A 62,833-nucleotide genomic window follows, 5' to 3' on the forward strand; every position below is an offset into this window, starting at 1 on the left:
ATAGTGATGGTACCAGGTGTTCGTGAAAAGGTGAACGTATTTATAGTGCAGGGTCCACAGCTATGTCTGGTGGGACAATAAATTTATCTTATAAAGAACGAGAATTGTCAATGTTGGAAACGAGTCCTGCTCAAAAGACATGGTCATTATTTCATCAAGGAATCATTCACATTGTCCCAGCTACCTCGTTCTCCCAAACTAATAGTTAATAAAAGAGACAACAACTTTAAACATTAGTTTTTTATCAGGAACATGTCAGTTTAGGCATGTCGATGAACTTTCGAAATGTCCGACCGTGACCTTATATAGATGTCAAGGATAGTGTGCTTTTCCTTTCACTGCTGTCCCATGGGCACCTTGCAAAATTATGTTTCACACACAACAATATTATTTCATTTCTCACAATTCCAGTCACGTAAGTCAACGTAGAACGATACTCAAAGAAGAATGGAAGGCAAAATGTTTCTTTTGCTTGGCCCTATAACACCGCGAATAAGATATTTTAAACTTGTGGCACCCGTCACAAACGCATACAAAGGCAAGTCATGATCAGTTGTTCCCTTACGCTTACCGCATTTCATCATCTCAAACTGTATGAGCTCCAACATGAGATTTCGAAATATTTCTCTAAAATTGTGTTGTTTGTCTGTTTAATTATGCTTATGGCAGTAAATATGTCAAGTTTAATTTCTTATAGTTATATATCTAATTCCTTGTTTAACCTCATTTCGTTGCTATCGAACTATAAATTCTACATCATATAATTACCACATATGTAATATCCCTATCCGTGAGGATCGGGTAAGAAGATGTTCCCAGCAAACTAAGCTGTTTGTAAAGGACAACTAAATGGATTGAGTGGTCAGATTCGCTGTCTTGGTATGATGGCATGTCAACGGACCCCGTTCCCATAATATCAATCTCTGTATTGTCTGGTCCAGATTCGAAAAGTAACAAGCCACAGTCATATAGCTGGAATAAGTTTACACGGAACGAAGCTATTGGTTTCAGGCAGGGGCCTAAGGTTTTGCTGAAAAATTACATCTTTCAAATCGAAGTCATGAGTGTCCATCTCTGATTCCGACACAGCCAAGCAGCTTAGATATGGGACGCCTGTCTTCGCGAACTCGTCTTTGCCTTATCTGCATGGATGAAATATTCTTCTTCTTGATGTAATTACTTGATGACTGTAGCACAGTCAAAAATACATGCAAAGTCAAGTCAATTGTTCAACTGTCAAAAACGCGAGCATACGGTAAAGCCAATATAGGACATCATGTTTGTCACTGATGCGTCAAATTTGGAACTGTAATTCATCAAACGTTTTGAAAGCTCAACTAAGAGCTTCAATGTTGTCATGTTGACGGGGTGACCTTACTAGTCGCCTTTATATCTACTCCAGGCGGGTAAATCAGTGGAAATGTACAATGTAAATGTTATCAATGAGGAAGTCCAGCATTTCACACATTTTTTTTCTCAGAATATTACAGATGTAACTAGATCTATATTCTCCACGTTTTGTAACAAATGCCCTAAGGATCAAGGAGTAAGATTTTCCATATATTTGTCATGTGGGATAGTTGTGTACAAAGATAAAAAATCAGTCGTTTTGACAGAATTGAATTCTGTTCTTTTCTGAGAATGCAAAACCTCAAGCAAATCCTTTGAGGTTTTGAGAATCCACAAGGTTTTAATTCCACTTGTCTCAACTACTTTCTGTGAATAAGGAGCAAGTCCTTACATGATTGCCTGTGTGATCTCAGAAAAGGACAGCGGTGTGGGACATGGATGCTGTCATATTTGACAAGGGACCTTCCTGTGAACTCCCCAGTACTAATTCCGGAGAAGAATTGGTTCCATGTTTGACATGCTTGTCGTAAGAATATTTAAAAATCATTCGAACACCCGTGACTGCATTGACTGCTTCAACACTCGATACCCTGTACAAAATATTATGGATAGTATGACATGTTTCTATCAAGGAGATACCACGACCTCACTGTGTGATAGGCCTGGGTGTTGTCCAACAGGCTGGACGATGATGACCAACATGTACCGTGCATGTGATAACTTAATAATAACGTCACATTAATTCACCCAAGGCAAGGGCCGATGCACATTTCTTGATTTGAATAATGATAAATGGAAGCTATTGTCCTGTAATTTCAGCGTTGAGAATCACGATATGTCAGTGCTTCTGTCAGGCAGAGCGTAAAAGAACTACGTTGACAAAATGTCACTGCAGTGGACAGTTCCAATCATCTTGAGGTTTGTCTTTATAGTTGTAAATGGGTTGTATCATCTATCAGTTTAATATCATGTTGTTAACGGTCTTAAACAATTTTTACAGTGCCAGTAATGCGTATTGATACGAGTTGGTGTTTGAAAACGTTGTAAACTTATTTTAGAACTGAGCTGTTATTAAACTCCTCAGATATTTGTGAGTTGATAGTATTAGTAGGCCTTAGTAACTCTAGTTTTGATTATCGCACGTTGACGTCTTAATCATATGTATGTGCGATAATGATACCTCTTACGAGTGAAATGAAAATAATAAAGATATATCTTATCTGTCAACGGATACCGCAGCAACATATAACACGTATCTGTTCAAGATTAACAAGGAAAGATATATCCGATCAGATCAACGAAACAAATTATCTTATCTGCGAAGTGCAAACGCAACAAAGATATTTCTTATCTGTCTAAACGAAACAAAATAATATGTAATCTTTCGAAGGTCACTGAAACAGTTCAATGTATTATTCCTTACTGCGGTTCACGAGTTTACGGAATATGATCTTTAAATCATCATTATATCAAATATGTTCTTAAGATTTTCGTCAAGACATTTTTGGGCTGTCTTACATCCAAGTATCCCTATCTCACATCACATTACCCCGTGTTTCACATCACATTATCCCTATTTTTCTTCCCAGTATCCTTCTCTCACATCCCAGTATAACTGTTTAACAACACAGTATTTATGTCACAGTATCCCTGTCTCACATCCCAGTATCCCTGTTTCACATCCCAAGATCCCTGTCTTCCATCACGGTATCCCTGTCTCACATCAAAGTATCCTTGTCTCACATCTTAGTATCCTTGTCTCACATCATAGTTTTCATGTCACAGTGTCCCTGTCTCACATTAAAGTATGCTTGTCTCACATCACGGTATGCTTGTCTCACATCACAGTATTACTATGTCACATCACAGTATTCATGTCTCACATTACGGTATCCTTGTCTCACATCAAAGTATCCCTGTCTGACATCACGGTATCCCTATCTCACATCAAAGAATCCTTGTCTCACATCACGGTATGCTTGTCCCACACCAAGGTATTCATGTCACAGTATGATTGTCTCACATCAGAGTATCCCTGACTCACATCACAGTATTCCTGTCTCACATCAAAGGATCCTTGTCTCACATCACGGTATGCTTGTCTCACATCAAAGTATCCCTGTCTGACATCACAGTATCCTTGTCTCACATCAAAGTTTTACTGTCTCACATACCAGTATCCTTGTCTCACAACACGGTATCCCTGCCTGACATCACGGTATCCTTGTCTCACATCAAAGTATTACTGTCTCACATACCAGTATCCTTGTCAAACAACAAAGTATCCCTGTCTCACATCATAGTATCCTTGTGTCACATCATAGAATGCTTGTCTCACATCATTGTATCCTTGTCTCACAACACAGCATGCTTGTCTCACATTACGGCATCCTTGTCTCACATCAAAGTATCCCTGTCTGACATCACGGTATCCTTGTCTCATATCAAAGTATTACGGTCTCACATCACAGTATCCCTTGTCTCACAACACAGTATGCTTCTCTCACATCACAGTATTCATGTCTCACATCAGAGTATTACGGTCTCACATTACGGTATCCTTGTCTCACAACACAGTATCCTTGTCTCACAACACAGTTTGCTTGTCTCACATCACGGTATCCTTATCACACAACACAGTATCCTTGACGCACAACACAGTTTGCTTGTCTCACATCACAGTATTCATGTCTCACATCACAGTATCCTAGTCTCACAACACAGTATCCTTGTCTCACATTACAGTATCCTTGTCTCACAACACAGTATCCTTGTCTCACATTACAGTATCCTTGTCTCACAACACAGTATGCTTGTCTCACATCACAGTATTCATGTCTCACATCACAGTATCCTAGTCTCACAACACAGTATCCTTGTCTCACATCACGGTATCCCTGTCTCACATCACGGTATCCTTGCCTCACATCACGGTATGCTTGTCTAACATCACAGTATAACTATATCACATCACAGTAATTATGTCTCACATCACAGTATCCTTGTCTCACATCACAGTATGATTCTCTCACATCACAGTATCCCTGTCTCACATCACGGTATCCCTGTCTCAAATCACAGTATCCTTGTCTTACATCAAAGTATCCCTGTCTGACACCACAGTATCCTTGTCTCACATCACAGTATTCCTGTCTCACATCAAAGGATCCTTGTCTCACATCACAGTATCCCTGTCTCACATCACGGTATCCCTGTCTGACATCACAGTATCCCGATCTCACAAAAAAGTACCCTTGTCTCACATCACAGTACCCTTGTCTCACATCACAGTACCCTTGTCCCACATAACAATGTGCTTGTCTCACATTACAGTATTCATGTCTCACTTCACAGTGTGCTTGTCTCACATTACGGTACCCTTGTCTCACATCACGGTATCCTTGTCTCACAACACAGTACCCTTGTCTCACATCACAGTATGCTTGTCGTACATCACAGTATCCTTATCTCACAACACAGTATTCATGTTTCACATCACAGTACCCTTGTCTCACAACACAGTATCCCTGTCTCACATCACGGTATCCTTATCTCACAACACAGTATCCTTATCTCACAACACAGTACCCTTGTCTCACAACACAGTATGCTTGTCTCACAACACAATACCCTTGTCTCACATCACGGTATCCTTATCTCACATCACGGTATCATTGTCTCACATCACGGTATCATTGTCTCACATCACAGTACCCTTGTCTCACATCACAGTATGCTTGTCTCACATCCAAGTATCCCTGTCTCACATCACAGTATGCTTGTCTCACATCACAGTATCCTTGTCTCACAACAAAGTATGCTTGTCTCACTTCACGGTATCCTTGTCTCACATCAAAGTATCCTTGTCTCACATCACAGTTTTACTGTCGAACAACACAGTATCCCTGTCTGACATAATAGTACCCTTGGCTCACATCACAGTATTACTGTGTCACATCACAGTATCCTTTTCTCACATCACAGTATCCCTATCTCACATCATTGTTACACTGTCTCACATCACAGTATCCCTGTCTCACATCACAGTATCCCTGTCTCACATCACAGTATCCCTGTCTCACATGAAAGTATCTCTGTCTCTCATCACAGTATCCTTGTCCCAAAAATCAGAGACATTACCAACAATTAACAGGTTTTTTTTATTTTTACTGTATAAATATTATACTGATTTGTATTTTCTTTAACATTTGACAATCACAATATACAAACGAAGAACACTTATTACTCAAAACATGACTTATGTACTTTACCCTCTTTCATAATGGTCAATGTTTGAAAGCGATTGTCAGTAGCAATAGTTGGGTAGTTAACAATGAATTTTATCAGTCAGAGCAAAATTCAGACATTACACAATTTTTAAAGTTCTTCTTATTTGACTCGTTCATTTGAATTTGGATGGCTGGGATAAAAGGTATGACGATAAGATGCAGGTTCGTGTATCTGTTTATCATGAAGTATGCGAATCAAATTTCTCGTAACAGAAGGGAAAAGGGACTTGACGTAATATAAATGGCAAGTTCAATATCTGTAAAATAACTTCTCTTATAGCAACTCTATATACAGGCATTTGATTACAGAGTATAGGATGAAAAGAAGAAAACGTCACTTTACTTAAAAGTTACTACTCGGAAATCTTGAGCCGTCCTTTAATCTTCCTACATTTCACATTGAAACTTGGCCGTTATTTTTGTATGGAAAGGTGAATTACGCTCCTGTGCAGTCTTGCAGCAATAGTATTGTAGTGTTCATGTTACAACATACACAAGATTAAAACTTTAAAACCTATTGAAACCCATCTCACCCTTTAGTGCAATGGTTGTTGCAACGAGAGATCTTTATGACTAGTATTGAAAATGCCTGCGGTTTAATACACATGCTATATAGCTAGTTAGATGAGCCTGTTTTCGGCAGCATTGACCTGCATCCCCATGGTACGACTACGACTGCGATGGCATCGTGTCTGGACAAATCTAGGGCATTCTATCGTGTAGGTAATTTGTCTCGCAAAAATACCTTCTTCCGTGTGCATAAGACCACTATCGGTCCGAGGCATATGCCGGAAGCAGACATTTTTCCACTTCCTCTGCTTTCCATCTACGCAAAGCAAAAGTAGTTCCACTGCACGGGGAGCTTTCTACTTCTTTCTGCATCTATGCGACATAATATCATCTACAAATGGACTTGATACCAAATTATTTTTCCATTAAACTTCAAAGCTCATGTAAATCCGTTGATTACGCCAGGCCTTTTTGAACTGTTCGGAAACCTTTTATTTTGTCGGCATCAATTATGCAATCCCTGTTTTCAGAATGTCGGAGTCTAATTTCTGCTATGCTTTCGTGAAAGTTTCAAATTGGAACGGATCTCTGATGATGAAATGCTATGAAGTGACAAAAGTCCTCCACATCAATTCATATTTGACGGCATTTTCTTGATGGCGGTGAATTGTGAATATTACTAATCATTACAAAAATGACTTTCATATTTCGAGATGATTAGAATGTTTTTGTTGGATATGATATTTTTAAGGAACATTTTTAAAAAACGTCAGAATTTTCTTGTTAGGATTTTTAGATCTGAAGATTAATCCAAGAAAGCCTGAAAATTACATGAATGAAACCTTGACTTTGCATTTTTCGTTTTTCCTCATATCGGTGTTTTCAGACAGATGGGAGAGTAGCGGGGAAAAACACGAGAGGGGTAGCAGAGATTGGTTGCTTAAGATTTTCATTTCGACATTGGGTACCATCAATCCATGTGATGTGTTTAAGATAAAATTAACATCCTGCATTACGTGTTTCACAGTGAATGTCAAGTGACCTATTTTGTAGCTTTCGAACTTTGAATGCAGGGGTTTTATATGAAGCATTTTTCACATGACATGATTAGCTGTGATCAAGATGCCGACTACAAACACAAAGTGATGATTGATCATATCCTTTAAAAAAGCACTCTTACGTTTGAAGCGACATGTTTAAAAACAAACAAAGACCGAACAGTATTCAAGTGTGTACAGAGCTGTATGATTGTATTCTAACTGTTCTGCGCCAAGCCTTTTTGTGGTTCTCTCTTTCGACGTCATGAATGTTCCACCTTTGGTGACACTAATCACTGTCGCCCTGACAACCAGAATTATGAAATTATTACCTAGGTGTTCAACAGTATACCCTTGTGCCATGTCCCCTAACGTGAAGTAACAACGTGCCATCATGATGAACAATGTATCAAACATTAATACAAACATGTACTACCAATAGATACTTTTGTTCTTATATGTTTGCTCTAATACTTTTTAAAGATTTCAACACATGTTTGTTTGTAAAGGTCTGTTTAAGAGCCTGAGCCTGAGCCTGGCTTTATGACAGGCTTCAGCTGACATTCTGCTAAAAAGTAGAGTGATATCTGTCAAACACGTTTAGAAAAATATGAAATGCCATCATGTCTCAAAAAACACGCCAGCTGGTACACGGGCTTATTTTCTTCTTAAATGTCAGAATGTTCATTATGGCTCACGCTGACTTCTGTAAACATTCTATCATATCAATTTACTTTGATGCACAAACTATGCGGTAAACTCAATGTTTCACATAAGAAACATCAATAAGACAAATGCGTGTCCTAAAATATGTGAACTACTGTTTGCGCATCTTCACAGACTGGAAGAATTGGATTACATTCTGGTACCTACTTGAATATTGGTACGGGTTAAGATAAAATCTCCAGAGATAGACCGTAGAAGTAAATGAAAAATTCTGTTCAACCTGTTTAATATTTGGTGTGTTTTTAACCATATGTGTGGGACACGATGTCAGTAATATAACCGCTGCTGCACCATCTACATTTACTTATGTAAACATTTTTTTTCCAAACTGTACCATCCAGGTTTGACTGATTGTGTTTCCTGTAGCATGGACGCGATCCTTCATATACAAACAATGTGTATGACAAAAAAACCTGTTAAGAGGCAGCATAATTATTAATTAATAAGTATGTGTCAAAATGTATTTTCAAACGTTTCAAAGTTATTTCATGCATCAAAAAGAATTGTTTTGTCTTTTCTAAGAGATTACTGTTCAAGATATTATAACGTGCAGATTTTACACTTATTCATTACTCAAATACAACGTTTGATGTTATTTTGACAAGAATTGTGAACCGAACACTGTGCTAGATGAAACGGCAATTACACATTTAGAACGAAAATGGCATAAGAAATTACCAAAGACACCGCCAATTGGCACGGAAATGTTTATGAATACAAAGAGAATGTGACAACTGCGAGCCTATGCAGAGTCTAGCAGTATTCCGCAAAACTTCACACCTTTTTTCATCCTAAGAGACTCACAGTTTGGTCGCAATTCCCATCGCACATCTGTGAAGTCATTGCGAACACCTAATTGTCAGAAATGGACATTGTGGCCATTTTGCTGTTAAAACCTTTTCCAAAAATACCATACTTGTGGTACATTTTTATTATGATGTCTGGTTCATTGGTGTAAAAAGACATTAATGTATAAATGCTGTAATCATTAAATAGGTCGCATTCCTATTATTCCATGGTGTAGAATCAGCGATCATAAACCAGATCGTAAAAGTACAAGTTTTTGCTTAATAATCTGACGTTCTAACCTGCAGCATATATTCACACCGAAAGTATTTTCCAAGTCGGATTGTTCAAAGATTCATTATAATAGCCGCGTGGTTCCAGCGTTTGTCCCTCATTTCTTTGCATATTTCCGCTTCTCTGAGCTCCTTATTAGCAATCCGGTCACGTTTTGGCGTGAAAAACCGGGTCTTTTATCTGGATAACATTCTTGCATCTAGACAGGATACTCTTACCGCATTTCATCATCTCAAACTGGAAGAGCTGCAACATGATACTTCGAATTGTATCTTTAAAATTGTTGCATTTCTCTGTTTCTTATGTTGATGGCAGTTAATATATCTAATCCCTAGTTTAACCTCATTTCGTTGCTATCGAACAGGAATCTCATCAATTTATGATTGCTACATGTGTATTCCCATAAACGCTACCCGTGGTGTTCCGAATTGGTCAACATGCTGGTTGTAAGGGGTGACTTATGGACCAGGGTCGGTGCCCTAGCGTGTCAACGGACCCCGATAGTGTGGATTGTTGCCCAATTTTTGTGTGGAGTGTGGAGTTGTACAACAAACACAACCACGCACGCACGCACGCACGCACGCACGCACGCACTCACACACAACCGGTATTTGATTATTCGTCAGCGTTATATTTAATATGCATGTATGTGTATACTCCTTTCAGTACTAAGCGTTCGCTCGTCACGCCGAAGACCCGGGTTCGATTCCCGACATGGGTACAATGCGTGAAGCCCATTTCTGGTGTCCCCAGCATTGATATTGCTGGAATATTGCTAAAAACGGCGTAAAATCACACTCACTCACTCACCCTTTCAGTACTACTGGTCTTGGGTGAGTGAGTGAGTCAGTGAGTGAGTCAGTGAGTGACATTCCATACCACTGGTATTGTGCTGACAAACCAGATTTTGAATCGTGAAAACAGCAAATTGTGGCGCTTTAAAAATCTTCCACTAATACCTCATCAGATTATGGCAAAGTTGAAACATGAGGTAAGTAACCCATCCATGTGTTAAAACATATAGGAGTGTTTTAAAATATCCGAACGTGATACTGACAATCGCAATTGAAGAAGTCCATTATGTAAAATAACAGTATTACCATGATAGTGAATACTACGGTAGTTAGTAGGCTTTTTGCTGGCTAAGAATCTAATTGGCCGACAGCGAGATCCCGAGTTCTCTAATCATGTACAGTAGCACACCACCGCTCCTTATGACATCGGAGCTAATGCCAAGGGAATCGCAACGTGCCAGACGTAATTCGGAGTTAGGGGGATTTTATCAAATAAACCGATGCTTAGAGGAGAACCAGTGTGCCCCCAGGTGTAAGGGGGACAACTCAGAAATGGGAATTTTGAATATCCTTAAATCAAAGTTACAATTATTGGCAATGGTTACCTAACGTCAGTTGACTACGAACCTGTAGTATTAACGCATTACCCCTCCAAGAACAAAATGGTGAACAGTTCCTTGATATCACCATATTGACCTTTTATCTGCGTAGCTCAGTCTATTATTAGAATAAAACTCGTAAGAGCTATTGGACAAAACCACAAGCGTTTCTATAAATGCGATGTTAGATATACTATAAACATGACGAGGTAACCCAATAACGATTCAGGTAAGATTCTCATTATTGCATAGCGTGTGATAATACAATTGGTCTCTAGCTGTTTTTAAGTAGTCCTACTTGAATTCGAAGCTTTAGGTACACATTGATGCTATACATTGCAACTTATATAATTAATAAATTACGTGCAATACATATTCAATAAAGCCGAATTCATTCGCACTTACAAACATGCCCCTATCAATTTTCATATAAATGCCTGAAATTTTTTTCACTTTTGTGTCTTTGGGGTTCCTTCAACCCGACTATTCTGTTGCTGGCGAATGTTATATGTTTTTGTAGGTACATTCTGTAAGAACATCTGTATTTTTTGGCGTGCTTAAGTGCCGTACCGTTAAAAAATAAGAACTAATATGTTTTTATATCCGTCCCATTCGCCCTCTTGAAAATATATCATTTCACCTTGGAAAAAAATAACAAGTTTCCCGTTTCATAAAAAAAAATCCTCGCTATAGTTTTTGTGAGGATATTTTTTTTTATTTTCTTGTCTTTAAACCCTCTGCATGTTCTCGTCTTTTAAGCTCTCAACATGAATACGGCAACCAAAAAACATTCAGAACTGTGCTTCAAAGCAGTAATATGTCACTTAATTAAAAACACACATTGGTATACCATTTCATCATACTTTACATCTTGTTCCAAAACTAGTACATTTTTGTCATGTATAATAATTCCTGATCGCAGTGCATTGCACATGAACGTTGTTCTCCGATGTTTAATGACAACGAGGAATGAAGATAATGAATATATCATGGGACCCGTTCTTCTCTTACACGAAAAACAGTAATTCGTTTTAACAAAATAATTCTCGCTACGTCCTTTTTATCCAAGGATGTATCTAATATTTTCGTTCACCATTTTTGTGTGAAGAATGTGCTAATGAATTATTCTAAAGATCTTATTCTGAAGTTTGATATCAGGTTATTATTTGTTAGTTTGTTCTTTGTCTGTTTCAAAATATTAAATAGGTTAACACGATATTGTGACAGCAGTACTTGTTATATGATGAGTATGTGTTATTTACAAAACAGAAATATTTGGTTTGTTGTTTAATGCCGCACTCAGCAATATTCCAGCTATATGATGGCAGTAGTTAAGTAGTTTATTTACTAGCATGTGTTGTCTAACACATGTACATGTAGTTGACTATGTTCTGTTTCTATTGCCGTTTGTGTTCCTCATGACGGCGAACCATACACAAGAAGGTTAATGGAACTACAAAATTACATTTTTCAGACAAGAGAAGTAATCAGGTCGCACTGATACTGTGCATTGAATTCATTACGAGCAAATGGAGTTGTCCCTTAAGAGTAATTGATTTTACTATCATCCCAGCAATCGCATATTAGTCACAGCAAATGATTGTGATAGAGGAATTCCAGATTAGCCGCAGCATGCATTTACAATATGCTCCTACTCAGTCCGTCCTCGCATCCTGTGAATCCTTGACCGCACATGTCCGGCAATTTGACCCATGCACGCTCTCCACGACATGTGTAATGTAGGACAATTGCTTCATTGGCAACCACGTCTTTGTCAAGCCGATTCTAAACTCGACCTGAAGATTCTAGTATCAAAAGGATATTAATTCCCGCTCCTTCCGAATACGCCTTCATTGTACCATGCAACGCGAGTGTGACTCCTTCCTAGGAATATGCATTCTGGAGGTACTCGGAGTGCCTTGAAGAATGTAGATGAAGAACGTGACTTTTTATGTGAGTTTATTAAATTACCCCAGCTAAGAACAGATGAGCGGCAACTTGTTCCCAGCTCGGGCAAAGACACAGTATTGTAATCACTGACATGAAATCTGGGGGAAGCTCGCATCGCACCCTCGTTGATAGATAGCTAATAAAAGAATCAATCTGTTTCATCCCCTTTGAGGAGATGGTGGGAAGACAGAGCGAGGTGGCCAACCAGCAAGGGAAGCAGTCGCGGCTATTGATGGAATTGAGAGAAAGAGGAGAGCACTTGTCCACTTCACATGTTACTCCGTCTACACACCCTACAAGCGCAGGTCAATAAGCAAATTGAAAGTAGCTTCAGTGGAATCCGTGTTTCCCATTGGATGACACTGGCCAGCACGTTTAAGCTAAAGTTGCCGCATTAAACATTGGGAGTATACTGTCACTACCCATTTGTAGTGATACTGTTCAACTCTTGGCTTTGGAGGGCACCAGTTTACTTCTCTGACTCTGGATAGGTGGTTTATTTCGCACAACTGATACATCGTGAACCATGGAGATTGGAATAGACATACTTCTCTGTTGTATACTCCGGCTCTGTTTTCTCTTCGGAACATTTGGAGGTGAGTCGATATCGATCCTTTCGCTGTCATTAATCCACGTATTTTTCGTGTTCGTGATATCAGTATGAATATTAATTAAAGCTTGTTCTTATTCTTTAGCAAATCTCACGTAATGAAAAGTACTTAATTATGTAATAAGCTGTCATGTTACGGTTCTCTCTCTCTCTCTCTCTCTCTCTCTCTCTCTCTCTCTCTCTCTCTCTCTCTCTTGATGGCAACTTACATACGTCTATATCTGATTGATACCCGCCCTGATATTGCTGGTATATTGTTAAAAGCTGCCTTAAACCAAACTCACTCACTCACTCACTCACTCACTCACTCACTCACTCACTCACTCACTTGAAAATGTTCTTAGCAATAACTTGTTTATGAGTGCCTTTTAAGCGCAATGGAATCTGCTTCGGCAGATAATCGGGAATAATTATTCTCTGTCGACTTTTTGCATTCATGTGTTTCACAATAATTACGTCTGGTGTTCTCTCTCATAGCTATATACTTACAGAAGCTGACATGTATTGCTCTATGTCCAGGTAGTTTTATTGCTCATGTTAATTCAATATAAAAAAATCTTTAATGTTAGTTTTATCTGATTCCACTGGCATCTATTATTTTATGTGATACATCAGAAATTGAAACCGAGAATCATTTTCAATCTGCGTTGGTTTGTCATAGGCGACATTAGAAATGCTCTCTTAGATGCGCGAGGAGCGGGATCAAGTGAGAAGTTGCGTGCTTGGTTTATAAATCCATCTTCGACGTTTCTCTCGTTTCAGTTTAAAGTTCATGTAGACGACAAAAGTGGCAAAGGACGTTTTGCCTTTACATTCAATCGATCACAACGTGCTCACGATATTTGAAAAAAACGCCTCAAAATAATTATCTGAACATGAAATCAAGTAATTGGATTATATTTTTTTCTTCTGACAAGCAAGTTTTCCGCTACATTTAAACTTTGTTATACAGGAATTAAATGGCTGCTTAATGCTGTAAAGTCAAATTAGCTTCGATAGGAACGTTCTCGTGTCTTCGGTAATGGAGCAAACCTTCTTAGCATTGTTGAAAAACGAAACTGTTCAACAGGAGACCTGACAAACAGGCATCGATTAATTCAAATCTAATATGTCATTATGCGATCAAATAAGCTGATGAATGTATTAATCATTGAACTGAACAATAAAAGGAATAGAACACAGTGGAATCTACAAATTAGGACTATAAACTTGTCAATAATGTGAAAAGGTTAGCTTAGTAAAACTTCGGCATTACACTTTGAACAAGATAGAGGCTCCACATTTCAAAATTGAAGAATTGTATTTTAGAATGGAAACACCTGTTGCTCTGATAGCATATGTAAGATGAAATGTACATTCAATCAAATCACATACTGCTTTCATATGCGCAATTCATGTCAAAAGGACATGCTTCTCTGTTTATTGATTGCCTTCATGGCGTTAATATGGACTATACAAGATGTGCTTCTATCCCCCAAGTCATATAACATTGACATGCAAACATAATGACTGATGTGTAGTTGTGTGTGTGTGACTGTGTAGGTAGTTACTGTTAAATATCGCCATTAACTTTGTACACACTTGATCTGTTGCATCTTACCATTCCTACTTGTAGACATACTTGATATGGCCCTTTAAATACCAGAAAGAGACTATACAGATCAAGAGTTGCACCACCCATAGCAAACGAATGCAGTTCCTGAACTATTCAGTTTGTGAACACCTTTGCAGCCGGACCTTGGTCCAAACCAGAACATTTGGGTTGAACACCGGCATGAAAATTTAATGTGCTAACGTTTTCAGAATCTCGGAGTGCAGGATAAGGGCCAACTTTGGCCATCTGTTAACAAGATTGCGTGCACAGATCTGCAGTACTTGGCTTTGGTTGAGACACATTTTGAGAACGATCCAGAGAACAGGCATTTTTCTGAAGGAATCCAATCAGGCTTCCATTTACTATCTCCAGTCTTGTTTAGTATCGTCAACACATTATTTATAGTCACATTCAGTTGGATACAACGGCTACTTTGGTACTGGTGGTATCGACTGGAGTCTTTAAGCGCAGACTTTATGCCCTTTCCCCGAGGGAGCAAAGCAATGATACTTCATTTTATTTCAACTGACACTAACTCTGTAGGCATTGCATTCATTAACTCTGTTACGATGTACTTGTACACAGATATTACGAATATGTTCAGCATTATAGCCGTCGTAAAAATACACGTTGTACATTAAATTGAGTTGTATGCCCCATTTACTTTATGACGGATTGTAATAAACACACTTACTGTGTGAGTGAGTGAGTGAATTTTGATAAACGCTGCAGTCAGCAATATTCTAACAATGTCATGGCGGCCTGTACTTTAATCTAGGCCAGATAAACCAGTGATTGACTTTATTAACAAAGTAATACGCCCTCGGGGTACGCTGGTATAACCCAGCACGGAGAAAGTCCACCCGATCCAATTAGTCGCCTTGTGTGACAAGCATAGTAACTGGGATCAAAGCTCTTCCGGGTACAGAAATATATGTCGTGAGGCATAAATTGTGTACCGTTAACAGTGAAGTCACACAATGAAACGGAAATGCCTAAGGAGAGTTTCCTACTCGAGTCTAATAGAATCGACAAGTACATACAACCTACACACACAAATACACTTTCCGAATATACTCTTGTCCATTTTGGTTGATCGTAGTAAATTCACTATGTTTTTTTCTACTTGATGTTCGTTCTTAACATTCATGTGTTTTGGTTTCCAAATAGTCTTAATAGCAAATGCAGTTTGATGTTTTTTTACTTTCCTAACATGAATCCTTTCATCTATTATTAAGATATTCTGCTTTATTGTCGAATCTTGTGGTTTACAATTCTCGATCAGCAGCAATCCATATTCTTAAAAGCTTGAAGCATATGCTTCGTTTTTATTTTATTTATAGCCAGTTGTTTCGTCTTGTATGGGGTCGTTGCTCGAAGACTTATTGAACGTCAATGTCTGTGGGCGGTATATAGATTTGTCAAAGTGAATTAATTAATTTGATTTGCCAGTCGTAGATATTCTCTTGGCGAATTGGATAAGTGGACGAATTAAAAGTTTTCTTGAAACAAATCTTGTTTGCCACGCTCTGAAGCTACAATGTATGACACAATCACTGTAACAATCCTTTACAATGATGGGACTTTATTCGTTCAGTTCTTTTTATTTGGACAGGTTAGATTTGAATTGCTTCGAAGGATTCTGTCATTCGACAGACAGGACAAACATTGCCATCACAAGCTTCTGATTGCTTTGAGAAAATTGCTAACCTGCATTGGTATTTGATTTTGCATTTGGAACACATTTAGACAGAAAGGTAACATTTGTTTATGTCTAATGCATCTTAATTCAATGCAGATCAAGAAAACAGCGTTATAAATATCCCCTTCCATGGGGCACATCAGAATTCTGTTTGTTCATAGTGAATAAAAACTATAAAAAAAAGATTTCTTTAAAACCTTAAGAAGAGCTGGGCACTTGGGCCGCTTCATGTCATCGGAAAAAAATGATTAAAAATGAAATTAATAAACACAAATGCCCTTTCTCCGGGAAAAATAACTCGTGATAAGTATCTCTTAGATAAGCTAACTTAAGAAGTTTTTTGAGAACACTGCAGGCAATGTGCACAGGGTAGAATTACATGGATCAAGGGCCGTAACTCTGTAAACAAATAATTTACGGGACAAATCTTCGAACTCAGTCTTGACAAGTATCTCTCGTGCAAACTTTCTTCGTGTAACTTAAGTAGTTTCTGAGAAAACTTGTCCCCATTTCACACAGTATGCACTGACTTGAAAAGCACAGATCAAGGGCCATAACTCTGTAAAAATGAATTTATGACACCAATTTTCAAACTCATTTGAGATGATGACCAGTGACATCAGTGTGTGAAATTACATTTCGCTGCTTAAATTTTTTTTTAGAAAATGTGTTCCCTTTGAGCAGCGGACAGACGGACGAATTCCTTTCTTACATTTCCTGTTCCTAATATACCACCTGTGCTAAAATCGTGAATATCTAATTACAAGGGGACTGACTGACTGACTGAATGTTTTGACACAGTTGAAACAAAGGCATGTCTTCCTTCGTCTTAAAGATGAATTTAAACTTTAAGAACTCGACGTTGCTACAGTTTATATTTCATTCCCCCGATAATAATCCGATATGTAAAACTCAAAGGACGCCTCGTAATCTTTGGTAGCTAAGTCATAAAACCAGTCTTCGCGTCTCCTGACTGTCATATTGTAATAGACACGACTGGTTCTTGTTCTAAAACAAACAGCTGATATATGAGCGGTATCGGAGTCGTTACTGTGCTTTGTAATGGTATATCATTTTTAACCCAAATATTCATGATACAAAAAACGAGCCATTGCAAATGTTCATGTATTTCGTCTACACGTAAGAATGTATATCCGTTGTCATATCAAAAAGACATATACATTCTTAGAAAAAAGAAACGCACAGGTAAATTTTTCGTATTGTACCAAATAAACTCGATATATTTGATTGAATATCATAGATACAAATATGAAATTTTGGAGCTCGATGGTGTTGTCGTAGTACAAAGGCATTGGAAACTGTTCATTGTCATGTCACATAAGGCCACAAGGTGCCGCTGAACTCGCCCCGGGTAGCAATCACGGCTCTGCATCTCATTGGCACTGATTGGATAAGTGTACGAATTCTGTCCTGCGGAATTCTGCGCTATTCTGCTTGCAACGCGTTTGCCAGTTGTGGGACTGTCTGCGGCGTGTTCTGACGTTGACGTATACGTCCACTGAGTTTATCCCAGATGTGTTCGATTGGGTTGAGAACTGGAGAGATCTCGACTGCCAGAGCAAGCAGTTGATGTTGGCATTATGAGGGTAGTCTACCGTGACACGAGCTGTGTGCGATGGAGCGTTGTCCTGCTGCAACAAGAATTTGAGGTTGAAGAATTTGATTCCAGTAGCGATTTGCTGTCAAATTTCCCTGAACCACAACTAAGTCAGATTTCGTGGTGTAGGATATGCGCCCCCCAACCAAGACATTGCAAATCGACAATGGCTGCGTTTTGACGCACCGTTTGTCGAATATCAGGCCACCAACATTTTCCAATAACATATATCCAATTTATACACCTGATGTTTTGCGTAGTCAGGTTCAATGAACTACAAACTACCTGTGCGTTTCTTTTTTGAAGAGTGTATATGAAGCACAACAACAAGACGTGGGCTCACGTTAGCACATAGACACTGTCTTCAATAGTAATGCTGCAGAAAAAAAAGGTAGTTGCGCTCATTTCCGAAAACGGTTAAAGACGTTTCGAACAATAACTTCACTGCAGAACAATGTCTGCCATTCTAAAGAGTGAACATTAATGTATGTCGTTAACTGTATGTCATACCAAATAACCCCTACATCGACGTTAACCGACGTTGGGTGAGCTATGCACGCGGAATCGGTATGCCGTTAACGACGCAGTTAGATGGTAATAACGCCCACGGCGAAGGCGTGAAGTACAGAGAGGTTCGATCAGGGTACTTCCAAAAGCACCAGGTTCTACCCTCCGTGGTGAAATGTATATCACGAAAGCATTCAATCATCCTTCATCACAATAATTCTGTTAGGCTCGTAGAGATGTCTAGCAGAATGCGATACACGCTTCCACAAGAGTACTATTCCCTTGAGCGTACCACTATTGTTTGCCAATTCCAACTAAAGACATATCATCCACGCTTCATTTTTATGTTTTATATTCTCTCCGAGAACTTTACAATAAAATGAAATGAGTGTAACGGCCGATTTCGTGAGTTCTTTGATCGTGTGTTGTTGAATTAATGAATCAGCTTTGGGCGGTTTATCAATTTCATCACATCATTTCAGAGCGGGAGGACAACCCAGTTCAGACCGACTATTTACAGATTATCATACAGCTGGAATATAGCTGCGTGTGGTGTAAACAGCAAACAAAAACACATATATCGGAGTGAGTCGATATATAACAGATATTGCCGATGCGATGTTAAATTATACTCAGTGTTTGTTTCTAGATTTCCCTTAATAGTTGTAAAAGAAAATGTTACTGTTCTAAAGAAAATGTCAGTGACACCTATTGATTATTTAAATTAATTATACATTAGATTTATAAACCTGTAATTAATTAACTTAATAATCTATATGTGTCATATGCTTTCTGTAGATTATGCACAAGATATTCAGGGGTAATTAATCTTCAATGACACCTGGTGATTATTTGAATTAAATATACATTAGATTTATAAACCTGTAATTAATCAACTTAATAATACCTATATGTGTCATATGTTTTCTGTAGATTATGCACAAGATATTCAGGTGTAATTTATCTTCAATTACTACCTCTTCTGTTCTCGCCTGTATGTAATGCATCTTTTGTGTGTTTTTTTATATATGTCACAGACGGACGAGACCAGTGATGTGATATTGTTTAGCACGCTCGTCCTTCATTTTGTGTGTTTCTTTGTCAATATGCTAAACTCCTAACCCGAGCATCTTCCTCTGGCTCTAAAAGTGCTTAACATCAGAAGATGTCTGAAGTTTGTTTTACGTTTCTCCTCTCTCCATCCATCACTCATAAAAAACCTCGACATATTTTGGGAAAGGATAATGATGAACGCTAGTCTTTACGCCCCGTTTCCTTCCAATAAGTAAAACGGTCCATAAGATAAAGTACCTGGGTCAAGGCGGGAGTTAAAGTCCCAGTGTTTCGATGCGGAATAATATGACCAACGTTAATTAGTTTACTTAGGAGATTCTAGCCTCCCTCTGCGCTACTATATATGCAATGAACTGCGTGTGCTTAGGGAGAAGCGTTCTCCTCGAACTGAACCGTAGAGGATCGGTGCAAAAGTGACAGATCTAATCTGTGGTCGTGACAAATACGTCATGATGTGAGAGGCTGCGTCACGTAGACACACGCCAGACAGAGAATATTGACCACTGGAAATTATGGACAGGGTGATACACGGCCTCTGTCTGCAACACTCTGCAATCCCGCTAACTAGTAACAGCAAAGTGAAGTGCAGCGTGCCAGAATCAAAGGAGTACAATAACTTCAAAGGAAGCACTGTGCTAAACGTACAAAAACGTCTTCCTTTGCTTTGAGGTGGGCTATTATATCTGGTTAATGTGATGCTGAAATGCTAAGTTCCTTTTTCCATAACTACAAACGTCTTTACTCTGGAAGGACAAGTAAAACCTCTTTAGAATGGAACGGGGAAGAAAATGTGTTGGTGATACCGTTTCACGAGGATGTCGTTAAAATGTCGTTAAATAATGCGCTACCATGAATAGTGTTGATAGAATTAGATAAGTATCAATATTTTGCCAGTATGCTTTACAGAGGAGGTACAAAATTACAGAGATAATCAGAGCACTTGAATTGATTAAATGTATTGTGTATTCTTGTGATGGTTTTCTTGGACAAATTCACATAACACAAAGGCTGTTTCGTCACATTCATCAGTTCTTTTATTTCTTTAAAGAATACATTTAACTATATATTGTCACTACATTGTTGATATTGACTTGATGCATGTTCCTACTCCTTGTGACCGCCTCCGTGGTCTTGTGGTAGAGCGTCCGCCCGGAAAGCGGAAGGTCCAGGGTTCGATCCCGGGCCGCGTCATACAAAAAGACGTTAAAAGATTGTACTTGTTGTTACCCTGTCTGGCGCTCGGCATTAAGGGGCTAAAACAAGGACTGGTCGGCTCGGAGTCAGTATACTGTGTCTGAGTGGGGTATTCATGTTAAACTGCGGCATGGTATCTCAGTGAGCTAGCACTATAAATCGGCATCAGTCCGGACTAGTACAAGCAGCCACACACACACATACACGTGCATGCACGTCGCTATATAAGTGCAATAATCTTGGACGCGACGTTAAACCCAATTTCACCTCACCTCACCTATTCCTTTTACTATAATGTTCCCAAGATGAATTATTAAGGACAATTGGGGGCACGGTGGCCCAGTCGTCTTAGGCACCGCGATTCGGTGTGCGTCCCTTGGTTACGCCCGAAACCTATAATCGTGGGTTCGAATCTCGGTTGTCTTTCTGTTTCTGTCAGCACCAAACCCGTACTCGCGGGTAACACCAAAGTGGTAAAGGTCTGAAACCTGCATCACTTAGGGATTTGCTCCACATTAATGAGTGAGTGAGTGAGTTGGGTTTAACACCGCTTTTGACAGTATTCCAGTTATATCACGGCGTGTCAGCTTAATGTGGGAGGAAAGCCCGAAGTGATGCAGGTCTCAGACGTTAACCACTTCGGCGAAACCCACGAGCACGGGTATGGTACTGACAAACCTACAAACATAAGCGGGGCGAACCGGGATTCGAAGCCACAATCATAGGTTTCTGGCGTGGCCAAGAGACGCAACACAGACGACTGGGCCACCCGTGCCCTCTGCTCCGCATTAAGCTGACACACTGTGATATAACTGTTCAAATCCTGTTAAAAGCGGAGTTAAACCCAATTCACTCACTCACTCACTATGTAGGCAATATAAACATCATTTCCCAAAGACGAACACGCTGTAGAGTTCTGCATTGAGTGGGTGACTGAACATATTTAGCAGTGGGTTAAACAATACAACATACATACCACGGCGAGGGTCACCAAGAAATGGCGTCACACATTATCGAACTTGGGCACGTGCAAGCGCATAAACCTCTGGATTACCTCGCCGCCCAAAAGAACCAGAAACATGAACTAATTGAATGGCTAATTTAAATAATTACTGTTGCAGCTCAAAGAAACCCATCATGGCACATAAGCGACAACACCCTTTCCATATTGACTGAGGCCTTGAATGTTGTAACCTTGATAAAACAAGTACTGAGCAAGAGTCGTATGATGGTCTTTGCAATGTTGGTAAAAAAGCTTGCTCGTTTGTACTTAAAAATGCTATTCTTTATAGTTATGAATACTGATACATGTTCACCTTTAGGTACGCAAAACGAGCCTTCTTTGGAATGTGTCATTAACTTTGGCGATAACATGTAACCTAATGTACGTCATGGTTCATACAGTGTACTGCAACATAATTTCAACCTACGCTTTATTTCATTATAGTTTGTAACATTCTGCTATGGCACTGATCACAACGACAAGCGATAGGAGATAATGATAGGCGACCGACACACAGGGGATTAGAAGTCTGCTATTTTCTGCTTACATGAACACGCTGTCAATGTAATAACAGTGACTGTCACACGACCAGCCGTAATGTAGCAAGTCGCCATAGATGATAAATAGACACAGACGGAAAATCCGACAAGCATACGACTTGTTAAGAAATTAAGTATAAATGACACCGCTGTACGTGTTAAGCTTTCTCGCTACGCCACTGGTCACAATCTAGGCTCTGACCTTTGACACAGAGTAAATTAGTTTTACTCTAATATACTCCCAAATTAGATTATCACCACACGCCAATAAAGGTATCGATTCGTTAGTTTAATTTGCAAAGATCCCGAGACGTAACAAGGCATCCTTGTGTGCCCGTTTGCAAGGTAACGCCAAGTGGCATTCAGAAACGTGATAATCCTTTCCAAGGCAATGCGGTACTCTTGAATAGCCGTCTTTCAACTAATTAACCATCTTCAGCTCAGTCGCCAGTCCTACGAGAATGGAATAGAATTCGTGTAAATCTGATTGCTAAGTTCGTTCGCTTTGGTATTAGCGTTAGCTGTATAATGGACATTGCCTGCTCCGACTATACATTCTGTTTGTCATTGAACTCTTTAGCGTCAAATTGTATGTCTGTGAACAAAGGCGACCGCATACGATGTAGATGTCTCAGCAAACACTGTGTCAACTTTAAAAGTGTTAACTGTTAACTTTTAATAAAGTGGTCGAAAAGATGCGGTAGAAAGGTTTATAAACATCAGAAGCAAAAGTTCATCAGAACATCTTCTTTCATGTGTACAAAGTAACCATACATCATCTGATATACAATGGCGATACTTGGAGGCGTGATGATGAAAGACTTTGCTATGTAAAGATAATTTACTTCACATATAATTCTCATTGGTTTCGTTCTGTAATTGTTTTTGGAACAGCTCTGCGTGAAAAGTAGAAATGTTTCAAATAACATTATCACTAAGGCTTCTGAGTGTAAAAACATTTAAGATAGATGAGCGTAGATGTATGTGGGTGTTTCTCTGCGGAAGGGGCTTTGCGGTGGCGTTAAAGATGTGTTGATGTTATGGACATTATTCTAGTCACATAGGCATGATTTATCTGGACTGAAGTAAGAACAGCTGTCCTGATATCTAAACATGATGGTACAAGGGGATTATCCGTGTGTGTTTACCGATCGTGTATACCACATAAATATCTCCTTTGATAGGCATTTAGAAATTGGAGTACTAAGTAAGGATGAGAATAAATGGATGAACAACTTCTTTATTTATAATTTACAATTAAGAGCAACTTTTCGGTGTAGGTTCTAACACCGTTATCAAGCAAGCTCTTAATTGTAATAAAGAAGTTGTTCATCCATAAATTCTTAGCCTTACACACAAAAACCAATTACATAACGCGAGGCTATAATATTATATGTCCGAAACGGAAACGCATGAGGTTTACTCATATTTCATTTTCCAAAGTACTTTTTGATATAGTCGGTATCGTCCAATGGACTCTTAATTTAGCAGAGATTTCGATGAAATGCTGGTCAAGACTCGATTGTTTACAGACCGCCGTTGTATGGGAAGAGTGCTTTTGTGCGTACGGTGGCCCATAAGGGACACGGAGTCTGTTTTTCAATATTTTGAAATTTGACTTACTGTTATCGTAACCTTTTGCAAAGTAACACGATTTGTCATACAAATATGTGATAAATCATGTATAAAGTAGATATCGAATCGCTCAAATGTGATGCGAAAATGTCAAAAACTAAAATGAAAATGTCCAAAACAAAAACGAAAAGGTCAAAAACTAAAATGAAAATACAGAAAAGTATTTTCACCGCGGTGTAAATATTAATAGTTTTCATCGCGGTGGAAATATTATCCCCGCGGTGGGAACATTATCACATTATAACCGCGGTGGATATACTTTTCTGTATTTAATTTATCATTTTAGTTTTTGACATTTTCGCTTTTGTTTTTGACATTTTCGTTTTTGTTTTGGACATTTTCATTTCAGTTTTTGATCTTTTCGTTTTTGTTTTGGACATTTCCATTTTAGTTTTTGACATTTTCGCTTCAAATTTCAGCGATTCAATAGCTACTAGAAAGTACATTTTCCATGTTTTCAGTTGTTTTTATACATGATTTATCACATATTTGTATGACAAATTGAGGTTAATTTGCAAAAGGTTACGATAACAGTAAGTCAAATATCAACATATTGAAAAACAGACTCCATGTCCCTCATGGGCCACCGTAGTGCAGCATTCAGTGTTAACCACGATTGGGTCTTTTACGCCCAATGAAATGGGCAGATGATCGAGACTAATTACTCTCTGGTATTAACATTTTAAATTGTTATCATCTACGGTATTTTTTTGTCGCTTTATTTATTTGAAACGCTGAGGTGTGTTATATTTATCATATAGTGTAGCCATGCCTGTTAGCATATGCAGTCACACAGGGAGAAAACGTTACGGGACGGAGTTTCGAGGTTATAATAGGATACGCAACGATATGTAGAGATTATTAAAAGTAGTTTGGCATCATTTGTAGTTTGTGGGATCGTGAGACTATCCAATTTTATGGTACAGATTTATCGCAACCATAACACTATCCAATATGCAAATATGCTTTGACAACATTTATCTGCAACAATAAAAATCCACGAGAATCTATACGTGTTCTGCTGATCTTCTTCCTTATCCATGAACATGTGTTTATAAATCGCTATCAAATAGTGATGATACCAGTTTTTCGATAAAAGATGAGCATATCCTGCCCCACCGGTGGAAGCCGACACAAACACGGGAACGTCGTGTGGTATACGCAAATGTGGGGATTTCCTTCTGTCATCATTCTTGTCACTAATGCGTCACATTTGGAAATGTTCTTTTGAAATGTTCTTAACTTTTACAAAGCTTTACTGGGGCCTTGAAGTGTGTGTGTGTTAGTGTGTTAGTGTTAGTGTTAGTGTTAGTGTGTGTGTTAGTGTGTGTGTGTGTTAGTGTTAGTGTGTGTGTGTGTGTTAGTGTTAGTGTGTGTGTGTGTGTGTTAGTGTGTGTGTGTGTGTGTGTGTGTGTGTGTGTGTGTGTGTGTGTGTGTGTGTGTGTGTGTGTGTGTGTGTGTGTGTGTGTGTGTGTGTGTGAACCAGTAAGGACTAATGTCGATTTTATAGTGCTAGTCCGCTGAGGTACCATGCCGCAGTTTAACATGAATACCCCATTCAGACACAGTATTCTGACACCGAACCGACCAGTCCATATAAAGCCCCTTAATGCCGAGCGCAAGGCAGGATAACACCAAGTACCATCTTTTAACGTCTTTTGGTATGACGCGGCCGGAGATCGATCTCCCGACCTCCCGCTCTCCGGGCAAACGCTCTACCACTAGACCAAGGAGGAGGTCATGATACCTTGTCGACATATATATGTTATGTTATATATATATATATGTTGATGTGTTTGTTGATTTCTGCCACAGAGAGCAATATTCCAGATATATCCTGTGAATAGTCGACTCCGGATCTGCCAGGCCAATGGTTGATAGTCGGAGCAACGCCAAACAATGTCGATGTTAAAAACGAACAAACAAACAAAACATTACACGTGCAATCAAATGACTCACAAATCACCCGTCAGTGCAAGCTTAATGATCGTAAGAGAGGGATACTCAATGACGTTGAGATAACAGGGTTGTACAAATCTTTATATTATTGACCATATCCAGACCAATTCCAGACAATAGGGTGTCAAGGAGCTTCTACAGGCGATACTGTGCTTATCAATAAATGATATGGCGACCAGGACGTGATTGTGTTTAATTAGTAATGGGTTAACCATGATGAGGTATAATCGATATAACTTTATCGATACAACTGTAACAATCAATATGCTGTGTTTAAAGTATGATACTTGAATTTGTATTTTACCTTTAGGGTCACTAGTTTGTTTACTTTAGCACATGTGAATAATCATTTTTCATAAAGCTAAACATTCTTTGTGTGCTTGTACTATGTACAGTGTTCTGCACGTCTCAAACACACTTAACCGCCTCCGTGGTCTAGTGGTAGAGCGTCCGCCCGGAGAGCGGTAGGTTCGGCGTTCAGTCCCCGGCCGCGTCATACCAAAAGACGTTAAAAGATGGTACTTGTTGTTACCCTGTCTGGCGCTGGGCATTAAGGGATAAACAAGGACTGGTCAGCTCGGAGTCAGTATACTGTGTCTGAGTGGGGTATTCATGTTATGGCATGGTATCTCAGTGATCTAGCACTATAAATCGGCATCAGTTCGTACTAGTACAAGCAGCCACACACACACAAACACACACGTACATGCACGTCGCTATATAAGTGCAATAATCTTGAACGCAACGTTAAACCCCTTTTCATCTCAACTCAAACACAATACTTTGACAATATGTAAATGAAATATTTATTGAAATGTTCACATACTGTGTGTTTTATTTAATCAAAAGAGAGACGTATGCGTTGGTCAAGGTTTCGGCGTTGTTATAGCAATATGCCGACGCGAAAAATTAAATTATGGAACTTAAAACAAAACATGCTGAATGCATCACAGGTATCTGTCAAATTTATATAAAATTTGAAACGCATATTTTAGTATGACAATAATAGTTTAATAACTATTTACAAATCGCGCAATAAGCTATTAGCAACTATAACAGCTAGGTAATCTTCCTTGGGGTTATGGGGATTATGAGCTTCCTGCATGATACGCCGGCAGGATTTACCTCATCACAAACCTGAAGCATACAGAGGAAGCAATGACATCAATGGGTTCTTCTCTGTTTTGGGCATTGCAGCTTGCTCTGACTATTTATTTAAACGATCTGACGCAGAGAGCTGGAGGGGGTAGCACGATTGACCCAAACTCCTTTTCATTGCCGTCACATGTTAGTGAGGTACACCTGGCGGCTGTGGAAAGTGGTCCGAGTTTCACAATAGTGTACCTCAGTTGCCATGACCCACCGGTCCAGTGTTCAAACTCAGATAATTAGTCTCATGTCGTCACTACAGAAACCGCGTTTGCTCTTTTTTACTGAAATACTTCCACATTATGGACATGTGTGACTCTGAACTTTTACCCACAATAAAATGAAACGCAGGTTATATCTTGAAATACTCTTACAAATTGACGATACACTTCAACGGACCCACTATTTGCCAATGTGGTACGACCAAGTACACTCACTATTACGTGTGGGAAAGTGAAAGGGATACCCTCAGCCTTTCATATTTGTTTGTTCTCATATCATATTTCATCTCATAATGTTGAATGTTTCTCTTAAATAGACTTTTACCTTCTTTTAAGATAATTTATCATTGGTTAATAACCCTGTTCGATCTACCAGTTAAGTCTAATGCAAATGTACCAAAGTAGATATCAGTATGTATTAATCGATCTACCCTTGGAAGAGTTTAAACTAATTTTAAAATGTTTCTACCTACATTACACCATTTGATTCGAGTGGCACGCTTTAATATTGATGGACATCTTTAATAGAATTATTCTCAGTCGTGTTCCTCAACGTGTCTGAATGCGTCATTTTCACAACTATTTACACTTCTCATAGATTCGCCAGTGTCAACACTAGAGTAACAAAATCCACTTCCTTTATAAAGTTGAAGCCTTTGTGTCTGGACCAGAAACACACAAGCAAACACCTCTTTTCGTTGTCCGACACCCATCCGGTGCGTTGGAGCACCGTTGCTTCCAAGAGTAGTGCAGACAATGTTTGCAATGCAAGCACGTTTCCTTCCTAACTACACAGAAAGCTTTCGCCCATCCCGTCGAGGCATCGTGACTTCTTCCAGCTTGCTCTTCAGCCCCGTGGAGCCAAATGGCGGGAGAGTATTGATGTGATGCCAGGAGGATCAAAAGGGATAAGCTTGACGCAATACGTGCCTGTTATGTAGCTGAGGTGGTGGTCGTGGAGCTGGAAGTCTCGGAGCGTGAGTCTGCACGATCAACAGCGTTAACTAATCGTTTCATTGTCATGATACGTTTCTAATAAAGGTCTCCACACACTGTTTCATTGGAGGGCATGCGGCGAATATTACAACTTTATGGCAATTGTTTTCGGAATTTGTGTATTCTGTTAGATTTGGATAATGTTTGGAATTGTTTGATTTCCATTACCGTGTTATTTGGACCCTTTTTTCAGGGGGTGAATGTGGTGCGAGTTGAAATCGGCAGGACTTAGGCTTGATCAGTTATAGACATTATGAAAAGAAAGACGGCCAAGCGGATCCCACTGTGCCCTTTAATTGTCCTTTGAGTACAGCTTTCAAAACAAAATTCTTCCTCTTTACGCTAGTCTAGCAATTGGGCGGAAAGTGCAATGCTTTAAATCTTTAATATCACGACTGATATCAGGCTTTTGCTAATCAATTGGCCCTGTTGAAAGAAGACTTTGATCTGTAATCAAGACAAGGTTTTCATGGAACACCGTTAAATCTAGCGATAAGAGTATGACCCGATACGGAACTGACTCCAATTATCCTTTAGTTACGATGTCTACGTTCTGCAGTGTATCAAGGTATTGCGGGCATCATCTGGACTGAAAGTCACTTCTCCTCAAATTAACGAGATCAGGGTGAGTCATTTTGCAGGTGTCCATTTCTTCGTTTCGTTTTCTACCCCAGCTGTACCTCTGGCAAATATTTACACGAAACCGCCAATGCTTATGGTGACTCAAATGCAAGACTACGTATTATATTCCCATTGTTATTGCTTCTGGTTGTCCTCATATTGCTCCATTAAATCTGATTCTGGAAACAGAAGGAAATTTCTCATCATATCGTGTTGCCTTGGTGAACAAGCATCTCTCATTGGTTTAGTGTTGTTATGTCATCTATTTTAGTTTAAGCGTTCAGGATAATACAACTGATGTTTCATGTAGTCACGAAGTGAACCAAGTCTGTGGGTTTCATTTTTAAAAAGCTCAAACTAAAAGAATTTGTTGAAGAATGTAATTATTAACTACTCTCCCGTCAGACTTTACTGCGTGTGCGTGCGTGCGTGCGTGCGTGCGTGCGTGCGTTTCACACCACACTCAGCAATATTTCAGCTATATCAGAGGGACCGATAAATAATCGCGTCTGAACCCGACAATCCAGTCATCGATATTGCGAGCAACTGTCTACGCCTTCGGTTAGTTGGTTGGTTGGTTTGTTGTTTTACGCCGCACTCAGCAATATTCCACCTATATGACGGCGGTCTGTAAATAATCGAGTCTGGACCAGACAATCCAGTGATTGACATCATGAACATCGATCCACGCAATCAATGACATGCATCAACCAAGTCAGCGAGCCTGACCACCCCGATCCCGTTAGTCGCCTTTTACGACAAGCATGGTCGCCTTTTACGGCAAGCATAGGTTGCTGAAGACCTATTCTACCCCGGATCTTCACGGGTCCTACGCCTTCGGAGTACAATGACACGCAATGAATCAAGACACCGAGCCGCACGTACCACCCGACCTGTTACATCGCCCCTTACGACAAGCATAGGTTGGTGGGGACCTTTCTAACCCCCAATCCACAAGGGTAGTTCACTGTTGGCTTACATGGGAACTAGATATTGCTTAACGTCTGAAAGCAAACACATATGTTTATTAATCATTTACTGTAAAACATTTATACTTTTACACAGATAATAGTTCACAAATGCCCAAACACGTTGTTTTCACTAATAAGTCTGAAAATATAGGTTAACAGATATCCTAAAGTTATTTCTGTACATTTGCATTTAGGGGCGGTCGGGTAGCCTAGTGGTTAAAGCATTCGCTCGTCACGCTGAAGACCTGGGTTCGATTCCGACATGGGCACAATGTGTGAAGCCCATTTCTGGTGTCCCCTGCCGTGAGGTTGCTGGAATATTGCTAAAAGCGGCGTAAAACAACACTCACCCCTATTTACGTTTTGTAAGCAGCTCTTCGGTTCATGACATACATAGCCGATGGGGTAGGAGATGACTATCCTTTTCGCGAACACCTGGTGTCATCATCATGGTCCATTCATATAATTTTCGGTGGATAATCAAGACTGGTTATTCTCTTGCATTGACATTTTATTTATACAAGTATATAAAAGTTGCTGGGTCACCACAGCGCAGCGCATGATATGTGCTCGCGTGGTATGTGAAAGCATATTATTCTAAAGGATAGTATGTTTATAATCTTTCATTAAAATACCAAAGGCTGACATTCTCTACAGTCTTCGACTCACCATGGCATTCTTTGCATGCTGTTTTGTCAGATTTTGCGTCATTAGATAAATACTGCATCGACAACAAGTCTCTGATGAACTCTCAGAGGAACCCATGAGTTAATTCATGTGGTGTTTGAAAACCTTTCTGGTTCCTCGGAGTTGATATCACAAGATATAAACCAGCTTATGCGTTGGTAGTTTGTCAAAATGGAATTTAATTATTTTGTTCACGATAGAAAACAAAAATGACACCAAAGACGTTAAACTTTGAAAATAATTATTGAAAAAACACAGCAGTAGAAAGACATTTCTAAATTGATTAATTCGTTTTTGTTGTTGTTACATTGGGTTTTTTTAAACTGATAATCGTATACGACTAACGCACATACACAGTTCCCAACTGATTAAAATGTGTATTGCAAATTACATTGGAGAGTCAAACATGAACAAATGTACAATAGCAATGCAATTAATACCGAATGGTGTTGACTTTCATATTGTTATCTGCTTCTTTTGTTTCATATGTTGTGATCTATTATCAACAGTCCAGCAATATGAAACATGTAACTGTAATTAACGTACTATCACGAGAACGAATACACTCAATGAACGTTAACACAATACGTATCTAAACAATGCAGTGAAGACAATATATCCAGCTAACCATTTATCTCATAAACTAGTTCAGAATTTTTCCGTCTTCATGGAGCAAATATAAACAATGCACCTCTGAAAAGACATGTTTAGTTTAAAGGAAATGTTGTCACATTTATCACAACTGATACATCTATCACATTTCGAATCAAGAGAATCAAGCCTTCTGTTATTCAAATTTTAAAATATGACACTGGAAGTATTGACGAAAGATTTCAAACAAATAATGCACAGAGCTTCCTAAAAATAAACATATATGCAAACACAAGCATTAACCATGCAGTATGAAGACTATTCGTTTTCAGTTGCTTCAAAGGCTGTTGCGAGCAATCACGGTGTTAACTACGCCAGGTCTAGCCTTATAACAGTATCTCCAGAAATGTGATTGTCATTATTCTGAACCGGTTACTATGCGTCATAACTTTGAGAATGTCCAATAACAAAATGGTTTGAAAATGTCACGTATCAAATGCCAAAGGCGGAACCTGCTTAAGCGTATTAAAAAAATGGCAATGGCTCCTTTCATTCAAATGAAATCAAAAAGCACAAAAAGTAACCTTTGATGTTAATCAAAGTGCCGTTCTCAGATGTATTAATTTTGTATTCGCCATGCTTTTAAGATTTGCACTTTCCCCGAAATAAGATTTGTCCATGTTTCTTCAAAGAATGTAAAAGATATTGCACTCCACTTACCAATATATTTATAACCTCTATTTATCTGACGATATTTATGTTAAGATCATGTGTCTGAAAGTGTTGCTGTGGGCGTTGTTTTCATATTTGTGGTGTAAATGTGGGGAAATCAGCGGGATTCAGAGGCAAGATCACAGTCAGTAGCGAGCGTGTCCATCTTCCGCATTGATGCAGTTCTGACATGTTCGCCTCACTAAAGCCACGAAACGTTGAAGAAAGGCCTGGGGATAGGGCCTGAAAAAAAGGAGTTTCTTCAACGTTGTTAGAGAATCTGAAGACGTCGCAGACATCGTTCCATTTCATCCAAAACATGTTCAACTGATGACAAATAAGGGGATCTTGCAGGCCAGGGTAACACATTTACATTGTTCTGAGTTAGACACTGGTGCACAACTCGAGCAGCATGTGGTCCACCGCAAGTGTTGTCTGCACCACTGCATGGAGACGTCGACGCTGGACGCCTAGATGTTGACGTCGTCGGACAGTCCTCGCCAAGGATGTTACGGGCTGTGAGTGTTGTTGTCCAAACCGTGTATCGAAGATGCGTGGTTCGAATCCATATGTTTTGGCGGGTGGTTGTTATGTGTGGGCGACCACTACGGGGGTGGTACTGACGTGGTTGTTGCTTCGATAACTTCACCTTCAGTTCCCTATCGAGTTCCCGTAAATGTTGAATTGGCGTGCGACGTCAAGTTGCGAGGTACCTGATTTGCACATTCCTATGGTTCAGGATTTGTGATTTTCACACAGGTGTAGCATCGTGAAATCTCATCAAGCAATCGGAAGTGGTGTTTATCTCAACACGGCACTTTTCCGAAGATTATATACAGTGGGATTGATATGGAATTGGACATATCAGTCCTCATATGGAGACCATTTGAAGCAGTTTCTCCCGAATACTCGTTATTTCTTGGTCAAAAAGAAAGCTTTTTCATAAAAATTATCCTTGGTTTAATTCCAAAAATTCATCTGTAAGTTGAAAAAAATCCACGTTGCAAGAACTTTGCCTTTGAGTACATATGATACTTGAGATACGTCGGGTTTGTAGAGAACTGCTTTCTCCAGGTGGCAACGCAATGAACTGTAAGCATGACTTAGATAATGGTATCTGGAACATACCAGGACGCATGTGGGTGTCTTTGACTGTCCAAAGTGACTTTTGATACATACAGATTTCCGTCCACATCTTAAAAATAATAAGAATCGTTTTTGCAAGACTTGTAATAGACTATCTATTTGGAGGCTTACATTATGGAGAGCGCATTTCTGAATGCATATGCATGAACCGTTGTTTTAACAGACCAGCTATTTGTATAAAATTGTCTGTTTTGCTCGGGGGAGGGGGAGTATTTGTTGTGTCATCAACAATGGGTGTTATTTCGACATTATCGTTACAATCACCTGATCTGAGGCATCTGAAGCTAGGTGAACGTTCTTGTCAGTCAATCAGCGTTGAGGCTTCTCTGTACGATTGAGCGAAGCCTGCAGACAAACATATCTGATGTCTTTATCTCGAAAACGAATACAATTTAGGCAATACAAATGCGAAACAGTAACACCGTGGTATTATTTTGTAATGGATAGTACGTTTCTCCGCGCCATGGCATCTACGCCCAAAAGGGTTACAATTGTGGATGTTTGTGTTCTGAGGATGTTTTCTTTGATATAATTATAGATAGAAAATTCCGAATCGGGGCTGTTAAGTAATTAAGATAGTTTTAGAAAGCTTTCATCTGATTAGATGAAGATGGGTCCTCCTTTTTGCTGCCGCCTAAACAATCAACTTGACTCTAAAGAAAGTCCGTTGAAGATGTTTCAACTGTACGTTTGTGCATTTAACGTACCTGCAAGGGCTAGGTAGGGTTAAGGCTTAGACTAGGCAGTAACGGTTCAGAACCTATCAGGATAAAAACGGTCTTACTGTTCATCAATTCAACGTTACAATGTGTATTAACATTGTGACCTTGAACCCTTATGACATTGACCTTGTGTGATTGATCTCACTGCTCAACTATCAGATTTAACCCTATAATTGCATGTTGATATCTGTGGGTAATTTTCAATTTCCGCTCAGTTTCATGTTTAATCTTTGACGTGTTTGGTTGATTTTAACACTCAGCCCAACTAAAGTAAGAGATGGCAAAGGGTTTGAGGGCGTTTGCCATGATGGATCAGTTTACTCAAATGGCACCTTTTCTAGATTATCTCGGATGGTCTGCTAATATGTCGACAAAAACGTCATTTGGGACAAAAAATTGAATCAACGAAATAAGCTGTATTTGTGAACTCTTGTTTTTTAACATTTTGAGATTTGAGAACTGATTGGATGTGCGATTCGACCTGACGTGATCGACTTTTTCAGTCAAAGTTGAAGTTGGTCTCGTTCTAAATTTCCCTTAGGACACTGAATATTATATTGCAAATCGATTCACTTAGTGAACAGTCTTCTTATAATACGACCCAGTGCAATTAAGAGACTTTACGTTACGTAATAACATTCTTCCAGACATATGTCAGTGCTGAACATGTACAACAATTTAATCAAGGATTGGTGCTCGGAGACGTATGCTATATCCAATGCTTCAATTGCCATGCTTTCCTGGAAATGAAACTGTATAAAGTTGCATTTTAGTCGTAAAATAAGAATCCTTTTGGGCAACATCGCCGTATTATGTCTTGAAAGAAATAGTTTACTAGACATTAAGTTAGTTATGTACACACAAATTTCCGTACAAAAACAGCACCCAGTGTTTCTTTTTGTGTTTCAGACAGTGATGAGGTCAAATGTTTTTTATTCAATGGCAATGACACCATACACCGTGTAGTTTCCTTCTAGGTAATTCTAAATGGTTCCCGTTGACATTGGAAGGTAGTTCATGAGTTAAATCTGAAAGTGATCTTGAACTGGGGTTAATGTAGCATTTCATGACTAAGATAAAGTGACCTTGTTATCTAAGTCAATGAAGGTTTATTGATCTGTTGGATGAAGAGAGGTGTTTTATCCAATGAGTTGTTGAGAATATTCTTTTCCTAGATACAATCTTCCGTTTTCAGAAGATTACATTATCCGCTGCATTATCATAAAATGACCTTACAGTCTCCTATCCATTTCAATTTGCAGCACTTGGTTCTTTCATGGCAGCCTCATTATTTTTCCCATGCTGTATAGAAGCTTCCCCGCGAGTGATACGTTCCGATCATCGTAAAGTAACTCATATGTAAGCTATAGATTGAGCTCAGTTTAGGTCATTTCTTTCCAATGAGGATTACCTTCATGATGTGTAGCTATTAGGATTATGCTTTTGAAATAAACAAATAGTTTTGACGGCTCACTTTCACATGAAAATGATTAAATATAATCGATAGAGAAATGATTTTAACGTAGACTGGTTATGCTTAAAGTCAAATGTAGCGTCAGACCTCTATGGTAAAAGAAGTGCAAGGTTGGTTCAGGCAGCGGTCGCTGGACGTGCACAAAAGTATATTTCATCGACTTTGGTAAAAACATTACACATAATAATAAGAAGAAGAAGAAGAAGAAGAAGAAGAAGAAAAGAAGAAGAGGACGAAGAAGAACTATAATACTGGGAGGGCATGGTTTGATTAATGTGAAGGCTCTTCATGATAGAATTGTTTTGTGCACATTTGCACACATTTATTTGTCTGATTATCCTCATGTGAATCATGTCAAAACAAGACATTCCACAGTTTTCTTAAACGAGACAAGGATGTGGGACATAATCTCCATGTCAATGTTGATTTTGTTGATGGATCTGTACTACTTGACGGTACAGATATGTGTGTCAACCAAGTGCCAGACTCAGTTTTGCAGGGAGAGGCTTTCTGAACCACCACTGCATCGAGTTCAGTGCAGAGTGTTGAGAAGATCAGCAACCCAACAGAGCGCTTCGCTAGGATGAAGTCGGATGGCCTGAAAAGTATAATAGAAGGTTTTCTGTTTGCTGCTCAGGACCAGTCACTTCCCAATCGAAACCGTCAATGTGTTTTTGCATCAAAATGTACATATGAAATGGGGATCATGCAATGAATTTAATGAGACTGTCCAACATATTGTCAGTGGATGCCAGCTTTGGCACAAACACAGTATCTTAAGCGACATGAAGGAGTGGCTAGATCCTTTTATAACCGTCTTCGCTATGCTTGTGGTTTTGACACAGAGGTCCATCCATGGTACGACTGTGAATATGCAGAGGGCGTTATGGAAAATGATAAATACAATATTCTTTGGAAAAGGCCGGTATACAGCCTCAGACGTATCCAGGCCCACAAACCTATCATGTCCTTTTTGATAAATCCAATGAAATCGCTCATATCATTGAATTTTCTGTCCCTTTTGACACTAATGTGATTGACAAGATTTAGTAACAACATGGCGAATACGCGGACCTCGCTTTTGAAATGTCACGCTTGTATCCCCAAAACCAAGTTGTACGACTCCCCATTAATCTCGGTGCCTCAGGTTTGGTACCTCCCAATCTGTTGACTGACATTGGGAGAGTACCCGGGTTTTTTGCTAGAAATACAGCCCTTCTGACAATCTAGGTAATGCAGAAGGCTGCAGTGTTGGGAAGCCCTCACATTCTCCGAAAAGTTCTGAGTGGGTTTGACAAGGAAGCTCTTCCTGTGAGAAGTCCCATTCGCTGGGCTGCGTGTAGAGGGGGCAAGGGCCCTGAGCTGATGATGAACCTAACCAGCCTGACTGTGCCAGGATCACCCAAACCCTCTTTACGGCATTTTCTATTTTAGTCTGTAAATAATAATAATAATAATAATAATAATAATAATAATAATAATAAATCCATGTTTTATAATGCCATTTCAACCAAAATGTACTTTTAAAAGCCTCCTTAAAAGTCAACGAACTCACTATCCTCTGTTTTAATAAGTCCAATATCGTCTGTTCTATTTTGGTCCCAAAACATACTTAACGTTACCAATGACGTGGACGTAACGAAATCAATTTTCGCCCATCTCAGCTATTGCACCCAAAGTAGATTAACAGTGTCGTGTAATATGTAACATAATACCGTGGTGTTTGCCAATAGTGTTCCGGATGTAAAGATGTAAGACAAAACAAAAACTCAAATCTTGCACCTTTCAATAATATTTATGTCATCGACTACATGGTACCTCATAATTCTGAGGCAATGTTGGTACATACTCGTGGTACCCTCAGGCATTTAATTTATGACAAAGGACATAAGCATGGTTCTCTTACAATGTCAACGGCGACACGTTGCAAAGACCTTATGTTCAAAGATATCAATGTTTGTGAATGTGCGCTACCATCTCATTCAAGGATATTACACTTATGTCATCGACTACATGATATTACATGGAGGATATTCTGAGGTAATCCTGGTATATGGTACACTTATGTTAACGTAGAAAACCTGAGAAAGTGTTTATGATCATTAACGTAAATATTGGTGTATACGACACAAGTAATGTCCGCTGCATCATCTCTTGTTCGGCCTCTTCACTTGTAAGCCGTGTCAGCATCTGCCAGGAACTGTGACCTCTCGTCCTCCCCAGATTCCTCCAGCTTGTCACCCGTGCCATGTACCATGAACTAACATCAATCAACGATGTGTGAAAACATACATGTTCATCAGGCAATTGGCTTGGGCAATTCTTCAGAGGCCATGTTACTGACAGGTCACCGGTAAGCAGAGATGGAGCGAGTGAAGTCTGGTGGTTAATCCATATCTCGGTGTATTGATATTGATCCTTTTGACCACGTTGTGGCTCCAAGGGGCGGTCGTGTTGATACTAGCAAATACATGTATGAATTGCACGCTCTGCATTGAGTGTCCAGTATTCAAGATGATGGTTTCGTTACAAAATGAGACTTTGATAACTGTTTGGGTTAAATTTCCCCAAGAGGGAAGGGAATTATCACAACATAATTACCTCATTTTCACTTCTGTTTCATGTGAATATAAAAAAATCTACGGCGCTATGATTACACAAAATTATATCATCTTGACGTCTACATTGTTAGATATGACGTTCTTAAAGGGACGAGAGACAACTAATTCATATTATTTTATATATACTACTCACTAACGCCCATGTCCAGATCTTCTGCAAATATATATTTGGTTCTTAATATATAGTGAGTTTTCCAGTATGATCCAGGTTGTATGGTGATTGCTGAATTCATATTGGATATCTGTGTTAGAGTACTTGTTCATAGTTCAAACTGTTCACGGAGTTAAAACTTAGTCTTGTGTCCAAACATGGGTGCCAACATTGTAAATCAAACCAATTGGCAGAACATTAATTCAGTGCCCAGACACAAACCTTTGTTTTGATGAAAACGGAACTCTTTATACTTTCTCGTATCACCAGCAAATAGAACCAATTCCCTGTTCGCGGAAACAAATTATATTTCGTGATTCCGTCTGAGTTTCGACATTGATCAAGCACCGGCTTTCCTCTTTTGAAAACTCTCCAAACTGGGAACATTATCCTGACTTCACATATAGGTTACCGAGGTAACCGCGTCTCTTCTCGTCTGAGAAGGGGATACCTCACTTGAAATAATTGTATTATTATCCATAATCGAAAATGTGTTTCCTGTTTACCCTTCCTTAATGAGAAGGGATCACTTTCAAAGTAGCAAAGTGCACGCCGCGAGTCATGATAAAGGCAATGAATGACGTCCTCATATTCGCCACTCAGTTTTGACGTCACCAAAGTGTATATGACATTAACGTCATATTGTATTCACGGTCATTGCACATCTATGGAGTTGTGTCTATTAGTTAGGATATCACAGCTTAGTTCGGATATCACTGATTAGTTCGGGTATCACAGATATATTAGTGAGCCCATGGTGTTTACGTCACAGACAGCAATAATACAGCTTATCAGACAGTCTGTATATATTTCGAGTTTAGCCAGGCACTCAAGTTGTTAAGCAGCGTTGAAAGCAATGGTCAGTCATGTCACATATTGTGGCCGCCCGATTCCCTTAACTCGACTTCTATGACAAGCATGAGATATTGGGGGACTCGTCTGACCTGGAATCCCAAAGGGACTCGACTCGTGCCCTGGTACTGCTTATCAAACATCAAGCAGACGGAAAGGTTATTTTGTAAGGCCATGACTATGTAACCTCTACCCTTGACTTGAATAATGATGACCCTCATTTGACCATATATATTCTGTTTGAAGGTAATGCCTACATACATGAAATTTGGACAACTTCGTGGTGTATTCATTTCACGTACTTTGGCCAGGCAATTTGGGGATTTGATCATTTAAGGTTTTGGGGTATGGTGTTTTCGTTGAAGGCAAATAATTCTTTTCTTAATTAAATCTCGACACATGCAAATATGGTGATAGATGAGGATTGGAAGCAAATTGAGTTTGCTGTTCATTATAAACGAAAAAAATAGTATCTGTGACATTGCTTCTTTTTATTGTTCTCCTAATATTTGTGGACATATGCCTACTGTTTAATTTACATTGCAGATTTGATCATCTGAAATTCCCAATGGTACCATCGCCCCTGATGTAATTACATCTCCAATCTTCAATCACTGTCAAAGGACTATTTGATTATATTTGGAATCCCTATTCAACATCATTTTACTTCTATGCAACTCTGTATTATCTGCAATATGGAAGATGTGATGTGGTGGTGATATATAATACATGATATATATCTAAACATACAGGATTATTACTGTGTAGGAGTAACAGAGATGCATATATCGGCTCGTAAGAAGAACACAAGATGTGTATATGTCAGATGCAAAGAATTTGCTCGGCTACTGTGTTCATGGTTGTGACCGGTATGCGACATGTATGAAAAAAATAAATAACAACAACAATGTGAACAACAGCAGTAGCAATGTTTTCACTTTTTCAGCTTCATTTTGGACTTTCCGTCACCCACCTATCCCACACCCACACCCACCCAAACCACACAGCGGTTATTCGAGAGGAAAATGTTCATACAAATCCTTACCATGCGGCCAAAGATAATAAAAAGAAACTCTGCCAATTATCAACGTATCTCCTAATAATTTCACAGGTGAATTTACATGCCGGCGTTTATTTATTCTGTATAACATTCCACATTCACCATTACATCATTAAGTCGAAGATACAAACCGAAAAAGGAATTTAACAGCATTTTATTGAACAAATGAGTGGTGACTTCTAGTATTACACGCCTAATAGTCTACCCATGTCGGACGACATTGTTAATAGGCCCTTCACAAGACAGTAGATTTCTCCCAGATGCCTGTAACTGAATTTCTCTCACGTTGACTGACTTTTCGATTGTCGATTACAGTGGTTCCAGAGTCCGAGCCAGTGTTTGACGCACCAGTGGTCAACGTTACTGTCAAAGCTGGGACGACCGCCATCTTACCATGCTCCGTCAGGTTCCTCGGTGCGCATCAGGTAACGGAACTTTTGCAAGTACACTTTGCAATAACTTTCAGGTTAAACAATAAGGTTTTTTAAGGGTCTCTTTATCGATGTACAATGTTTACAGAATTTTGGTATATGATACAATGGTAACTTATTATTTCGTTGGTCCTGGGTTCGAATCCCGATAATGATTCATCGTACATATGAACATTTTGGGCCAGGACTTCTACGAATTGTGCAAAAATAATTTTCATAAAATGAGATTTTACGTCAAGATAAAATTTGTTTGTTTGTTTGTTTGTTGTTTAATGACGCACTCGGCAATATTCCAGTTATATGACTGCGGTCTGTAAATAATGGAGTCTCGACCAGACAATCAAGAGATTGCTATCATGAGCATCGATCCACGCAACTGTGATACGATGACATGCATCAACCAGGTCAGCGAGCCTGACCATCCGATCCCGTTAGTCGCCTCTTACGACAAGCATGGGATGCTGAAAGCCTATTCTAACCCGGATCTTCACGGGTCGCCATGATAAGAACTGAAATACTGTTAAAGCGGCGTTAACCCCAACTCACTCACTCGCTCTCAGATTTATTCTGTTTAAGGTCACGTTACCATCTCATTCTATCGAGTACCCATTCACTACTGCGTGAACACAGTCATATTTCGAACAAGGCCGCTGGGATTGCCTACTAGTTAAAGCGTTTTAAGTGTCCTCCGCAGTGATATTGCTGTGATATTGGTTAAAGCGGCGTGAAATCATACTCACTAACTCACTCTTATTTCGAATAAAGTCACTTGCCTTAGCAGACATCACATGTGTTACATGTACTTCTGTTCGAGGCAGGGATAGCCTTGAAACTCTCGGGAGAAAGGTGTGGAACGCGGTCCCCCATCCAACTACACGATCTTAATTCTACCTTTTTTGTGTGTACACAAGACCAAGATTAACGGTGACTGGCGTTGAAGCTGATGTTCATGTATATATGTTAACGTAAAAGCCGTTATAAAACTGAGATATTGTTCAAATCGGCCTTAACACCAACTTACTCGCACTCGCGATATGGCAAAAAAAATACACAATCATCAAGCGAAACCTCGTTAGGCGGAACCCGTTTGTCTAGAAATTAAACCTTTAGGATGATCTTGATATGACAGTCCGCAAGATTAGAAATGTCAGCCAAATAACACCCACCTTCCTGGCATCCATTTTTCTCATATCCTGTACAAAACAATAAGAAAAGGAATCGTTTAAAAATATTTAATCAGAATGACAAGCAGCCATGGATTAAGGGGAACAAAGATCAATATCCAGGACCAAATTTCATTAACTTTGGAATGCGCTCTTAATGCTTGCAATCGCAGTACTTTAGAGAGTGTTTTTTAAACAGACATTCTCTGTAATTTGACCTAGTTCATGATTTAAACTTCTCGTACCTTAAGATCCTACTCCTGATACAATATCTCAGATCTCAGGCTTAAATGTTTGTAATATCTTCAAGTAAAGATAACGACATTTAAAAGAGCTCCTGGAGTATTATCTGAACATATAATTTCATATTAATTGACATATTATATTGTGTGGACATTTTTATCAAATTTCAAAAGGTTAAGTATAATTTCTCTTCATGTTTTGCTTAAAATATATACGAAATGAGGATATCTTCTACAACACAATGGATATGTTTCAAATGGTGCATTAGAGTCAACAAATGACTTATCTTGCATAACCTCATTCTCTTAAAGATCAACATTACATAAACATCAAAATTGCAATTCATTGTTTTATCATTCACATCAGTGGATAATATATATATAGTATATATATAGTCTATTATGACCGTTCAGTCCTTGAAAAAACATTAACTGTTCTTTGCAAATAGAACAAATTGGGGCACGGGTGGCTGAGTGGGCTAAAGCTAAGCCGCTGCGTTGTTGCGTTACACCAGGATAACGTGAGTATGGGGTTAAATCCTATATTCAGAATAATTGTGATCAATGGTTTATCAGTACCATAGCCGTGCCCGCTGCATTCATCAAATTGGTAATTATGGTAATAGTAAGAGCTGCATCACTTCGGGCTTTCCTCCCACATCAGGCTGACACGGCCATGATGTAACTGCAATACCAGTCAAGTGATGTTAAGCCCAGCTCAGTCACTTAAATGTCAACTCATCATTCAAATCCAAACTTCAGAAAACATTTAAAGAACAAATGGTGAGGATGATTCTGCCTTATATGAAATTAAGGAATTTATGAAGAAACGTAATATGTCATTTGCGATCAGTGTGTTTGCTGATGAACTGCTCACTGCCTATATCATGGTCATTTTTAAAACGTCCTCATTGACATCATAATGTGGAAGAAAATTCCATGCGCAATTATGAAATGTAAAATATTTAAATCGATACAAATGACCTCACTCTCCTCGACTGCAATGAGAAAATATATGCATACACAGTAAGAAGATTAAGACGAATATGTTCAATAATTAAAGCTTCATTAATCGAATTGCACACATGTTTATCTGGAGTCCAAAAGTGTCACATTTATCAATCAGTAATATTCAACTTGTATGTAAGGGATGCATATACATGTACAGATATCGATCATAGTTTACTTCATCAAACAATTTGGCTCCACGCAAATTCCTTCGCATTAGAATCCAATTCATACAAGATGTTCACATTTCTCATTCTGAGTAGGTACATTGACATGCATTGTAAAACATATAATATTATATACTATTCATTACAATAATGACACTCCTATATGAATACTGGTGACATTTAATCGTTTATTCAACATTGATGTGAAGGAAATGCGATTTATGTGTGTGTACCAAATATTATTAACATCAGCATAAATAATTTATCTCCTGTTCAATGCTGATGTATGAAGGTATACAGCAAATGGTTGCGCGTGGTAGGAGAGTTGCTACCTGTCTAGGTAAACTTGACTCCTGTTCTAGGGTTCCGATCAGGAAAGCCTCGGGCTAGTGACTTTGTTCAGGAGTTGGGCTCTGTTTTCCGAGCAGTAAATGGGTACCCGGTAGTATGAGTTGTGAATGGAACTTATGGTAATTAATGTTTGGGTTCTTCACATAACCTGTCTCCAGGTGGTCTGGACGGACCAATGGTCGACTTTACTGACGTTTGAAGACAGAAGGATAATTGACGACGAGAGGATCAGTGTTGAGAGGCCATATACCAAAGACTGGAACCTGCATATCCGAGCAGTGAGAAGCACAGACAAGGGCGTTTATAACTGTCAAGTCAACACAAGCCCAGTCAAGATTAAAACAGTCAACCTGTTTGTTCAAGGTACAGCGATCCCAACATACCAATTTTCAGCACGTCAAAGTGTAGCAAAACATTAGTTGGTTTTTATCGTGTGTATTTACGTTAAGCATGGTGCCGAAGGAAAAGTGGTTTAATGATATTCCTATGGTGGATGTTGCAATTCATGAATAATACATTCTATAGAAAAAGTAAAATGTAGAGACACAAATATCGAGCACGTTGTTAGCCACTAGGTTCTTAACATGCGATGAAGAAGTGAATCTTTATATTATAAAAAATATACATGAGAGTCTGTTGTTAGTTTATTCTAGCGAGATTTGATAGATTGCATGTCAAAAATTATCAGTCATGTTAAACATACTTAATTTCTAAGCATGTATTTATTATTGCTGTGATTGCTTTTTGGAGGATAGAGATGTGAATTTCGAAAAAAATTAATCAAGATAGACATATAACTTTACCTTTTTAGCCTAGATCTAGACAATATGAATAGCTCCAGATCTCAACCTGAGACACTCGGAAATGCATCTTATCCACAATAGCTTCATAAGAGCTTCAAACATGTATACATGTATACATCTATATACACATGGCACAAAATGCCTATCCCGCCATTGTGCATTTATCTTCATGGTCTTTGCAAACTATGTCTTACAGCGCATAGAAAATCTAAATAGGATTTGTCGTTGATGTTTAACTGAATGCACTATTTTCCCGGTTGCTTAGGCTCTTGAAGGTACTATGGCATCTGAAATCTTATATATTTAAGAAGCATGCTCTTTTTAGTCCGCTGGTGCTTTAATTTTGCTCTAAACAAGCCTTGTTGAAGAACAATAACGTGTTATGGATGGCAAAGGCGCTCACCTCAGGGAAATAAAAAAATCAAACACAACAATTCTAAACTCAAAGGATTTGTGTGGTTCCTGCAACGGCCATTTCTTAAAACATTTATTATTTGATTATTGTGGAATTAGCCTCCGACATAAAACATTCAGTGTGCACACACAATGTTGACCCAGCAAAAAGGGTGATTGTAAAATGCCCAATCTTCAAGCTAATGTGATTAGGGAAAAAACATTTGCCAACCCGAAATCTCATTTAAGCCCATGTTTTACTGGATCGTAATAGGAAACAAGCATATTTTCAATCATCAACGAATTTAACGTAATTAATTATACAAGGCCGATGATACTAGCGGTATTTAATAACTTGTATATTGACATATGACGCATGCTACTTTTATTCACCGACCCCACTTTGGCTCTCTTTTTATATGTGATAAAAAAAACTTTACTTTGTAGAATTTTTCTATGTTTATGTTGTAGTTCCAGCGAAGATAATAGCCGATTTATCCTCCAGTGACGTCACAGCGCTTGAAGGAGAGACATTGACGCTTGTATGTAACGTGACAGGCGTTCCCATGCCAACAGTCACGTGGTACAGACATCCTCTGGAGGACGATGGTTTGAAGCAAAGTAAGTTCAAGATTGGGATGAAAACATTTCTTCATCTGGGATAGAGATAAGATTAATGTTTTTAGAATGTTTATTATACTTTCTAAAATTTTAAATTATATCAATTACATAACGTTAAGGGGCAAGAAGTCGCCCAGTGGTCGACGGCGCCGCTTCCCCATTAGTGTCAGACCCGCTCGTGTTGATTATGACCATTAGCGCGTCAGCACCACATGTTCACGTGGCCTAAGTGGTTTAATGACTTCGAACTGCTTCACTTTTGGATTTCTCACCACCAAGCTAACACCTTGTGATGAAAGTGAAATACTGTTTAAAGAGGCGTTAAACCCATCTCACTGAAGGCACATTCTGCGCTCTACATCGTTGATACGTTGACATCAATACTCTCTTGGGGGCACGGGTGGCCCAGTCGTCTAAGGCGGCGCGATTCGCTGTGCAGAGTTGCGTCCCTTGGGCATGCCAGAAACCTATGATTGAGGGTTCGAATCCCGGTTAAACCCAATTATGTTTCTAGGTTTGTCAGCACCATACCCGTGCTCGTGGGTTTCACCGAAGTGGTAAACGTCTGAGACCTGCATCACTTCGGGCTTTCCTCCCACATTAAGCTGACACGCCGCGATATAACTGGAATACCGTTAAAAGCGGCGTAAAACCCAACTCACTCACTCACTCAATACTCTCTTTGGTTTGAGATGTATAAGTGTACCGCCCTCCCTACCTGTTTGTGTTGTGGGCAGGGACGCCCCAGTTGTCTAAGGCCCTGCCATTCGCTATGCAGAGTTGCTTCCCTTATGAGTGTCAGAATCCTATGATCGTGGTTTCTATGTTACAGCACTATAGCATAGCCATGTGCTCATGGTTTACAACGGAGTTTGTTGTTTAACGCCGCTCAGCAATACTCCAGCTATTCTACGTCGGTCTGTAAATAATCGCGTCTGAACCAGACAATCCAGTGATTGACATCTATCTACGCAATTTGGATACGATGACATGCATCAACCAAGTCAGCAAGCCTGACCACCCAATCTCGTTAGTCGCCTCTCATGACAAGCAAGTTACTGAGGGGCTATTCTTACCCCGATCTTCACGGGTCTTACAACAGAATGTTGAACGTGTAATTATTGCTTAAATTTGGGTGTCCCCACCCACAGCAAACACACACACCTTGGTATGACTGAAATAATGTTCCAAGAGGTGTCGAACCACATTCACTCTCATGTTTGAATATATTTCCAACATTATCACAGTACGACATGTGCATGACACTCTAATTACAGTTTCAACATACAGAGTACTGAGAACAGTTTCAAATTGCTTCAAGCTCATCGTGTCATCTGCATGCTGTTGCTCGATTATTAGTAAAACAGGCATACAGCGTTTCTTAACTTACTGTAAACAGCATTCTGTTTGCAGCATTAAGATTTATACTCCCTAATGACAATGAGCAAGAGATACCAAAGTGTTAGTCGACTCAGTTGAAATGTATTTCAACGGTAATACCAACCAGAGTATCATACTAATATCTGCCACAAGAAAAGACACAGTTCAATCTAATTGGCACCGACATATACACATTTTACATTATACAAAATACAAAATACACTTTAGAAGCATAATCAAATCACAATGATGACTTGGAATATGATTACTCCAAAATAACTCACGCCGAAGATAATGTGACCAGCAGTGACACATGTGTGAGTGTGTTTGGGGGGAGGGGGAGGGAGGGGACGTTGGTAGAGATGGATCTCCGAGTGGTTAAAGCATCTGCTTGTCACACCAAAAGTGATCCCCCGAAAGATATTGTTGGAACACTGTTTAAATATTGTAAATCTATCTTCACTCACAAAGGCAACGGAGATGGATAACACAATCAAATGTTGCTTTATTTCGGAGAAAACAGTATGTCCAAAATAAACAGAATTGAAATCAACAAAACCTCCCAAGTTCAATAATTCTCTTTCACATCCTGAGTGTAATTGTGGTTTATACGCCTATTTCCCATGCGGCAAGCTCGTGATCCATACCGTGGCAACAACCTAACCTTCTCCCAAAGGCGATAAAGCATTGACGCCGTGGCGAATATTGCGATACAAAGGAGACATTGATGGTGTAACAGGCAGCTGAGATTGATGCGACCTGTAGCGCGGGGGTTATGAATGATGGAGGCATCTCTCAGTGTCATGTCTTCAAACATTGTCCCCGACCTCATTCGATCGTTACGCGGTTGGTGGTCAGATGAAGTCGGTGCTTGTGGATTGTTCCGTTCATCAATGAAACGAAGACAGCCACGGACACTTGGGCAAACCTTTATACTTCGTTAGATAACCACGATGGTTCTTTTAAAAGTCTGTTTTAATTGCATTTTGATTAAGTTGATTGCATTCTCTATTATCGAAGATCTCAAATGTAATCAATGGTTTCCAATAATAGTGACAAATTTTGGATTCTTGTTTACCGCAAGAGGATTTAGAAGCACATTGAGTTGTTTTAACTGGTATGTTTTTAAATGTAGGAAGAATACTTTAAAATTTTATACGAAAATTGTCGATTTATTAAGTATTCATTTTTTAAGTGTGTTTCTTATGGCATCATTCTCATTAAAATTAGACCTTAGTTCTCGCTTCCGCTAAACAAAGATGTGAGGACATCCCATTAGGGGTCACGTCAGAACGACCTTACATCCGACCAATCAGAGCGTCCCTTACCAGATCAGTGACAGTCGGAATGTGATTTCTAATCATGCAACCTCGAAAACTTAACACGGGGTATTCCGAACGATAGTTACGGGCTTAATGACTGAATCCATACAATCTAGACTATCTATTAGCCATTCCAGAATGTTCTTTTGTTTAGGTTTCAAATTTTTAATCGGGAATTTGTCAAAATATGTTTCGAAGCGTAGTCGCCAATTTGAAATTAGTGCCGTAAAGCACGAGTAAGCTGCCCTCTGATTGGCTAATGTCGACTTCCATGTCATTCAATGTCATTCCATGGGTCGGTCAAGGTCGGTCTGACGTGACCCGTATTGGGGTGTCCTCAGATCTTTGTTTAGCGGTAGCGAGAACTAAGATCTGATTTTAATGAGATTGTTGTGGCATCTTTCGGCATTGATATGAATTACTTTAAACTACCTCAATGCGTGCTCCCAGCCATGCAAGTATAACCCTCTCGTTTATATGTATATCCTTCGTATAATTATAGGGACATAGCCATCTGGAAAATACACACTCACTGGGTTGCGTGACTCGATAAAATCTAAATTTACTTGCATGTTCAACATTTTCCCCACATGACAATTTTCAAGTGACACAGGCAAAAACGTATAATTTCAGGAAAAAAATATAGTGTCATTTTTTTCACCATACAGGAATCGGCATGGACGGTGAAGTCCTTGTCATTTACAACGTCAGTCGATACTGCAGCGACACCTATGAATGCGTCGCATTCAATGATGTTCCTCCAGCGGTCAACAGACAGATAAAAGTAACCGTTCAGTGTAAGTTGCGAGTCATCGCAGTTAATTGTCACCCTTAGCAAAAAATATGAGGATTTTATTCCAGTCAACCGATAATGCTTAAATAACAAGGTAAAAATCGACTCGAACCAAGCCAGGAATCCCTAAATATAATTTGTTACAGTAACAAGCTTTTTACATTTGATTTTATTAAATACCTTTTTATGCAGATTGAATCTAGGATCGGTTTTATTGTTTCTTCGTCATCTTGAGGTCGTGTTGCAACTTCAAGTTGTCCTTGTTTCTCATAGATCAAATAGTTTCAGAAGCATTACATATTGCATGTGACCTGATAATGCCACTGTATGGAATGCCACCGCTTTATCATTTACCTCGTTAAATAAAATAACTTCGATAAAGCTGTCTCTTGTTTATTCTTTCCAGGACCGTTTGTTTCTAAATTCAAGTCAAATGTTCACTTTCATATTTATACGAGCATTTACAAATCCAAAGTCGTTATGTTCGGATTTATCATAAAGGCATCCCAATACTTTACAAGCAGCTCTATAACAAGCACTATCATTATGTTGCTGTGCGAACAAGATAGAAATCGAATGGAAAGCGCTGTCTTTTCTCCTTCCACTGGCCCCTTTAACGTCGATAGTAGCATCTCAAAGTATCGACCCAATACCACCGACGGTCACAAACCCAAGCGGCCATAAAATACTGGAATCCAGTCCCTTGAAGATATGATAAACCATTTTATAGCCGAGGTGATAAAATGTAATGACGTATTTCCTGAATACACTACAAATATCCCTTTAAGACACAATACAACAAAAACATTTCTAGTCCCATTCCGTCTCAGGATTTTGTTTTGTTGTAATGAAAGTCCCTATGCAAGTGTTAAGATTGCTTTCAAGAATTCATTTTAAGGGGATTGTTTACATAGTACATCATCAGCAACAAAAGTTCTCGGGTAATTGTTTTAATGCATGCCTTATGTGTCCTTGCAATTGTCCGTAGCTTCAGTCACTATTTCATAACGTCAGAAATGGTGGTTGGGGAATTTATGTTTGATTGCCATTGAAGATTGACACTCGATTTTAATATTCTTTGACATGGCCCTTTAAAGGGGAAGTGTACACGCAAAAATCACTTTCTTTCTTTTTCTAAACAAAACGCAATTTTAGAATTAATTAGTATCTGTGTTAATATACACTCATTTTTTTCACAGTGAACGTAGGAAGCTCACAATAGTGTGAAAATGATATGCCGTTATGAGGCCTTCGTTTTTCGAGCTAAACAGGCCTGAGTTATCCCCCTTAGATTATGACGTAATTGGTGCCAATTCAACTGGGTCCCTGTCTATTCTCAACGCAAAAGATATCAAGTACCAGTTTGCGGTAAAACAACATGGCCTACGACACACTCCGGCGCAGTGGTGACTCAGCATAACACTATGCTGGCTGGCATCTGAGACGCTAGAATCACACATCTGGACCTACACCACGTGAAGCGGCTCTAACAAAGCAGGATGACGTCATAATGTTTATCAATTGGCACCAATGACGTCATATTGCAAGGGGCATAAGCCATGGTGTTTTTGTTGGGGAAATAGAACACTTGGTAAATGTGAAAAATATAAATCGTTTTAATGCGAAAAATATGTTAATTAATTGTGATATTTTTATATTTTTGTCTATGACACTTCTATGTTAACACTTTTAATGTGGAAAAAGTACAAGAAAAATAGGTTCATTTCCGTGTCAACTTGCCCTTTAATGCTGATCAATGGCCATATATCGAAAACTGGTTTCTCTACTCCGACGTTATTATGTGTCATTATAAAGCGAGATAAGTCCCCTTTTGCTTACTTGTTCGTTGGCTTACAGTTCCACCGGAGGTCAGATTGCCTACCAAACGCATAGGACAGGATGTTGGCAGGGAAACCATCTTAGAATGTGTCATTGCTGGCAGCCCACAGGAAATAAGCGTATGGATTCGAAATGGAAAGGTTAGTTCCAGTCATTTTCGGAGGTTATTTGGGTTGTTTCCAAACTTCAAAATCGAACACTGTATGGAAATTCGTTAATGTTTCAAGTAATTCATACGAATATTGATTTCTCAAATCCTTTATGCTTTTCACAAAGGTAGACGGTTAAGAGGAATGAATGTTTGTAAGCAATGTTTATAGTCACCTCCGGATATGACGAAGTCGGTTATAACGAACCAATGTAATGAAGGAATGTAAAGTTTAACGTGAGTAAGATTATAATTCGGATATAACAAACACTTGCAGTTCGTTGTATGAGAACCTATTTGTATATTAAGAACAGATCAGGACATCAATAAGAATATGAACAATTACCTGGTGGATATGTGGGTGTTTTTCTATCTTTTGTGATAATGCATTTTTTTACATTGGATTAAATGATTGTTGTGTATCTCCGTCCTGACATTGTTCTCTCTTTTTTGTAACAGGAACTAACCGACAGTGAAAAGTATCGCATTGAGATATACGAAGATAAGGACCACACCATTACTCTGAGTTTGAGGATTAGAAATATCAATGCATTCGATTTTGGCCAATATACTTGTATGGCATCTAATATACTAGGCAAAGACAAGGAGACGATGCAGCTTTATGGTAAGATATATGTGTATGGCAATACCGATTTAAACCGAATATGGGTTCCTGCCACTGGACTCCGTGATTTATGGCGGGTTATAGGGACTATCTAACATTCCAACAAAGACGGTAACTCGGATCTGAAAGTTTCATTTTACATCAGCAATTGACTTTATGTGGAACCCAAATATGTAGAAATATCGTGTGTAATATTTGCACATGTACATTTGAGTGATTCTCAATACTGTCTTTTTGTGTTAAAACCGTAGGTCATAGTGCTTTATTGTTGAGAAAAATGCTATATGTCATCCATTGTTCATGACGTCACAAATTGATTACATTACGTCATCTGAACAATAGGCTGCCGTCAGTGAAGTTACATCGTGTCATACGCTTTTCTTTATATTCTCTCTTAAAACATGTCTGAGTAACATATAGAATAACATACTCGCAAACACCTAATTAGGGAGGATCATCCGCCCCTCGTGAATGAAAACTTTGAAGTTCCTTGCCGAAGGTCCACGGTTACCACAATTCATTCATTCGGGACATATTCCTTAATTCCTCGTAGTTCGTTGTTTTTCTCTAATTGTGAACCGTCGAGCGGGCGCTTGTGTGTGTGTGTGTGTGTGTGTGTGTGTGTGTGTGTGTGTGTGTGTGTGTGTGTGTGTGTGTGTGTGTGTGTGTGTGTGTGTGTGTGTGTGTGAGCGTGTGTGTGTGTGAGCGTGTGTGTGTGTGTGTGTGTGTGTGTGTGGGGGGGGGGGGGGGGGGGGGGTGGATGGTTGTTGGTTGTGTATGTGTAGAAAAGGTGATAATTTCAAGAACGTTCACCCGTGAATCATTCCACAATTCATTCATTCGGGACATATTCCTTAATTCCTCGTAGTTCGTTGTTTTTCTCTAATTGTGAACCGTCGAGCGGGCGCTTGTGTGTGTGTGTGTGTGTGTGTGTGTGTGTGTGCGTGCGTGCGCGTGCGTGCGTGCGTGCGCGCGCGCGCGTGTGTGTGAGCGTGTGTGTGTGTGTGTGTGTGTGGGGGGGGGGGGGGGGGGGGGGTGGATGGTTGTTGGTTGTGTATGTGTAGAAAAGGTGATAATTTCAAGAACGTTCACCCGTGAATCATTCTTTAGTTACGACGGTGACACAAGGTATCCGCGATACGATTGAACATGCTCTGAATACGCTGTTCATACAACAAAGTCTCTGAGAGAGGGAGTACTGGAAAAAGGAAAGAGTTCTCTAAAGTTAGTTGTTTTTGACAAAATTCTGAAATATTGTGATCTTTTGTCGATTATTTATAAAAAAAAACAATGAATCCGTACATATGATCGTATGTGATATGCGATATTTAAAAAACTAGAATACTATGTTTGATGACATTATTTCCATACGAAATCGTCGATTGACGACGTACATACATGATTTCACAAATAGGATCGTATTTGATAAAAGATACCTCAAAAGATTTTTTTTTCATAACAAGAACATATTCCTTACACAGAAACACATCTACAATGTTAATCGATTGCTGGTGACAGCCACATTGTTCTCCAACAGTACGTGTAATTCCTTCTCTCAAAAGGTTCAACTTTCCTTGTGTCATTTGTTTGTGCTTTTCGAAAAACAATAATGACTGGTGTATATTATATATTACGCCTTCGCTTCGACAAACATAAATAATAAAAGGCTTGTAAATGTAAAACTTTCAACGTAACCTCAAAGAAGTTGCCTTTGTTATATAATGTTTTTAATTACTTTGTGAGAATATTATCTCCTTTCCTAATATATAGCAAATGTCATATGGATTAAATGGACCAGAGGCATCTCAAAGTGATAGAAACATTAACTGTTTCATCTCACTGATGGCTGAGACACAAATTCCGTGTCAGACAGACTGCTGAAGTGTTCTTTTAAAATAATATCTGGGAATTCACAGTGTGTGGCGAATTAGCGATTTCTGAAATGAACACCCAAAGGCAATTTTACATCATTCGGAAGATAATCTGTTCAAAGAATACTGAGGAAAATCACAATAAAAAAATAAAATGTTGGTGTATCATAAAAAAATAAAATTCGAATTGATGACATCATGCTTTGATGAGGATAGTGTAAAATTAAATTAAAGAAAGAGTTGGCAACGCTTTGCGTGTATTATTTTTTTTAGTGAATGAATATCAAGCCGCAGGACTTTACGCTAAGTGGGCTATGTTTAAAATAACATGGGTGTAAAGACGCGATGGTCTTCTTCCAACATGGAAGCCACCATATATATCTTGCTATGGACATGACTTAATGGTGTGGTTCTATCTCCTGCAGATTATTCGTTATACAAGAAGACAACGACACAGTCTCCCCCGACAACGCCCCCTCCCTTGTACACACCTTTTTCCCATTACCCCTTGGCCACACAGAGGACCTCTGGGTATGGGGGCCGCACGGAGCTGCAGTTTGTTACCATTAAACAAACGACGAAACACATACCTGGAAACAATGGTAATGGTAACTATATGGTTCAATATATTTTCAATATGTTAACAGTTTGACTGATTTCTTTGTTTAAAATAAAATAAACTGTAATACCAAAATACCAAAAGTGACACTACGTGTGCCACTATTCAACATAAGTACCGTCTAGACGAAAACTGTGACAGGTCGCAAAAGGTGTTATTATAGTGTTAATCTGCTCAGGAACAGCAACGCTGTGACGTCGGTACACGTCGTGACAGAACTCTTTGCAACCACAGCAACGATTGCCATATTCTTGTCAAACCAATGGTTATGTTTGAAACGAAGACGTCTTGATCAAGGCTGTGTTTCATCACAGCAACATGATTGTTAAGTTTCTTTTTCTCCCCTGGCATATGAGAAGAACTACATTAAGTTAAAGTGTCACCCAAAACAGACATTCTCACAAACATGTTCACGTATAGAAAAATCACTTCTGGAAAAAAATTGGATTCTCCACTGTCCTCTCCTTATATAACAACTCATTAGCTATGTATCATATAAAGCCAACATGTAAGGAGATATAAACTTTTCTGACATATCACGTTTTTATTCCTGTAGAAGATGCTCACAGACCTTTAGGAACCAGGAACAGCAACGCTGTGACGTCGGTACACGTCGTGACAGAACTCTTTGCAACCACAGCAACGATTGCCATATTCTTGTCAAACCAATGGTTGTGAAACGTGGGAAGTTTAAACAGTATTACATATTTGCTCAACCAACGCCGTCCAGAGACTTCCATGTTGTATAGATACTAGAGAGACACATATGTGGAGTACAGTAATTTTTGACTTCATTGGGTGGATGTAATGGTTTTTCAACAAGTGGGATACACCATCGCATTCTACCCTGACACTATGGACTTACTGCCAACATGGATCATGATATTAATATTCAGATCTAGCAGTGTGTAAGTATACATTTAAGTTTTTATGTAGTATGGGCATGGATTGCTGTGCAGAGTTGCGTCGCTTGTATTGGGTTCGAATCCCGATTATGTTGCTGGGTTTGTCAGCACCATACCCGCGGACGTGGGTTTCACCGAAGTGGTAAACGTCTGATACCTGCATCACTTCGGGCTTTCCTCCCACATAAAGCTGACACGCCGTGCTATGATTCGAATACTGTTAAAAGCGGCGTTAAACCAAACTCACGCACTCACTAAATTTGTACTGTGTATTAATGTCTCGAATAACACGTTTAATATCAAACACTTACAAGATTTGTATTTGGCAACTCATTATATTCAAAATAGAAACGTCATTACGTATATAGATACCTCAGTTTTAGATGTAAATGAATACATTTTTCTGTTGTCCATTGAAACATTTGTCTTAATTATAAAGGAACACATTGTATTAAATTTTACGTTTCAATATTTCTTTTTTTATCAATTTCACTCGTACATTTCACTCACCTTCTCCTCAATCATCACTAGTTGACAGTGATACATAAAAACATGTTCATGACATGGACGGTATGGTACAACGGACTCTGGTCCAAAAAGACATTCCTTATGATTATGAAATGGGTTTTGTCGCTTTTATACACATTTTCGTCAATGTTGTTTTATTAAAAGGATTAAGAAACAGTACTCCAGTCACATGGGGCAATTAGGCAGATTGAAGGTGTATCCCTTTCTTTCAGCGTATCAATTATTTCTGAGTTATGTGTCTGTGATATGACAACTCCGTCAACTTAGGTTGGCACAGCTGGACAAGGGTATCGCGCTGGTACTCGACTGGTTCCGGAAGAGAGCTACGAGCACAGTAGGAGCTCTCGATGAGTAGGTTTATGTGGGAGGTTTAATTCCCCACATGCACATATCCTTTTCCCCTTATTAATAGAGCTACAACGGTTGCACATGACGTAAACGCTCAACAGTTTGTCTTTTTTCGAGCGTTTCCTTTTTTACTTTGTAATGTACTGATGTAATAACTGTCTTTGATGTTGAAATATGAACCAAAGAAATGTTTTACAATTTAGTCAACTCACTACTGTCATTTTGGCACATTTCAAAAGTGAATCAACGAGTGATGCTTGTGGAAGAATTCACGAGGGATGTTAAGTTTCCATTTTGGTTCATCTGGACCAAAAGACTATATAACCTCACTTTTCCTGCGACTGCATAATTCATTTACGTGATTTTATCAAATATAAGTTATCCTTTTTTTCTGAAATATTTTAAAATTTTGAAAATATTCGAAGGTCTTGTCATAAATCACACTACCCAGAGATTTATTTATGTGGAGATTGTGATTACCATGCATTGTGTCAGGCTGTTCAATTCATCGTGATCAGAACGCAACTCGGCCGTTAAGGATGAAGACGGAAGAGCATATGCTATGAATTATTTAGACCCATTTGATGAATTCAGCTAAAGCACTTAGTTCCTCGAGTTATATTTTTTGTACTGACCAGAATGAAGTCCTCTGTTCTTCAAAGCATGACAAATATTTGTTTTTAAATTGAAAATAGTTGTTATTCAAAGTGCTTTAAAATAGTACTCTTAGAAACCGCTTACGTGTCTGTTATTTAGTACCTACGTGTCTGTTATTTAGTACCTACGTGTCTGTTATTAAGAACTTACGTGTCTGTTATTATGAAAGCAGATATCTTCGACTTCTTCTCTAGAACCGATCATTGTATTATCAGGATGTGACTATTTGTACATGTTCAAAACCGGATTTTTTTCTTAAAAAATGTGAATTTCTTTTTAACACTCGAACATTTTAGACTTACAAGATTAAGCTCCGGTTCATTGTTAAATTGTTCCGAAAGGTCGACATTTGAAGGTTTTGGGAAACACAGTGACTCATCTTTCTACGAGTCCGGACTTAGTAAGATTTTCTTCCGAATACTGAACAATTTTTTAATGATATAATACAAGCCATGCGTCTGTACGAAATGTTGTTCAAGTAAAACACTTGCAAGTGATGTATAGGTGGACGCTTCCGATAAATTTCATACTCTTTTTGTAATGTTCAAACGTTGGAATTTGAAGTTCTTACGGACCTAAGAGCGATCTTACTGAACTAAATGAACTCGAGAAAACCCTTCCAATATTCATAAGAAATATCTAATCAATAAACAGGGTTCATTGTACGATTCCGACTGTATAATCAGCATGTGTTTATGAATCACTGTCAAATAGTGAACATCATCCTTTGAACAGTCTATACAAGTTTCATTTTTTCCCTTCCTCGAGTCTTATTTTTGCCATCGTAACAAACAATGAGGCGAACAATATTTACACAATGAAGGGACATCTTATTATTATTCTAATGGTCAACATCTGCAAGATATAGGAAATTAAAAATATTAAATCTCACACTGCATATTGAAGGTGCAGTATTTGCCAAAGTTATGTGTGTTATATATAGAATACTAAACCAGCTCCCGTGTAATACCAATTTTATGAAACGTTTGAATAGTTCTGGTATCAGATACCAGCACTATTCACGAGTTGCATTAAATTGGTACTACACGGGGGCGAGTTTAGTGTTATATTGATTACTTGCCGTTTAAAACCTTTTTTAGAATTTCAATGCCGTGTGTGAATATATGCAGAAATCTTCGCGATCCAAAGCATAATCCCATGGCGTTTAACAAAACAATACTTCAAACATGTCAAAAGTTGACACGTATTTATTTAATACAATGCAACGGCCCACCTTAAGAATTCATGGTTCCTTTCCAGAAAGTTACTGTAGCGTTAAGGTTATCAGTAACTCCCATATACCTAGACGTACATGTGTCGTGGCGCTTCAATCGCCTTGTGGATCTGGGTCCTGCACAACAAAGTTTACAAACACGTCACAATACCCTATGACGTAATTTGTGAAATTTTGTTGCAAGATCCACCGGCGAAACAATGCCATGTGACGTCAGCCAAGCAACGGGGTTGCTGCGGTTATCAAGTGTGCATAAGCTCCTTTCAGTGATCTATCATCTCCCCGCGCAATGTCGTATAAGCCGTTGAGAGTTTTCAATATTTGTTCGTGAAACTTGTTCCCGCAGTACATTAACACGCGCTTTGTTATTACTCAATGTGTAATACAGCTGTAAGTTTGTAAAAAGGGTAACCTCTTCACGGGCAAGTAATAAAGTATATTATGATATTATTTCTCTTGTTCAGAACAGCGATAGTTTCGTTGATCATGTGGGGCGGTCGGGTAGCCTAGTGGTTAAAGCGTTCGCTCGTCACGCCGAAGACCCGGGTTCGAATCCCGACATGGGTACAATGTGTGAAGCCCATTTCTGGTGTCCCCCGCCGTGATATTGCTGGAATATTGCTAAAAGCGGCGTAAAACCGTACTTACTCACTCACTCACTCGTTTTTCATGTAAGTGTGGGCCATATTCTGATTTGTTGAAGAACGTGGTTAAATTGGATTTATTGCTTGGAAATCTTCTGGATTAATCACGGCGAACAAATTCGTTTCTTGTATTGTACATGTCTCAGTCGCAAAAATGAAATGAAAAGACGTCGTATTCGGCAGGTCGACTTGAATAATAAATTAACAAATTATTTCATTTATTTAGGGTTTGACAGAAAGCATGTACACCAGTGGAATATTCTTTGTATACTGCTGACTACGTATAGGTCGGATAATTGAGTAATTGAGTTTCTGTAAATTTGGTTTAACACTGCATGGAACAGAATTTAATCGTTATCACGGGTCGTCATGTGGGAGATAAGTAACACATGGTGTGTCTACCGCTTTGTTGCAACCAACGAGGACACTGACAAACCAAGGTGAATTGGGGATCACTGAATCCTGTCGAACGAAGGGACGGAACTATTGCGCCTTATACGAATTGTGACATTTGAAACACATTCAGGCATGAACTATTCAGTTAGACGAGCAAGCTTCTCCAGGCACCACTGTGCCTGATTGATTCTGGTGTATAGTGTCAACGTGGCCAGTTCCACCTGATTATGTTTCTAGGTTTGTCAGCTCGTGGGTTTCACCAAAGTGATAAACATCCAAGACCTGCATCACTTCGGGCTTTCCGCCCACATCAAACTGACACGCCGTGATATAACTGGAATACAGTAACAATTCAAAACCAAATTCGCTTTCGCCCTCACACACCATAAAATGGTCATTTAGGTAACTAGCTGTTTGAATGTACATGAAACCATGTTGTCAAAACATATTTCAAAAGACGTTTAGTTTAAATATATTTTATTGTTCAAAAAGACAATGGGATTGGGTACAAGCGCAACGCGTGATGGCGCCGTCGGTTCCTGATGCCGTCGGTTCCAGATTCAGTCTCATAAAAATCAGATCTTAGTTCTCGCTACAGCGTAACAAAGATCTGAGGACACCCCATTAGGGATCGCGTCAGAACGACCTTGCGCGAACTTTGACCGACCAATGGAATGACTGACAAGAAGTCGACATTGCCAAAAAGAAGGCAGCTTTCTCGTTCTTTACGGCACTAATTTCATAATTGCCGACTGCGTTTCGAAACATATTTTGACAAATTCTCGATTAAAAATATGATACCTGAACAAAAGAACATTCTGGAATGGCTAATAGGTGGTCTAGATTGTATGGATTCAGTCGTTGAACCCGTAACTATTGTTCGGAGTTAAAGTTTTCGAGGTCGCATGATTCGAAATCACATTCCGACTGTCACTTTCATAATCTGATCTTTGTTTAGCGGTACTGAGAACTGAGGTCTGATTTTAATGAGATTGCCGTCATATTATTGTCGTAAAACAACAGACACACCGCATCGGCAATGTTTCGGTTAGATAGGTAAACGTGAATCTAACCTATTGGGTCTGTAACAAACCTGCGAAAATTATTGATCCGTAAACCATGCCACACTGCTAAATGTAGATATTTCTCTAAAACGAAAATACCAGATAACAAAGCTCAGTAGGATTTGATAATGATTATGATGCTTAAATGCCTCGAATTCATTTTGCATTTTGTTCATTCACATATATGTTTTGTTCAGTGTGATGATCTTTCAAAAATATTATACACAAAATTTTGTATTTTCAGTTGACAAGAAACACCCTTCAGCTTCCAAAGCGACATGGCTCGACCGTGTATATTTTATGTGCGCTTCCAACAGCTGTCAAGGGTGTCGATGAAGGGATGCTTCCAGTGACCATGTTCCACATAACAGTACCAGTGACTACGTCATTGCTTTAAAGTACATGTACAGATAACCATTGATGTCAAAGCACATACTATCGCATATATGTATTGTAAATATTGCAAGTGTTCTTGTTATATGTTGTGTTTAACGTTCAACCACTGTTTCCATGTTGTTTGATATAACACGGTAATCTCCCTTCCCACGTGTTTGCCAATTGTATCTCGCGTTCACATTCAATGTGAATAAACAAAAATATATGTGCACTTCTCACGCTGTTCTTGTCAATACTGCTGATATATATATTTAACAATTAAAATGAACATTCTTTGAATGTACATATTTCCTTATGTCGAATATTTCCTTCCAATAGTGTACAAGACAAATCACTGTTGAGAATACTTGATTCATATTGCAGAATATTTTCATTTACTAGGCATGCATGTACATTGACAAAAAAAACATTATTATAGAGACTACCATAAAATAATATAATCTCGGAATTTATGTAGAAACAGAGTAAATTTGGTACACTGTTGGCAATCTTGAGAATATTCTGGGAAGAACTCGTATGCAAAGAGCAAATGTTTTAAGTAAAGGGTTTAAGATTCAAGAACAATATGGTACCATTGAAACATTTACGGCGTGAGATCTACTGGTTTATTGTATTGGTTTATATTCTGGTGTACGAATAGGAACAGTGTTGTGCATTTACACGATCATTGGTAACCGTTTGAACAGAGGTAGACATGATGAACATATGAATTACTTCCTTTGTGACCTGTGAAGATCCGGGGTAATATAGGTCTTCAGCAACCCATGCTTGCCGTAAAAGGCGACTATGCTTGTCGTAAGAGGCGACTAACGGGATCGGGTGGTCAGGCTCGCTGACTTGGTTGATGCATGTCATCGATCCCAATTGCGTGGATCGGTGCTTATGATGTCAATCACTGGGTTGTCTTGTCCAGACTCGATTATTTACAGACCAACTACCAACCAACCTTGTATTCTTTCAACAACGTTTTGGTACAGACGCAGTTTCCATTACCAGACAACTGAATATGTGTCAACCATTTACAAATGTTCATTTCTTCCGCCACTTATGCTTGCTATAACGGTAACTGTTACATGTCCCGAGTGTTTATTGACGCATTGTACATTTCACTTGTTGTTGTTTCAAGTACATGTACTTGTATGTCAATATACTCATGACATACATGTCTTGTACACGTATTTCAGTCATGTTCAACTGTTGAGTATCAAAGCATTTCATACACAACCGAGTGAGTGAGTATGGTTTTACGCCGCTTTTAGCATTATTCCAGCAATACCACGGCAGGGGACACCAAAAATGGGCTTCACACATTGTACCCATGTCGGGAATCGAACCCGGGTCTTCGGCGTGACGAGCGAACGCTTTAACCACTAGGCTGCCCGACGCCCCTCATCCACTGCTCATCAAAGAAGGTATACCATGTTAAGGGTTAAAGGCGTTTCTGTCGAGAGCAAGTTAAAGGACTCAAGGTACAAGAGGTTCATAAGAACACACCAGAGACGTCTTCAGCGTGTGGTATCAGCCAACATTGTCAAAATACTTTTCTAATATATAGCTTTACTTTGGATCACCAATCAATACTCGTATATAATATATTATTTTCTCCGTGGTTGGTACTGGTATCTGTGTAAAGCTGGTTATTGTCCATTAGCGTCTTTTTCTAATCTTCAACGATACCTTGTTTGACAACTCCTTTGTGTTCACGATGCCATGAAAAAACAGTCATGATGTGTGAGGTCAAGGTGACATTTAGCAATCAATACTCCCTCGTGTTTTGCGTTCTTCTTCTTCGTTCCCTCCTAACTGAATAGAAGGCCGCAGGATGCCTTCAGTGTCGCGTAATTGTCCTGAATTTCGTTCTGAAATGCCTTCCACAGTAACATCTTTTTAGTTACAATTATTTTATAAGTTTAGACTACATTTAATGTAGATTTCAGATTTTGACTTTATTAATCTAAAGAACTCAAGAAGTCACATTCTTTTTATTGTCTATTATAGTAATTTTACTCAACTTGGCAGTTCCTGTATACATAAAAGTGTATAATGAGAGCGGAAAAGCAATACTGAAATGGCAAAATAATAAAATATTGGTCATCTGCAGCAAATATTAATTGAAAATTAAAATAAGCAAAACTAGATAAATCTAGTAATATTTTTTGTTCTGGTATTCTGGACAATGTATCCTACGTTATCCTTAACTTAATATAACCTATTATTGATGAAAGAAAAAGAGAGGGACTCTTCATCTTTTCATCTTGTAATCCTTCACTGCCAAAATTACATTTTCGCCAATTTTAATATTGTTTAAGGCCCAGTTGATACATTGTACAAAACAGTGTTTGAAATATGTGGTTTTGTATCATTTATGTTAATAGTATTGCATGTGCTGTTACCATGCAAATTAATTATTATTATACAGATTAAAATAATGCAGCAAAGAGGGTTTGGGTGATCCTGGCACGGTCAGGCAAATTAGGCTCATCATCAGCTCAGGGCATATGCCCCCTCTACACGCAGCCCAGACAGCGAATGGGACTTCTTCCAGGAAGCGCAGCCTAGGTGAACCCCACTCAGAACTTTTCGGAGAATGTGAAGATTCCCCAACACTGCAGCCTTCTGCATTACCCAGATTGTCAGAAGGGCTGTATTCCTGGTAGCAAACCCGGGTACTCTCCCAATGTCAGTCAACAGATTGGGAGGTACCAAAGCTAAGGCACCGAGAACAATGGGGAGTCGGACCATTATTATTATTAGTATTATTATTAGGGCTCCAAGCCGAAAGGCTGTAGAGCCCTATTGTAATCGTTCGATTTATTATTATTATTATTATTATTATTATTATTTATTATTATTATTTATTATTCCGCCGATTTTTGTACCTGCCCTAGCAAAATAACCACTGACCCGATTTTGTTCAAATTTTGTGTGGGTTTGTAGACCGTTGGGTACTAGTGCCCGCCAAAAACCCAAGGCCGTAGGCCCAAAGGCCAGGGGCAGATAACTGAAAAACAAGTATTTTTTTAAGATATATTTTGCCCTGCTGCTCCACAACCGCTTGTCTGTTTACTTTCAAACCTTGCATGTATCTACTGCTTCAGTTGCTTAATAATTTTTGTTCTTTGACTTTGGTCATTGGTCACGT

The 62,833-nt window shown here is 39.0% G+C and overlaps 1 protein-coding gene across 1 annotated transcript; it reads left to right on the forward strand.

The window, feature by feature from the left end:
• Positions 1–12,573: 12,573 nt before the first annotated feature.
• Positions 12,574–60,425, forward strand: LOC124148736 (opioid-binding protein/cell adhesion molecule-like). Its single transcript, XM_046519994.2, has 10 exons — positions 12,574–12,931; positions 40,059–40,168; positions 43,264–43,468; positions 44,773–44,922; positions 48,293–48,421; positions 50,275–50,396; positions 50,864–51,029; positions 53,326–53,502; positions 54,076–54,427; positions 59,540–60,425. The coding sequence occupies exons 1-9, from the start codon at positions 12,862–12,864 to the stop codon at positions 54,195–54,197; spliced, it is 1,251 nt and encodes a 416-aa protein (XP_046375950.1). The 5' UTR covers positions 12,574–12,861; the 3' UTR covers positions 54,198–54,427; positions 59,540–60,425.
• The last annotated feature ends 2,408 nt before the right edge of the window (positions 60,426–62,833 follow it).

This window comes from Haliotis rufescens, unplaced genomic scaffold (genome assembly GCF_023055435.1).
Source record: "Haliotis rufescens isolate VD_foot unplaced genomic scaffold, xgHalRufe1.0.p SCAF_3, whole genome shotgun sequence".
Lineage (NCBI taxonomy): Eukaryota > Metazoa > Mollusca > Gastropoda > Lepetellida > Haliotidae > Haliotis > Haliotis rufescens.

Bases quoted from the DNA above. Each gene is read 5' to 3' on its own strand.
- LOC124148736 (XM_046519994.2), top strand. From the start codon at position 12,862: ATGGAGATTGGAATAGACATACTTCTCTGTTGTATACTCCGGCTCTGT. The intron at 44,923-48,292 runs GTAAGTTCAAGA...TTCACCATACAG, and splicing joins GGACGATGGTTTGAAGCAAA to GAATCGGCATGGACGGTGAA. The intron at 53,503-54,075 runs GTAATGGTAACT...TTATTCCTGTAG, and splicing joins ACACATACCTGGAAACAATG to AAGATGCTCACAGACCTTTA.